Source organism: Myodes glareolus, chromosome 15, assembly GCF_982192425.1.
Source record: "Myodes glareolus chromosome 15, mMyoGla1.1, whole genome shotgun sequence".
Classification (NCBI taxonomy): domain Eukaryota; kingdom Metazoa; phylum Chordata; class Mammalia; order Rodentia; family Cricetidae; genus Myodes; species Myodes glareolus.
Genome location: NC_142040.1, coordinates 51,398,109 through 51,470,197, shown reverse-complemented (window position 1 = coordinate 51,470,197; position 72,089 = coordinate 51,398,109). Strand labels below are relative to the sequence as shown.

General features: G+C 42.3%; 1 long non-coding RNA gene across 1 annotated transcript; it reads left to right on the top strand.

Annotated features, from left to right (window-relative positions):
- Positions 1–21,024: 21,024 nt before the first annotated feature.
- LOC146891567 (uncharacterized) lies at positions 21,025–34,506 on the top strand. Its single transcript, XR_015735043.1, has 3 exons — positions 21,025–21,213; positions 29,510–30,314; positions 34,175–34,506. It is a non-coding gene; the product is annotated as an uncharacterized LOC146891567 (long non-coding RNA).
- Positions 34,507–72,089: the final 37,583 nt, after the last annotated feature.

The window sequence follows — 72,089 nt, the reverse complement described above, 5'->3', positions numbered from 1 at the left end:
TAGAACACGGAGCATGAGAAAGAAAGCTATGTTGGTTGCATGGACTGTTTCACTGACACAAGACTGACACGAAGACCGGAAGAAAGACTCCGTTGCGAATGTTGCTGGACGTGAAGGAGACGCGAAAGGAGCTGAGCTGCTATCAAAATCAGTGGCTGCGTTACTGTTTTACTTGTGGCTGTGACACAATTCTTAACAAAACTGGCTTCGGAAAGAAAGGGCTTCACCCCTTGCTGCCTACGGAAAGGGGGTGACCTAGCCCTGGGGTCATGAGAATGGGACAATTGGCACTGTGCCCCCACCCCAGCAGCAGCACTTGGGAGGGCAGACCCTGCACCTCGCCTGGGCAGTGCATCAGAGCTGACCCTTTTGGCAGGGATGCAGGTGAGCAGGCCAGGGGCATAAGAGAGCAGGTGGACTGGACTGACCCCAGCCCTCTCATCTGCTATGTGGGGGCATGGGTGGAGGAAAATGCCCTCCCTTTCCTCATCCCTTGCCACCTGTGGCAGGTGAGAGAGCTGGCGATGGGGCCATGAGGGTAGGAAAACTGGCCCTGCCCCTCACCAGCTGCAGCACTCAGGAGAGCATGCATGGCACCTCACCTGGGCAGCACACGAGAGCAGACCCTGTTGGCGGGGGCATTGGTGAGCTGGGCCTGCAGGCATGACAGCAGGAGAGTTGCCTCTGCCTTCTCCCTTGTATGCCATGGAATAATAAGGGTAAGGGAAATATGTCCCCCCCTCCCCCAGTGCCACCTGTGACAGGCGAGAGAGCCAAACTCAGGGGCATGAGAACCGAAGAGCTGGTTCTGCCACTCACCAAGTGTGCCAATCCAAAGAGCAGGCCCTGCACCTCACCTGGGCAAGACAGTAGAGCTGGCCCTGGCGGTGTGGGTGCAGGTGAGCTTGACCTGAGGGTGTGAAGACAGGAGCACTAGCCCCCCTCCTTGTTGTCTGCCACAGTAGGTGAGCTAGCCGGGGTAGTGCTGGAGGGATTGCCTAGGAGGTGGCAATGAAGGACAGCTGGCAGGCTGACCATCAGGCTACCACCCAGGCCCAGAACCAGGACCACGAGGAAGCCCACCCCAACACCCACCTCAACTATGAACTGCAAAGGCTTGTGAAGGGATCTCCATGACACCAGGCAACAATAGGATATCCAAGTGGAGTCCCAGTGAGGGCCCAGTATCAAGGGTGTAGCAGAAGCCAGAGGCCTCAAACCAGACCAATAACTCACTGTAAACGGCCCTTTCACAAGGGTCTCCTGAGACCATTGGAAAATGTAGAAATTTACATGACAGTTCCTAAGAGTAGCAAAATTGCAGTTATGAAATAGCTATGAAAGTAATTTTATGATCGGGGTGCACCCCAGTGTGAGGAACTGTATTAAAGGATCGCGCTAGAAAAGTTGAAAACCGTTGCTTAAGGTTTTTCAATCATTGCATTTCCATCCCATCATGTGGGCTTCTTGCAAAATGAATATTTGACAATTGCTTAAAATACAAATTTTGCTTAAATTTTAAAAAGAGAAAGATTACATTTCTATTATATTGGGCTATTAATGATGCCTAGAGTACATTTTAGAGTCATTTGATATTGTCTTTGAATTTTAACTTAGTGTGTGTGTGTGTGTGCACATGCTTACATTTTCAGAGGTTAAGTCCATTATCATCATGGCAGGACATGGCAGCTTGTAAGCAGACATGGTGCTGGAGAACTAGCTGAGAGTCCTACATCTAGATGCAAAGGCAAGAGGAAGTGATCTGTTTCACTGGGGGTAGCTTGAGCATAAGAGACCTCAAAGCCCACCCCCACAGTGACACACTTCCACCAACAACTTATCACACCTTCCATTTGTGCCAATCCCATTGCGGGTCATTTTCTTTCAAACCAACACAGTACTGTATTATGGTATCAGACACCAAAGGCTGTAAAAATATGTAAGAGACTGGCACTATCATGAAATTGACATTGATGTGTATGACATGTGTTCACTTGGTATGTATTGTTGAGGATCCATTTTACAACATATAGATTAAAAACAAACCAGTGTGTTGGCCTTAACTTTTAGATGGATTTATTTACAATCTAAAGGAACTAGGTTGAAAATGAAGTTTCCAGTCGAGAAACAAACAAACAAACAAACAAACAAAAACCAAAAAACATGTATTGTGCATTTGAATGAGTGTTACTTATGAAAAATTACTATTTAGCTGAGTTAAAACACAACCAATACTTTTAATTATAAAAGGGGGTCTTGAGAAACTGTTTGACATGCTTATGGTCCAGAACACAGGACCTCGTTATTAATACTGCTGGAGAGTTTCAGAGCAGAGGTAAAAGAAAGTGCAGCACCATAAATATTAACAGTGAAATGGGGTTTGTGGCCACTGTGTGAGTCCCACCTCCCAGGATTTTCCCTCCAGGGCCTAAGAATCCAGGGAAATAAATAATGATCCAAAACATGCTTTGTACGACTTTAGGATGCTCAGAGGTCACAGCCTGATAATATAAGAAATAAAATTCTGTAAAATTTAACCTCATTTCTATTACTGTAAATGACAAATAAGGCACCAGAACTTGATAAGCCATAACGGCGCTACGCTTGCACTTATCAGACACATGCTTTATCCAACTAAAAGCACCAGAGTTCAAAGCATCAACACATTACATAGTTTTGAGTAATGTTTTGTAATATTTGCAAAATCTCACACACAACAACCTAAAATTGACATCTAAAAAAATTCTCTCCATTGACATAATATTTAATGGTAAGAAACTAGAAGTTTTCCTGGAAAGTTTAGGAGGCAAGGTGTTTGCTCTTCCTATAGTTTTTCAATAAGTTTTCTCACTAATATAACAAAAAAAAAACAAAAAAGAAGCAAAATGTATACAGACTGAAGAAATAAGACTTTCTTCACAGATTATATGATTATCTCTGAAAAATCTGAACTGCTAAAATATATAAAGCTAATAAGTGGTTATAATAAGGTTGCAAGATATAAAGCTAATATGCAAAAAATTAATCCTATTCCTATATGCTAGCAACAGATAGGTAGAACTTGAATGGGAAAATACCCTATGCACATTAGCGTATGCCTAAATACTAAAGTAAGTATACACTTAATACAATATGTATAAGATCTATATGGAGAGAATTATAAAACTCTGATGAGGGGCCAGAGAGATGACTCAGTGGTTAAAGGTACTTACTGTACTTGCAGAGGACCCAAGTTCAGTTACCAGCACCCATATCAAACAGTTTGCAACTACCTGCACCTCCAATTCCAGGAGATCTAACACCTTCTTCTGGCCTCTGTAGGCACAGGGACACACATGGTGCACAGACATACATACAGGTGTATACACACATGTAAAATAAAAATGAAGAGGGGCTGGGGAAATGGCTCATCAGTTAAAAGCACCTGCTGCTCTTCTAGAAAACCCAAGATTGGTTCTTAGCACCAATCAGATAGTTGCATAAGCACCTCGAACTCCAGCTCAGGGCATTCAACAGCCTCTTCCACAGGCACCCTTAAGGTCCTGGCATGCACAGTGAGAGAGAAGACACACGCATGCAAATAAATAAAAAAGTAAATCTTGAAAGAAAAAGAAACTGATCAAAAATGACTAACAAGGAACTAAATAAGTGTGTGTGTGTGGGGGGGGTAATCTATGATCATGAGTAAAATACACAACTGTCAAGATGTTGGATCTCCCCAAATGGAGCTCCTCAAGCAATGTAACCAAAATCCTGGGCATTAATCAGCTGATTCTAAAATTTATGTGTAGAGTCAAAAACATCCCCAAAGTAGCACAATACTGAAGTAGGAGAGCAAAGGTCAAAGCCTGCCATTGCCCTGCTTTATTGTTTAGTATAAAACTCTTGTAGCCAAGACAGTGTGATATAAACAAAGCAATAAATAGAACAAATTACTCAGAGATAAACCCACGCAAAGACAGAAAACTGCCCTTTGGCAAAGGAAAAATACAGTATAACAGTGTGATGAAGTCCTTTTCAGTAAAAGATTGTGGAATAATTGGACACAATCATGAAAGAGGCATCTAGGCATTTAACTAAATGTATACATACATAATACTAAATACAAATTTCAAAACTGTAGAACTCTTATAACCCAGGGAAAACCTATGCTGTCTTAAATATAGTGATGATACTTCTATCAGAAGTCTGGACCATAAAGAAATAGTCAGAGCAGTGCAGGCACTTTACAGAGACATTCTAAAGAGAACGAGCACAAACGTCAGTCTAGAAGAAAAAAATACAAAAGACACACAGATGAAGGACCAGCATCCCAAGTGTACAAAGAACTCTTAAAAACTCAACAAGAAATCAGGCAAAAGTTGGCAAAGGAATGAAGAAATAGCTATTATAAATGTTCTATATCATATATCATTAAGGATACCAATTGAAACGACTGGATGCACATTTCTCAGATACACTCACTAGAATGAAATGCTGGCAAGAACGTGAGCACAGGAACTTTGTGTCTTCGCCAGCATAAATGCGAAACACACAGTCGCCAGGGAGGACAGTTTTCTCACGAAGTTAAATACACTCTTATCAGGCTACTCAGCAATCCCAGAATGCACCAAAAGAGTTAAAAAGTTATTTCTCCACCAAATTTGCATAAATGCTTGTGCTAGCTCCCTTTATAACTTCCAAACAATTGTAAGGCTCCAAGATGTCCTTCAGTGGGTGACTAAATAATAATCTAGACGGTAGATTGTGCCTGGTAACACAGGCCTAGAGTCTCATCCACTCAGGAGGCTAAGGTGGAGGAACCCCAAGGCTTGCCTAGTGAAATTTAATAAGGTTCTGTCTCAAAACAAAAGTCAGAAAGAGGGTTAGGGGTACAGCTGGGGATACGTCTTAGTAATATAGCACTTGCCTACCATATAAGAGGTTCAACCCCCCTCTGAAACACACAAATACACATAGAGAGAGATAGACACACACACACACACACACACACACACACAGAGGCAAAGACAGAGAGGAGGGGAAGAGAAGGGGGGAGAAACATAAATGCATATTTTAAAGTGATAGAGGCCGATATGACAAGGTCACGTGATAAATGTGTGCTTCCAACTACATGACATTTTGGAAAAGGCAAAACTGTGGAGACAGTAAAATGAACTGTCATAACACTTTCAGGTGTTATGAAGGGGAGAGGCATGAACAGGTCAAGTCCAGAGGGGTTTAAGGCCCTGAAACTATACTACATGACATTATAATGCTTACATATCAATATACATTCAATGTACGTGCACAGATAGTACATCAATACTATCTGTGAATAGTATATAGTACATCAATAGTGATAGTACATCAATACTATCTGTGAATACTAAAGTATACTCTGGACTAAGGAAACTGATGGTTGTGAATGGCGCACCCTTAAAAAAGGATATTGCTAGTGTTGGAAGGTGTGTATGGGGAGGGGGAATCTCTGTACCTTTCACTCCTTTTCTCTCTAAATCTAAAACTGAACTAAAATCCCATTTAAAAAACAAGGCAAAACAAAACCTAGGGCCCGCAGAGATGGCTCAATGGTTAAGAGCACTGTCTCTTCTTCCAGAGGACACAAGTTCAATTCCCAGCACCCATATGGAACTGCAGTTCCAAGGGATCTGACACCTTCACACAGACACACATGCAGGCAAAACACCAATGCACATAAATAAAAATAAAAATAAATATTTTTTAAAAACCTAGAATGACATTTTAACATTCTTCATTCTTTTTCTTTTTAATCTTTGGCGATTCATCCCCCCTACACACACACACACACACACACACACACACACGTGCGCGCACACATGCACGCGCACACACACACGTGCATGCACGTGCGTGCGTGCAATGCATTGCGGGCATATCCCAATAGCCTGTCTTATCCCTCTCCCACTCCTGCTGTTTACAACTATTTAACATCAAGGATTTCTTGGATGTGTTCATGTAAAAAAGGTTCTTGTGATCTCACAAGAATTTTCCATTTCCTTCCAGGAGGTGGCATGTGTGTACTATGCTCAAAAAGTCCTCCCCTGATTTGCGAAGGTGGAAAAAAGGAAGGAAAGAAAGAAAAATTTTACCAGACAGTAAAACAACTCGTAAACCTGTCAGGAGTAATTCCAGCAGCTGTGGTAAGATGGAAGGCGGCCTCAGACACCTAGGCCTTCTCGTGGCAGGGTGAACTGTTGCAAGATCACAGCCTTTACCTGTGAACACTGGGACCCATAACTCAATTTACAAGTACCTTAACACTGAAAGGCTATTTGCAGAGCTGACACTCTGGAATTTGTTAGAGTCACCGGGAGCTGCACAGCCTAAGAAAGGCCACAAGCTGTGACTGGAATGGTGGACAGAAACAGAGTTCTCAAACTGCAGAACTTGTAACCAACTTAGCTTTGGCTTTGCAGGGCCATGCAGTGAGAGCAACTTGAACTTGAGAGAGAAATTCTCTAATTAAAAGATAATTACACAGGATTTCTGCAAGGTAATTCCCTCTGAGCGTGTCAAACCCACAGATTTTTGAGCTTTAGAGACCCAAGGACAAGAACACCATCAGGGCTTGGGAGTCTACATTTAAGAACTATCTTAGAATGAACAACTCCACAGGTGTTTAAATGCAATGAAGGGCTAATGAAAGCAACACCATGGTCAAAGCTCAAAAATAGGATTCCGAGCAGACACAAGAGGACAGATGGTGCTTCTGAGTTTTTCAGGGTACCACCAGGATCAAGTTGCCTGGGTTCTGGACTTTCTGTGAAAAAAAAAAATTAAAGCTCAGGAAGGTTAAGACTTTCCCAAAGTTACAATTAATTACCAGCAGATAGCAAACACCAATTCCTAATTCCTAATTCCTAGTTCGTAGCGTCTGGGGGGAAAGGGCACAAAATCTTCCCTTGCTCCTTGAGTCTTCACTGCTCTCTTGGCTGTTTGTGTGAAAGAACCAAATCTCAAAGCAACATGTGGTTAACAGAGCATTTTGTTTGCCTGTGTGTTTGCTCATTCAGTAATCATGGAGCGCTTTCCAGTCAGAGTTCTAGGTCCAAAAGAATGAGTTCTGAGAAAGGCAAGGGAGGTCCCTGTCATTACGGTCTAGTTAACAATGGTAAAACAAGCAGATGCCTTCAGAGCAAGACGGTGTAAGTCTGTGCACCGGGCTTGAAGAAAACCAAGGGTGATTGGCAGTGTAACTGAGGAAGCAAATGGTTTTGGTAGCTTGCTTCCCCGGGGTCAGCTGCTTGGAGGCATCCATGCTGAGGTTAGAGAGAGAGGGACTGAGCACTGTCTCAGACACTTCCAGGACAGCCATGTGGAGGAGGGCGTGTACTTTGTCAGCCCCAAAGGTGAACCATCAACTACAGGAAGAGGGAGACTGAGCTGAGCTAAACTTAGGGAAGAACTTCCCAGCCTAGCAGAGGGAACTAACGCTCAAGCTCAATCGTGGGGACACTCTGTCCTCACCTCCCTGCTTGGAGCATTAAGTCCTTCCAGATACAATGTGAGGTAAAAGGAGCAATGCCCATAGAAAAGAGAGAATTTTTTTTTCTGCTCCTAATTTAGATGCATGATCAAGTGGAATAGTCACTTATTAGAAGGTCAGGAGGAGGAACTTTTTATTGAATGCTAGGGCAATCCCAACAGCTCTTCAGTCTCTACCTCTGCTGAGTAATTTATGCTCAGCAAAGGGGCACAGCTGTGTATGCGGTGGCTGGCTGTGCCAACTGTGTGTGTAGACTACAGAACCCCAGGCTCTTCCAGTCTTGCTCCGACTTAGTATAAAGCACACGGAGGTGACCAATTTATGTTTCCTGAAATAAAATAGCTCCCTGGCTCAGAGAGAAATGAGTGATTTAGAGACCCTTAATCTTGTGATCTCCAGACACTGCCAGGAGCCCTAATTAAATCACAGAAAACACTGGAAAAGCAAATAAGACATACTCCAAATTCCAGCCAGGTAATGGAAAATTACCGAAACTCTTGACTAACAATAGGGGTGTTTCCAGCTTGACTAAGTGTGAAGCATAAATTCCCAGGCAGGCCTTTCATTGACTCTTTTCCCTGAGGAATGCCACAAAAAGGCACTGGAACACCTCTTTCAGTAAGAATTCAGACTGTGGCCCAAACCTGCTCTTCAGGACAGGCACTGATTGGAGCCGGAATGGCACAGAACCTTCCCGTTATCTAGAAATGCTGCCCAGGTCAATTTCCTTCTTCAGAGAAACATTTCTTGATTCACTTCGGTAAAATAAGATCATATGTGAAGCAGCAAGAGTCTCAATGAGACATCCTTGAACCCCGTGGATCTGCAGAGGTGCTAGGGAGTGTGGGGGGGGGGTGCAAGTCTTGGATTATTTGAGCACTGACCTTCCTGAAGTTTCCTGCAAAGAATGTCCTTCCTCTCTTGTGACTCTCCAAAGTTTTGTGAAATTTATCCAGTGATTCCTCTTGGCTTCACATGGACGACAATGCTCAGGCTACAGAACAAGCAACAACAGAGTCCGTGCACAGGACACACAATTCCCACAGGTCAGACACCCCATCACCTCGGGATAGCTGCTGCTCCCACCACACCACATCTTCTGGCTTTCATCCAATCCTACGCTATTATCCAGTGAGACATGGAATACTTGAGGACACAGTCTCCAGCGCCTTTCTCGACAGTACTTAACAGACAGAGGGACAGAGGGCTATCTAGGCAGAAATCCCCAAAGAGTGCAGTTGTTAGTACTGGCCTGGGTTTGAAAGAGCATGGGGTGCCTGCTGGGAGCCCAAGGGGTCTGCTGGGAGTTCAAGGTTCCTGTAGGGAGCACGAGGTGTCTGTTGGGAACACCAGTGTCTCCTGGGAGCATGGGATGTCTACTGGGAGCATGGAGTGTCTGCTGGGAACCGAGGGTGTCTGCTGGGAGCACGGAGTGCCTGCTGAGAGGATGAGGTGTCTGCTCAGAGCTGTCCACTCTGTAAAATCTGTTCTATGTCTAACCTGTTGAGCTGAAGAGATGTTCAGAGGTTTCCATGTGAATCCTAAGATCCTAATTTATTTATAAAATAGGTGAACATTACTGAGAGTGTACTCTGGACACTTGAGTCCATTGTCTCAGTTAATTACCAGGAGGACAAACACTCAGAATGACTTGTACTATTTTCTTTAGCTCCTATTGCACAGGGAAACAGCTGTCACAGGGCTGTGGCTTCGTCAAAAGAGAAGAAGGCTAAATGGAGATTTGGTAGGTTATTTTTTATCAAACATGACGGATACAGTGATCACTTGACAAGTGCATTATCTGTCTTTATCAGTCCAATGGGCCACACTGGATTGGGTGTGACCTCTGAACTCTGCAGCTGTGTGAATGCACCTCACCTGGCTCTCCTCTTTGGCTTAAGTTAGAAGATACTCCTGTGTTGTTCTTATCTAAGTTGTTCTATTTACCAATAAAAACTTCGGGAGTTGGATCTTGGGGTGAAAATCTGCTAGATCAGAGAAGTCAAGAAGCAACCAGCAGACCTTCCTTCTTGGCCGGAGATCCAGCAAGAGAGCATCTCTCCTAACAAACGACAAAAAAGACCTGCAAATCTCGAATCCCCTCCCTACACCTTCTTGTGCAGCTCTCTATCCATATTTCTGGGTCCTTCATACTCTCGATGGCTAATTCTTGTCACTGGTCCCGCCCCCGATCCAAGGTTAGTTTTATTAATTTGGGCTCGGAGTTTCTCAGAGCGACCACAACACTCCTGTGCACAGTTGCAGGGAGCTGATTGCTGCAGCACTTGGGGGCAGATGGCACCGTTGTACCTTGTCCCCCAGGAGCACACATCTCAGTGCAAGGGCCCTGGAGGAAGGGAAAGGAGTAAGATGCAGGAGACCCACCCCTAATTCACCACCTGGGCAGATGACCCTGGGACACCTGTTCAGACGTACGAGGTAGCGTCACCAGCGCAGCAACATGAATGTCCCTAAATAACAGCCCCTTTACCTCAGCCCAATCACAGACAGTGACAGCACACATGGTCATGCCTGAAAGTTTGTCAACCTTTGTGACACACCAGTTTTTACCCAAATTTCAAGGTTTTCCAGGAAAAAAAAAAAAAACCCAGAAAACCTAGACGTAGCTGCATTCCTGCACAGGAAATCAGACCGAAGCTCAGAAATACTGTTTGCTTTAGGTTAAATTATTTTGTTTTACATATGTTGGATTCAATTCCATATTAGCACATAGACATCTCTGCTCTTTTAAAATTACTGTTTTATTGAGTTTTTATACTTGTGTTTGGTAAAACATTCAAAAGATCTAAAAGGATGCAGAATTTTACCCCTCTTCAGCCATCCTGTGCCGTTTCTTGTGTGTTCTGCAGGTATTGCATGCGCACACAGGATTGATTATTTATTTATTTATTTATTTATTGAAGTTTGAGTTCCAGATCTCCCTCTGCTAGGGTGACTCACAGAAGTGAGCCTGCTCCACCTTGGCTAAAGGTCAGAGAGTCTGAGTTTTTTTCTCTCTCCAAGATCTTGACAACAGGTGTGGCTACAAAGAAGGGAAGCTGACCTGGGATGTGGTTAATTAGCATTTGGGGTATAGAGGTGGATCCGCTCCACCTGGACCAAAGGTCAGAGAATTCAAGTCTATTCCTTACATCACGTTAATAAAGTCTGTTTCCTCCCCGCTTCCCTTTCGGAGTGAAGTATATCAGCATGTGGAAGATAAATTCAGATAGATTCAGTAATCACTGAATTTCCCTCCTGGTGCTGTTCTGTGTTTCTGTCTCTTATTTCTCTCCTGTCTCTGTTCCATTTGCTGCATGATTCTAATTCTCACCCTCCTACCCAAAAATACAGAGTTTTGTCGAGGGTCGTCCTCGACAGCGCTCCCTGAGACTCAGTTTGTTGGTCTATCCTACACTGTAATGGGTTTGGACTAGAATCTAGGTCTGGACTCTCAAGCTTTCAGACACCTTTGAAACACACGTGATTTAACCTAAAACTTCAGTCCACACACAGAGACTCCACATCTTGTCCCTGACTTGATACCAAGCTATCCAATGCTCACCTTCATCTTCATCTTCACCTTCAATTTCACTGACTTTCTTTTGTGTCGTGTTCATAAAGCATTTGTATTCAGCAGTATATAGTAAATATTTTTGGAACTCCATAATACTGAAGATAATAACAAACATCTTTGCAGAAGATATCCATGGCCCTGGCATGTGACCCACATCCTTTGACACGAGTCAGGGACCTTCCACTCTGAAAGTATATCTGTTGCTCATGTGGCCAGCACCTATATAGCTGGGACTCTGACCTTACTTTTATTTCTGTCCTGGATATAGAACTAGAAGCTGGTGACCCAGAGAGCAAGTTCAATTCATTCTGTGAAGGTGGCCACAGTGACATCAACTCCACACCATGTCTGGAGGCAGGAGTGGCAGCCGTGTGAGTAGAGGCATCCTGTCCTCACGCATGGTGTCGGTTGTGCAGTCTTCAGTGGCTGGGCCCAATGCCAAGAAGTGTGGTCTCTTCACAGGACCGATTCCCTGAAACATCATGGGCATATGCCTGACTCATGCTCTGGACTGACCCCATGAGTCTGTGAATTGCCAGTATCCTTTATTTAATCCCTTTTTTATTTGAATTATCTGGAGTTTCTATTACTGAGTAAATGAAAAAGAAATTAAAAATAAAAAGGAAGGATATGGCTGGTCCTAGGTATGGTGAAGGAGAAGGTTTACTGGAGAGAAAAGGGAGAGCATCGTCAGAGGCAGGGACATCTGGAAGAGTTCAGAATGAAGATGGCCCTGAGCCAGGTGAGGAGCAGAGACAGAGATGCCAGGAAGGTAAGGGGTAGATGAAAGGAGCCAAAAGAACCAGCGTAGCAAAATGGCTCCATTATAATGGGCAGCTGGGGGAAGGAAGGCCCAGTCCCAGGGCTGAAGAAGTCTAAGGTAGGGGGCAGGGTAATGACAGTCATACCCTGCAACAGGCAGGTACTGCGGCATGCTGGGAGAAGCCAGAGGCCAGGTTCACTTTGATGTGTTAAATAGGCACCTCAGCCATTGGTCCAGAATTTGAGACCTAACAGTTACTTGCAATTGAAAAGCCATGTAATACATAAACTTTTCTCTTGGTTGTTTTCCAACAAGAAACTTCCTGGCATCGGTTACAGCAGTTTGCTGAAGTGGGACCACAATGTCAAAATCATACCATGTCTGAAAAATAAATCAACACACCTTGATTGCATAAAATAGCAGCTTTCATTATAGCATTTTCAAATATATGAATCATGTACTTTGATCATTCCTCCCAGACTCTGTGTCGGGGGGGGGGGTGCGGACGACACTCATGTGTGTGTGCAGGTGCATGCGTGTGTATGGAAGTGTGTGTACACGTGAGTACCTGGATGCAGAGGACAATCTCAGGTGTCATTCGCAGAAGCTGTCCACCTTGTTCTTTGAGACGGAGCCCCCACTGACCTGGGGTTTGTCAGTGGGGCCGACTGACTGGCCAGTAAGCTCCAAGGACTACCTGTTTCCAGCTCCCCCACACTGGGATTGCAAACACATGCTGTCATGCTGGTTTTTTTTTTAAATATTATTATTATTTACATGGTGCTGGGGATTTAACTCAGGTCCTCATGGTGCATAGCAACTATTTTAATGACTATACTTCCTCTGCTTCCACTTGCCCAGGGCTTTTTCCTCTGCCCCCCCCCCCTTTTTTGACCACTGATGGGCTGTCACCTGAAGGTGGTACTCCCCTCTGGGAGAGGATCATCCCCTCTCAGTGAATCCTTCCAGAAAATATCCTCACAGACCCACCCAGAGTCATGTCTCTTAATTGATTCCAGATCAAGTTAACAATGAAAATCAACTATGACAACCCAGGATTGGTAGAGCCAGTTCATATACTTGGTCTATTTGTAATTACTTTGAAGGAGCACCATCCTGATTTTCAAAGTGGCTGTACTAATTTAATTTTCCACCAGCAGTATATACATAAATGTTGTTTTTCTCGACAGTTTGCCTACATTTGTTGTTTGTTATCTTAATTACAGTCATTATGACTGGGTGAAGATGAAATCTGAGTATTGTTTTAGCCTACATTTCCTTAATGACTGAGAATGTTGACCATTTTTATGTATTTATAGGCCGTATATATTTATTTTAAGAATTATCTATTCAATTAGTTTATCCATTTATTGATCAGATTGATTGTGTATGTTTAAATTTTGGAGTTCTTTATAGACTCTACATATGAATCCTCTGGATGGATAGCTGACAGTTTTATTTTTAAGGCTGTTCTTTTCATTCTGGGAATTGTGCAACTGCACAACATAATGTAATTTTGTACTGAATTTCCCTTTTGCACCCTAGAAAATTTGCAATGTGACATTAATGTGGTGTTAAATAATAAGAAAACTCTTGGGCTATTATTCCATCCATTTCTTTCAAATAATGAATTTACTTAAGGGATATTTGATAGCTAGAACTTGCCTATAAAGAAATATTTATTGTCATATACATATTTCTAAGTGCCCATTGAGTCAGAACCTCTGCTAGAGGGTAGAGAAGCTTAACAAGAAAGGACTAAATGTTGCTTCTGAAGCTCACAAGAAATTGAAGCACAATGTAATGAATTTTTACAAGAATATCACGTGAAAGAAAACAAACTGAACCTGTTTCTCAAAGACGAAGGTCTATTGATTAGGTTGAGCTGTTTTTAATAGACCAGTGTGTAAACAGATTGTATCTCTGGATGTGAAGCTGCCAAGGAAATACATAGCAGAAACAGAATTTTATCTTTATCGATGTTAAAAACCATTGCAAGAACTGCACAATTTTCCCAGTACTCCTTATTCCAGTGGAACTGGAGAATTTCTTTCTTTTTTAAAAAGATTTATTTATGTATTTTATGTATATGCAAGTTTTGTCTGCATGTGACTCTACACACCAGAAGTTGAAATAGTTTCCATTATATGCAGTTGTGAGTCACTATGTGAGTGCTGAGAACTGAACTCAGGACCCCTTGGAGGAGCAGTCAGTACTCTTAACTGTTAAGTCATCTCTCCAGCCTCTGGAACTGAAGAATTTCTGTCCTGACTGCATCAATTCTAAACTCAGTCAGACTTAGCTATTGTCTCCTCAATGAAGAACCGGCATGAGAACCACTGTCACAGTCAATACCCAAGGTGGGGAAACTGAGAGAACTCACAAGAAGCAATAAATACATCCACAAGGACTCTACCGCTCTTCCCAGTGCAAGCCGTACCTCCCAATACTGCTTCATTCAGAAACTCAGCATCTAGCACGTGAACTCGGGGGAGATTACATTTGAACTATAGAGACTTTTAAAAATCCAATTTGTGTTTTGCTGTGTGTATCATTGCCCTGTACACAAGAACTTGGGTGGAAAATGGTGTTGGTTCAAGTCTGGTGGATATAGGGTAGACTGCAGCAGTCTTCTGATGACAAGATCAACTGTGAGAAGTCCTTGAGGGGCTGAGGGAGACTGTGTGCAGAAGTGGCACTTCGTTCACCATCCTGCTCTGCCACCAGCGCCATCTAAACTCAGGAACCGCATTTTCATAACAAGGTGTGCGGTCCGTAGTCCTGTTTGCGGACATGGCGTCAGAAGCTTTTCCTAGGGAACCAAGCCGACAGAACAGTCTCTGGCGTCAATCTTCCTCTGCTACATTGTTTCAGTTTTTAGGGAGCTCTTCTACTTACTGTGAAAAAATAAATACCCACAAGGAAAGAAGAGAACCCTTATGAACAAAACCGGAAGCGAGAAAGTTTCCCCGCTGCGGAGAGAGTTTAAACGAAAACACAACCGTTACGGAAGCTCATTTTAACGTCGGTGTTCGGAATGGAAAGCACATTTATTTTTTCACTGCAGTCTAGTTATGAATGGTGATTGGGGTCCCAGATGAGCCCACAAAGGACCGCTTAACTCACGCTCTTACTGTAAAATCCATCATGTTGTCGGGGGCCCTGTATAATATCTCCTTACCATCTGAAAGTTTTCCACTCTGCTCACTTTCTACAGCAACAAGATCATGAGAGAAGGCTTTAACAATGGAGAAAAGTATAAAGAAAAGAAAAGAAACTCCCAAAGTATGCACTTAGTTTCATTTTGAATAAAATTTACTCTAGTGATCTAAAATTTTTAAATACTTACTGAGATATGAATAACATATTTTAAATGTGAATTTGATACAGTTGACATACATACACAGCTGCCCAAGTGCCATATCACGAGTCAAAATTCTCAAAACATCTACATACATCCAAAATCATGGCCTCATTCCTCTTTGCCTGGAGCAGACGGAGGCAAGGATTATTAGTCTGCCTTTTGCCAGAACAGATTAAATTAAGCTTTTATAATTTAATAAACTTATAGAGTATGTGCTTCTTTTAGTTTCATTTCTTTCATTAAGTACAATTATTTTGATAGCCTTCTGCAGGCATCTTATATCAAAAGACTGTTTTTATTGCTTAGCAATATTTTCTAAAACTGATATACAAAAGTTTTCTTATCTATTCAGATACTGTAGGTAATTGGTATAAGATCCAGAAAATGATCATCAAAAGTAAAGCGCTCAGGGGTAGCCTTAGGAAAAAAGTTTTCCTGACCTTTTCCTGCCCTCTTGGTTCTCATCCTTCATTGTCCCCCAAGGCAAGCCGGAGAGAAGAAATTCTTCTCCCCTACAGCATATTATAAAAACCAGAATCCCTGTTCCCCAAAGGCAGCTGTAAAAACTTAAAAATATTACTTTAGCTTCATTCCATCTTTCTATGTAAGAACTGGCCATAAAGAAATGAAGACCTTCATTCCAGAGGTTTCATTTCCCAAACCCCAGAGGAAGAAATTCTGCAGCAGAGGAGTCAAGGAGGAACTAAACACTGGCTGTGATGGCTTCCTCTTCAGTTTATTACCATCGGGTCACACCTTTTCCTCCAATCATATTTCTACTGGCTGTCCGTGCATCATCAAACACAGGCATAAAAATTAATAGTCCAGAGTCTAATGTTCTCATGCCTTAGGCATGTAATAAATTTTATGTGCTATTTATACTATAGAAGAAGTGGAGAGTCTGTCCTGGGTCTGTCTGTAGGTCTTCTTTCTGAAGGTTTCTGCATTATCTAAAACTATGATCAATAAATTTGCTATGCATCCCTGTTAATCTACCCTTTGTTACTTGTTCTAAGGAGTCTTAGAAACCTCCCTTTATAATGGTCAGGAAAGGGGTCGCCTTTCCTTTCAGTCATATATTGATTCCACAAATGATTCCCCAGGTTCATGGGGAATGATTCTGACACCATTGTGTTCAATAATCCAGATGTGATGCTGAATACCTAGAGCTGGTACAGGTCTTGAAGGCCAAAGTTTCAGGCTTGTAAGACTTTCTTCATGTCTGGCGTGAGTTACAAATTAGCTCCTCAGGTAACTCCCACTTCTCCAGGGCCACCTAAAATTTTAGGGCTTCTTACACGGTTTAAAAGAAAATGGCCCCCAAAGGAAGTGGCGCTATTAGCAGGTGTGGCTTTGTTAGAGGAAGTGTGGCTTTGTTAGAGGAAGTGTGGCTTTGTTAGAGGAAGTGTGGCTTTATTAGAGGAAGTGTGACTTTGTCGGAGGAAGGAAGTGTGTCACAGTGGTGGTGGACTTTGAGGTCTTGTATATGTTCAAGCCACACCCAGTGTCTCAGACTACTTCCTAGTGCCTATGGGTCAAGACATAAATTCTCAGCTCCTTCTTCAGCACCATGCCTTCCTGCATGCCGCCATGTTCCCGTGTTGCCATGCTCCCTGCCATGATGATGATGGACTAGAACTCTTAGCTATACACAAGTCCCTCTAATGAATTGTTTCCTTTGTAAGAGTCGCTGAGATCACGGTGTCTCTTCACAGCAATGGAAACCCTAACTAAGACACAATTCCCTTTTCCGATTCTGCAAGTTATTTTTAAAACTTACAGAATTCAGGAAAACACTTTCCAATCACTGCATTTTATTAGAAGGAAACATCTGGGGAACAACTAAGCAGAAGAAACATACAGGAGAAAGCAAGGCGGGACAAGCCACCCTTCTTGAATCTCACACTGTAGTCTCCATCTTAGGCACTCTACGATCAGAAGCAAGACAAGAATATCTGTTCTCATAACTTATGTGTTATACCAGAAATCAATCCAGCAGAGAGAGAAATGACATATGATATCCAGATGGAAAAGTCTCTCCCTCAATCACTTTCATTGCTCCTTTGTGCATCACACACCTAACATCTTGACTCTGTTCTGTTTAGCCAGGCCTACAATGCCTGCATCTATAATGAAAAACTCAAACTCTTTGTTTCTTGTCATCATCTCCTATCAGTAGAGTGCACCAACAATTTATATAGCATCAGCATTGCAAATAATGTAGGAATGATCTAATATGTAATATGATTTGGAGAAAATACAGATGATATTAATGAAAGAGTTTACATTAGAATTGTCATTTCATTCAAACAAGAATGATAGAAAACTCAACAATCATTGTTGAGATAAATTGTGCTTAATATACACAAAATTTAGTTCTTACAGTGCATGACCAAAAGTATTTAAAGAAGAACAAAAGACTAAATGATAACTGCTTAAACACAAGAGAAGGCAGCAGAACTAGCTGTCCCTTTGTACCATAGGAGAGTGGTCTTGGATCATCACCCCACACACCCAAACCCACAGATGCTTAAGTCCCTTCCATAAAGGCATGAAAGCTATATGTGTTTGTACAATTTAATATCTATCGTGAGATGTAAGAGAGTGGAACCTCAGTTTGTGATGTTTAGAAGTGAGAACTTTGTGAAGTGGTGAGGACTAGAGGTGAGCATGAGGGTGACGCTGCCACATTGAATATTGATGGATGGATAAGATAAGAGGGAGGAACAGGAGACCCTTAGATACATGTATGCTATCTTCATTTTTACCATGCAATGAAAATGGTACCAGTACCACTCCGTGACTCCGACAGCAAGAAGGTAATCACCCCTTATCCTGCAACCAGAACCTAATCTAAATAAACCTATGTTCTTTGTAACGTTAGCCTGCTCCATGTATTTCACTATAGCAGTGAGGAGGCTGAGGCAATGATGTTTGCAAGACTGCTACAGCCGTTCTCAACAGTACAGGCTCCAGACAACAAATGGGTACACTCCTCTCACAGCATCGAAAGACACGGGAACCAAACAGGTTTGTTCCTCTAGACCACGCACACACATACACACATGCATACAACATGCACACATACACACACACATACATACACATACAAACGCATACACACACATAAACACATACATACCCACAAACACACACACATACACACACATACAAACACATACACATTCATACACAGACACATACATACACACAAACACATAAGCACACATACACATATACATACACACAAATACACAAATACACACATATACATAAACACATACATACCCACAAACACATACACATACACACCAAAAAAATCATTTGTCAGTTCAGAGGTGTGTGAGGAATGGAAATGAATGAGGCGAGGAAGGAGGCGGCTAACGCTGAAGAAATTGGCATGCCAACAAAGGATGGAGAACATTACTGAGAAAAAGGATGGGAGCTGGAGAGTCCCCAAGCACAGAGGCTAGGGAAATGAAGGGACAAGCTCAGAGAGGAATGTTATTTAAAATGTGTGCCCATCTGAGGAGCAGCACAAAAGGCTAAACAAGAGGGGAGAGCCTGGGAGCGGGAGTCGAGAGGGAGCTCTTTCAGAACAAGGGCAAATGGTATTAGGACTTCAGTAGCCAAATCTGTTTGTCCTTCACATGAAATCGCCGGTGTTCCAAAAATTACATGACAAAGAACCTGCAGTTTCCACAAGGCAGGAAGAAGGCATGGGGAGGCATCAAAGAAACAATGCTGGAAGTTGGGACTAGGAGCAGCCCTGGCCAGAGCTGCACAGACACCCCATGAAGTGACGGGGGGCAGGGAAGGGCCTGAGTTGCCAAGCTCTGTGTCTGGGAGATCTGTTTACATTTTCATGCCCAGACTTGGAGGGACCCTTTTGGCAATGCCTCCAGCGGGCCCAGACCTCATTCTTGGTGTCCCTCTGTGCTCACGCAGATAGTTTAGTCGGATGGTCTGTGGACTGAGGGGTTGTGAACTCCCTGGATTCTCTTTAAACCCAGGTTCCCTTAATGGCTGTATTTGAGGAACACTGACTCAGTAACTGAGCTCAGGAGCCAGGCAGTGGTGGCACATGCCTTTAATCCCAGCACTCGGGAGGCACAGGCAGGGAGATCTCTGTGACTTCCAGGCTAACCTGTTCTACAAAGTGAGTTCCAAGAAAGCCAGGGCTACACAGAGAAACCCTGTCTTGAAAAAAAACCGAATAGTAAAAAATAACTGAGCTCAGAAAGAATAAACTCAACTCTTTCAGGAAGTGATACTGGAAAACCCAGGATAATGACAGTTTATTGGAATTAGCCTTAGAAGAAATGTGGATTTGCTCAGTAGAAAAACAATCGTTTTAAAGTTGTTTGAAGAAATTGCTAGCATACACCCCCACGCATAAGAATTTAGGGGTCATTCTGTAAAAGGAGATGGTGAGATGATACGCCCTGTGTGTAGCCCTCTTCCCATACCCTAACCCACCAGGAACTGTTGTAACACAGCTATCGCTCCAGCGCCTGGGAAGCTGAAGTCGGAGGATCATGAGGCTGAGAACCAGCAGGGCTTTGTCAGGAGACCCTGTATCACAAGACGAAACAGAAGAAAATGCTGGGTTAGAGTCCAGTGTGTTTCTCATGAAAACTGTAGCAAAAATGAAGTAGGCTGGGAGAGGACAATCCACTAATGGACACAAGGGTCAGCGATGCCTCTAAGGACACCTAAAGTCCCACATCAGTTAATGACTCAGTCACGTGATCAGGTGGGGCCTCCAATCAATCAACCAGCCAATCAAATCCAGCTAGTGGGAAAATACAAAGATCTTGTTTTATGCTGGGTGCACGTGAAGGTGGATAAAACCCATGAGTCGGGATTGGCTTTCCAATCTAATCCCGACACCAAACTGAAACTGAAAAGGAGTTTACAACTCATATTCATGATTGTGATCGAAACAGCAGTCGAGTCAGAAGTAAGGAAATCCTTTGAAGGCTGGAGGCTCGCCCATAGAGAAGTGTGACCTGGCCAGGCAGGAAGATAAATAAGAGAACAATGTTAGGGAACATGCAGGCAGAGACAAGACACCAGAAACCAGTACAAAGAACGCATGCGCCAAGCTGGTCCTGCTGGCAGGCGACTGGGAAATCCCTTGACCTGGTATCAAAAGAAAGAGGGGCTTTAGGCAACAGTGATCTCCCTAACCCATGGCAGGAGGAACCCTCATCTCAGGGAAGGTGGCCGCATGCAAGAGGAGGTAGGTTTTCTAAGCAAGAGTGAGAGAGCCTTTTGTGATTCATGACTCTGAATGACTCAGACAGCGAGCCATCTCGGATCCCAAATATCTCTTCAGTGCATACGGATGTATTTCTTCATCAGAATGGTATGTTACCCTAATGCAAAAGTCAGGAGAGATAATTTATAGCCAGAAAAGAATTCCTCACATGGACCCTGGCTTCTCCATAAATACCCCTGAGTGCTTGCACGCCCGGCTCCTGGGATTCCTGTCTCTGCTAGAGCCTCTGCCCGTTGGTATTCAGCTTCTGCCTCAGTGAGGAAATTGCCTATTCCAGTCTCACACAGGGAATTAAGGTCAGAACAATACAGTATTTTACAATCCAGTACAAGCTGCATTTATTCAGGGCTTTTCATGCGTGGCATCTTAAAGCTCCTTATGACCCTGTTTTTTTTTTTTTTGTTTTTGTTTTTTTTTAAAGGAAATATTTAGAAAGGGAAACCTAAAAACTCAAAACCCCACTGAATTAAATGAGCCATTGAGAGTGAATAGGAATGAACAGTGGCCTGCAGAATGGGAACAGAGGCCCCACTCCACTGGAACAAGAACAACAGAATCAAAGGAAATCACAGCTCAGAGAGTGCAGCACGGGGCCTGAAATGGACCCTTGGCCCTACCCTCAGGGCTTCTCAAGGCTGCTGTGGGCGCAGTGGTCTTTGGTTGAGAGTCAGGAAACAGTTCCGACTCCACTTCCTCCATGATTCTGGGATGGCAGGTAAGACCAAAAGGCCACCTTGTGGCCCCAAGGTTCAGCTCCCAGCCTCACTGATAGCTCTGTCATCTCCTCATTGCACCAAGGCAGGAAGTGTCCCCTTGTGGTCTTTGGATTCCAACCCTGACCCTAGCTCTGGTCTCTAACATCCTTGCCTCCGCTTACCACACCTGTGTTTCTTGGGAGTGCTTTCCACTTTGAAGAGCCCCGCACCCCATTCTTCTTCTCTCTCTCTCTCCTCCCTGTCCTCAGCACACTGGCTCTTAAATGGGTCCCGTTTCTTGCGGAGAGCCAGTGCTCTGCCAGACCCATCGGACAAAATCATCCCTTCCAAGAACAGCGACGTATCATGAGTTCATCTCAACGAATACACCACTGTTGGAAGGACTCCGCAGTCCCTAACCAGAGAAGTCTGGGCTACAAACCGGATACTGCAGGACTAGGCATTCAGGTTTCCATCGTGCATGGGAGGCTAGAGAAGGTTCTTGGTTTTGTTTCTCAGATATGTGGAAAATGCATGTAATTTGTCTTGGGCTATTAACAGAAGGAAGACTGCCCTTACCAGTTAGTACCTAGGCAGTTCTGGGGCTTTCAACAACAAATTGAGGCACAGCTTTGTTCTCCCTTTTCTGGCCATTTTCTGGGAACAAGGAGCCCAAATAAGATGAAATAAGTTATGAAAGTATTTTTAAATGACCTTTAAAAAGGTTTTATTTTAATTATGTGTACTTGTGTGTGGGCATGTGCACGAGAGTGCAGATTCCCTCAGCGGCCAGAGGCATCAGCTCCTCTGGAGCTGGAGTTACAGGCGAGTATGAACCCCCTGATATGGGTATGGGATTCGAACTAGGATCCTCTGCAAGAGCATTATGTGTTTTTAACTGCCAAACCATTCCTCTGGCCCCCAAACTGCCAGTTTTTTTTTTAAGAAAAGATTATAAATTATAGATTTTGTGGAAGTCTGACCCCTTCCTTCTGGAGATTTTGGGAGTAGGATGAATAACGCTTGCAGGACAGCATGCGTGCACGTGCTGCTTGGCGCAGGGATGCTGGCTGCTCCATTGCTGCAGATGTTGACATCAAGCTGACTAGCTCTGATTCTAAAGCTGTAGCGTTGCTCTGGAGCTATTCTAAGCGTGTTCCTGCAGCTTCTACTCCGTTCTCGAAACCTCTGCTTCTATCCTGAGATTGTTCCGTGTTCTTTAATAATTTTGACTAATAATTTCTTAAGAACACAATCTCCTGGGCCCCTGGGAATGGCTGCATGGGCAGTAGCATGGGAGGATCCTGGACACGTGAGTTAGGAGGCTTCATCACATCCTGATGTGATGGTTTCAGCAAAGCGTTTACATCTCTGCTCCTTGGCTCCACCCCCTGTAAAATAAGTGTATTCAGTGAAGGGGTACCTAAGTTCCTCACAGTTCCAATGTACATGCTTTTGTTTTAATTAAATTTTTTCATAAAATATATGTTGATTGTATTTCCCCTCCCCCAACTCCTCCCATCTCTTCCTCACTTCCCTACCCATCCAACTTTATGTTTCTCTCTGTGTCTCTCTCTCTGTCTCTCTCTGTCTCTCTCTCTCTCTCTCTGTCTCTCTCTCTCTCTCCCAAAACTAAAACAAAAGTCCACAACACACACACACACACACACACACACACACACACACACACACACCATCAAAACCAGCTAAAGAACAATGAGACAAAGACATGTCCAAATAAAACAAAATGAAACAAAAAGTGGAGTTCATTTTATTTTGGTCAGCTTCTTCTGGGCATACAGACTACCCTGGAGTGCGGTTGATACAGCCAGTGACATTCCATTGGGGAAAACTGATATTATCTCTGACAATGGGTACCAAACTAAGTGAGTGCTATGGCACCATCTGTACAGGTCTGTGCATGCTGTCATAGTCTCTGTGAGTTCATACATGCATCAATTCCATTGTGTCTGGAAGACAGTTTCCTTAGTTATCCATCACCTCTGGCTCTTACAATACTTCTGCCTCCTCTTCCACATAGATCCCTGACCCTTGAGGGAGAGGGCTTTTATGAAGACATCCCATGTAGAACAGAGTTCTCCAAAGTCTCTTAACTCTCTACCCATTGTACAGTTGTGAGTCTCTGAGTTAATTCCCATCTACTATAAGAAGAAGCTTTTCTGATGAGGGTTGAGCAAGGCTGATTTATAGGTATGGAATCCATCATTGGGAGTCATCTTATTGTATGTTCCTTTGGAAGAACATTAGTACTAGATTTTCCCCTAGACCCATGACCCATCTAGTCTCAGGTTCTTGGTCACTTTAGCAGTGTCAGATATGGATACTATCTCATAGAGTGGGCCTTAAAGCCAATCAAAATGTGGTTGGTTTCTCCCAGAACATTTGTGCCACTGTTGTATCAGTACATCTTGCAGGCAGGTTGCTGCTTCAGGTCACAGGGTTTGTAACTGGGTGATCTCGATGATAACTTTTCTCCTTTAGTTACACTGCAGAGTACTTTCCAGAACTAGAAATGCTAGTCTGATGTGGGATTTCTCTCTGTATTCTATGAATACCATTGGTTAATAAAGAAATGGTCTTAGGCCTGTGATAGGGTAGAATAGAGCTAAGCAGGGAAAACTAAACAGAATGCTGAAAGAAAGGAGGCAGAGGTAGAGAGAAACCATGTAGCCCCACTGGAGACAGACACTGGAACTTTACTTGGTAAGCCACAGCCTTGTGACGATACACAGATTAATAGAAATGGGTTAAATTAAGATGTAAGAGTTAGCAAATAAGAAGGTAGAGCTAATGGGCCAAGCAGTGATTTAATTAATACAGTTTCTGTATGGTTATTTCGGGTCTCAACTGCTGGGCAATTGGGAAACAAACAAGCAACCTCTTACAACACTGGTCAATTGGGGTGAAGCTTCTAGTTAGGCACCAGTTGGAGTTCTCTGTGTTTGATGACATAAGTAATGGTTTTCTTCAGAAGTAGGACCTTACCATCAAGTGATACCTTTAAAAGTGGCCTGTAACCTATTCCTGGCACTGGAGGTTTTATGTGGTTGGTATAAGACGTCTAGTTGGGGCATTGTCTCCATTAGTTCTGGGTGAATTCATTCATGTATGCATTTAAGGAAGCTTCTACAATTGTAGGCTTCCATGTTGTTTTGCAAATAGCCTTTGCAGTTAGTGGCCCCTCCTCGTACTCACTCCTTTACCCTTCTCTCCCATCCTCCTCCCTATTTAATCTTTCTATTCTACTTTCCTCTTCATCTCTCCATAACACTAGGCTCTATTTCTCCTTCTTCAGGGGAGCCTCCCCACCTCACTAGTCCCTTACATGGTACCCAATCTCTGTGGTTATTTGGTTCTCTCAAAAAGCCTAAAAACTTGCATCTACATATAAGAGAAAACATACAATATTTGTCTTTTGGGGGAGTTGGATTACCTCACTCAGGATGATCTTTCTTGTCCCTTCTATTTACCTGGAAATTCCAATTTTTGTAACCGCTATTGTGTAAATGTAGTGTATTTTCATCATCCATTCATCCACTGATTGACATCTAGTCTGTTTCTAATTTGGTAGCCTGTACCTCTGTTGTAGAAAATAGAGTGCTTTGGGTATAGTACTAAGAGTGGCACAGTTGGATCTTGAGGCAGAGTGATTCCCAGCTTCCTGAGGAAACTTCACACTGATTCCCACAGGGGCTATATCAGTTTGCACTGAGTTAGTGAATAAATGTTCCTCTTTCCCTGAATCCTTACCAGGCCTTACTGTCATTTGTTTTATTAATCTTGGCCATCCTGACCAAGATGAAATCTCAAAGTAATTGTATTTGCATTCCCCTAATAGCTATGATGGTGAACATGTATTCAAATCTGAACATGTATTCAAAGATGAAACCAGTTGTGCTTCATCTTTGGAGAGTCCTCTGTTTAGTTCTCTACTCCATTTAAACACTGGATTGTCTTCTTGATGTCCAGTTTCTTTAGTACTTTGTCTATTATAGATACTAACCCTCCCTCAGGTACATAATTGGTCAAGATCTTTACCCATCCTATAGACTGTAATTTTGTCCAATTAACAGTGTCTTTTGCCTTCTAGTTTCATGAAACCTCATTTATTCATTATTGATCTTCGTGCCAGTGCTATCAGTGTTCCATTGAGGAAGCTTCTTCCTGTGCCTGTGAGTTCAGTTTCTCCTCTATCAGATTCAGGATACTTGGTCTTTTATGGACATTCTTGATCCATTTGGAGTTGAGTTTTGCACCCAATGACAAATATGGATTTATTTGTATTCTTCTACATGCAGTCATCCAAGTTGACTAGCACCATTTGCTGAAGACGTAATCTTTTCTCAAGGGTACATTTTTGGCTTCTTTGTCATAGATGTATGGACTTATTTCTGAATGTTCAATTCAATTCCATCATGTTTTTATGCCGATACTATGCTGTATTTTATTACTATAGCTCTGTAATACAACTTGACATTTGAGTTGGTGATACCTCTGGCAGTTCTTGTATGGTTCGGTATGTTTTAGCCATCCTAAGGTTTTTGCTTTTTTGTTTTTTTTGGGTTTTTTTGGTGTGCGTGTAGGTGTGTATTTCCATATGAAGCTGAAGTTGACTTTTTCAATTTCTGTGAAAAACTGAGTTGAAATTTTAGTGCATTTTGCATTTAATCTGTAAGTAAGTTTCCATAGGGTGGCCATTTTCACAGTGTCAGTCCTACCAATCTGTAAGCATGGGTCATCTTCTTCAATTTGTTTCTTCAATGTCTTCAAGTTTTTATCCTAAAAGTCTTTCACCTACTTGGTTAGACTTATTTCATCCAACTATTTGTATGTTTATGGTTTCATTAAGACATTTATTCATATCCTCCTTCAGGTTCTTAGACATATTTGTAATTGCTATTTTAAAGTCCTTGTCTTGTGTTTTTACTAACTTGCTTTTCTTGGGGCCTATTCCAATAGGGGTTGCAGGCTTCTGAAGGAGGCATATTGTCTTGTCTATTCATGCCAGAGGACATGGAGAGGAAGAGGAGCAAGAGAGAAGAGAGAGAGAGTTGAGATCTAGGCATCTGAAGCGATGGTGTTTGAAATGTTTCTTGGTGTAAATCTATGGTCTTGTCTTCTTTGGTTCGATGCTCTGTTATTTGGTTGGTGATGTCCACTTTGGTTCTAGGCAATTGTAGTGTCTGTGGAGTCCCTGGTAGAAAGTGTTTCTGTGGGTTGGTGGGTGGCATAAACGTTAGACATAGACTAGAAAAGAAGACTGAGAAGGACTGAAGAAAAAACCCAGGGGGATCTCAGATCAGCACTAAGAAGTGAAGTCCCCAGGAAATGGAGATAGAGTGGGATATAATGACATGGGCAGACTGCAGGGGACTGAGAGGTAAATCCGGAGAGTACACTAATGTTTTCTGAAAGATTACCATTCAACTACTCTGGAGCATAGAACAGCAATGTCGTTTAGCTTCTCAGCCCTTCACTTTTAAACATAAGCACTGTTTCCTCCATCTTACCAGTGCTAAGATAAGATGCTGGGCTCTGGAAATAGAGATAAGAAAAGAGAACACACGTAATCAGATCCCGCTATTCAGAGACTAAAGCATGGTCTGCTGAGACATGCATCCATAGTAGCTCTACAACTAACCCAGTAGAGGTAAGGCAATGGAAGCCACTTGTCCTCAGAGGCGACTGCATGAGGTGGCAGAGTAGGGGAGAGACAAACGAAGATGAATAGTTCTGCTTCTAAAGAGAAAGTTTTGTTCTAGAGTTACATAGGTGTTCAATCAGTAGCTCATTCATTCATTCAACAAACGCGCTGGGCTCCCACAGGAACACATGCTGAGCTGTACCTGGAAAGACTAAGTATATTTTAGTTTTCCGGGAGCATTTACCTGTGAACACTCTCCAAGGGTGAGTGGAGCTGACTGTACGAGGCGAACAAAGCATTATGGGAGCACTGTGGTGCCAACCTTTGTTAGGCATGGAAAGGTCCAGATGCGGTGGCTGAGAATCCAAAGATAAAAGGACTAGCTCTGAGAAGGCTCTTGTCTGACACCCACTATTTTCCCCAGCTCGGCAGCACAAAAGGCCCTTTATGACGAGAGGCATCAGAGGGGTAGTCCTGGCAAATCCTGCTCAGGGGAATGAGAAGCTGAAATAAAGAACCAGGCCGCATCCTTTGTGTTTTTCCAGGTGTCTGTTCCCATCGGAGGCCCTTCCAGGGTCTGACCTGCTGTGGCGATGCAGTTGGCCCTTTGAAGCCTGCAGCCCTTCTGGCCATTAATTCTGCCCAGTGGCCTAGTAAGGGATGTTGGTACAAGGATGGGTCTCGGCATATTTCAGAGAGCAGCATGCCTCTGAGGGGCAGAGGGAGCTTGTAGACTGCACTGCACAATCAGGGGTCACAAGGAGAACCCACAAATTTTTAAATAAATAAAAATATAAATGACAGAACAGCAGAGTTGAGAAATAGTACTCAAGCAGCTGAATAAACGGTGTCCCCAGAACCATCCAAGGCCTCTCACTTTCTAGGAGGCCCCTAAGGTGGGAGAGATTCTCGTTCCATGTTGCATGGCAAGAGGGACCTCTACTTCCTTTTCTGCCACCCCTAGATGCTGACAGAGGACCCATTTGCACTATTTGCATGGGAATTTGCCATTTTAATTCTAAAATTACTTTATTCTGACACAAACCAAAATACTATCCCCAAGCGTTAATTTCAATAGATACTAATTATCAGGCTAATGATCTAAGTTAAACATTAATGACGTATTGCATTCAGACCAAATGATAAACACGATCATTTGAATCTAATTGAACTTTTTGCTTGTTTCTTTGTTTGTTTGTTTATCTTTTGAGACAGGGTTTCTCTGTGTAACAGTGTTGGCCGTCCTGGAACTCACTTTGTAGACCAGACTGGCCTCGAACTCACTGAGATCCTCCTACCTCTGCGTACCAAAGGCTGGTAGTAAAGGTGTGACCTACCACCACCTGGCTCAAATTAAACTTTTTAAGGATGTTTTTATTTATTTATTTATTTTATGGGTATTTTTGTCTGCATTTATGCAGCAACTATATGCAGTACCTGTGGAGGACAGAAGGGGTCATCAGATCCTCTGGAACTGGAGTCACCACCTGTGGGTTCAGGCACCGTATGGGTTCTGGGAATCGAACCTGGGTCCTCTGGAACAGTAATTTTAACTACTGAGCCATGTCGCCCGCCCTTGATTGAATTTTTCTCTGCTTTTGAGTGTACATTAAATCCAGGTCCAACGTAATTCCCCATATACTTTCATCTGTGTATCAATACATATGTGACCTATAGCTAATTTTGAATTTAGATTCTGAATCTGATAGAAAATGTGGTATTTTTCTTCCGAGTTCAGCTTTTTTCTGTTGTTGTTGTTGTTGTTTAACATAATGAACTCAGTTACAACCTTTTTCCTATATGTGACATTTTATTTTTCTCTTTTAAAGTCAGCAGATAAAGTAGGGATTCAGTATGGCATCGTCTACATTTATGCCATTATTCTTTGCTCTTATCTGTCTCCCTAAGATCATTTTTCATCCCGTGGAGGGTCAGCTATGATCAAGATACACTGTACATGTGGATGACATCTTCAGGAATTAAATAAAGTTTTAATTTCATAATCTTACACAAAAGATAGTTTCCAAGCATCAATTTTGCGGGTTACAGAACTTTTAAAAAAAATCTCTGCAATGTGTACCATTTGGCCATATATGGGAATCATAATGATATATGGGCAGGTAATATGATCTCTGTAAATTAATAATTCTTGTTTCCAATGCAGTATGTATCTCCTTAATCCCAAATGATGAAAAGTTTGCACAATTATTTATTTTACTGTAATCAAGCCCAGTAAGGTCTGAGGCCTGGTGACACTGTTAATATGTGTGTTCTTTCAAGACACAGTATTTAGCTGTATCTTCGTCCCTCGTGTCTCAGGTACTCCCTTCCCTCACCCGTGTCCCCCTGCTCCTTCAACCAATCATGGCCACCTTGTGTTACAGGCAGGCCAAGGAGCAAACCGAAGCAAGGCAGCAAAGCTGCCTTCACGGTCTCCTATTTAAACACCAAGCTTCATGGGCCAAAGTTCAGCTTATCACCCTCTCTTTTAGTCAGATAGATGATAATCTTCTCAAAGAAAACTGGAAGGAAATTTCAGGCACATTAATTTTCAGCCTCTGGACTCAGGACAACGAGGCATGGCTCAATGAATTGGTATCAAATTTGTCCTTAATGACTCTTATCCGACATTCCTATCTTATTACCGGCAGCTGCAGAAGAACCCACAATCCCAAATGTGCCTTCAGGAGCACGGGAAGATTAAATAACGCACGAAAGATTTCCTCGCTGGTCTGTCAGCCTTGAATTTGGGAGCATGCCGAACATGACTCAGAGTCTCAGGAGGGGCAGGAGCAGTGAGCAATGTCGCCGACTTTCTGAATATAATTTTTGAATGGAAAATCCATTTCGGGCACAATAACTTTTACTTTCGTTTTACCATATTTTACATACTAAAGCTGCACTGCTCCAAACTGACGCCACTGGCCACATACAGCTATTGAATCGTGAAAATGTGACTGGTTTGAATCAAGATGTGCAGGGTGTGCAAAAGAGTGCACCAAATCTTGAAGGCTTCATATGAAAGAAACAATGAAAATTGTTCATCGATATTTTTACTTGTTGTATATAGAGGTAATAATATTTTACACCTATGGAGGTGACAGAAAAAATATATCATTGAGCTAAATTTCATCTGGTCTTTTGGCTTTTTAACTTAGCTACTTGCAAAGCTTAGAATTTGTGTGTATAGTTCAAATGTTGCTACATTATTTACAATATTTATTTCTTGCTAATGTTAAGGAGAATGTTTTCCTCTCAAGAACTGGAAGGGACTTTGAGAATCTACACACATGTACAATAAGAAGCCACAGTTTCATGGACACTGGAAGACCAGGAGACTCCTGAGTGAAAGACGCAGGAGCGTTTGTCACACATGGTGATAGCAGTAGCCAGGGAAGAGAATGTTCACACCAACTCATGAGCCCCAGGAACCAGCACACTCGATGACCATGCATGGTATGTGGTACTAATGGGAGAGGAACTCCAAACTTAGAGAAACCAATGCTTTACTAAGTACAGTATGCACATTTCCCTACTTCACTATCTCTATTGTCAAACACTGTTAAGTACTAAGCATCTTTGAGAAGATGATGTGGGACACAGGCTAGTCAGTGCACATCTTCCCCTATGCGCAAGGATGTGAGAGACCCTGCAGAACCGCTCACTGACTCTATAAGCCTTCTGGGTCCATACATTTCTTTTCAACATGTTATTTTTCTAAAGTCTAGCTCAATATATACTGCTCAGAAGTCAACATTCACCCTTAACTCACTGGCTCTAAAAGAACATATGGCTTCTTTGTTGAATTAAATACCATAATGTCTCTTAAGCTTGCTTCCCTCCTGTTGAAAAGAGCAATTTTTTTTTCTGGGAATCACTACAGTCAAATTTTACTTTCTGTACCTTTGACACTGTTGAAGACAAGTAAGATGGGAATCAGAAAATGCAATTAAAATGGAGATTTCCCTGACATGAATGTTTATGAAATATTTAGAAGCCCTGGCCCTTTAAAAACATTGGCTTCACTAAATAATGATTGTAGACCTGCTTAAAGCCCTGACTCCAGGCTTCTGGTTCCCATGACAGCACACATGTCTAAACAGGCTCTGCCTTGCACCCTGGAATTTTATTCCTTCAAAGCATTTTATAAACATCAAGTAATTGATCTAACAAGAGAGTGGAGTGGTGCGCTTGATCATTAAGCACTATTATCCAAGTCTGACCAGCATAAATCACTGGCCTGAGGCCTCAGCAGTCAGTGTAAAAAGGGAGAAGTAGAGTTCGAAAATCAGTCTTCCACTCTATTTTAATATCCTTGGGTCAAGTCTATTTATGTGTTTAAACGCGTTTTGTTCTGTCACCTTAAATACACCCACTAAGATCTCTCCCTGTAATACTATATCCTTCTGTCCTGGGGTTTATAGACAATTTGCTTTAATTGTTCTAAAATCATCATTCCAGCTCCTCACCTATGTTTGAAGGGATTGATTCTATGACTTACACAATCACCAAAATCCATGGACAGGGAAAAATGTCTATTTGTGTTCTTTGTGATCCAGTCATTTGCCTTGGAATCGTTCTCATAGGATTCACACCTGGAGAACCCACTGGTGCAGAATTTATTGGTAATTATTTGCATTCATTTAGGTAGGTAACAGATGCATAGATGAAAGAAAAAAAAGAGAAGATAGATTCTCAGTTTAAAAAAAAACAAAAACAAAAGCAAACCACAATGTTCTACAGTTCTCCGCCACACATCACTTAATTCTCCTCCTCTACTAATCTCTTGTGAGTATCTCCATAAACAAATCACACACATACAAGAGTGCCCCGTCAATTGTGCAGTTGGTATTAAAACTGTGCATATGTTTATGCATCTTGCTTTTCTCATTTTCTAATCTTAATAGATTATTCACATCAGTAGTGCCTCATTCTTTTAACTACTGTATATTATATCTAGTTTTGGAGGGCATGTAGGCTGTTTCCACTCCTGTCTATTTAGACAGTACTTACCCATGATTACTTTGTGTCAGACTCCCCAGGGGATCCTTATACTTATGGAACTTCTTTGAATATGAAATGTTCCTCACAGGCTTATGTGTTAATAATTGGTCTTTACAAGGCATTGATATTTGGGGACATTGTAGAAACTTTAGGAGATAGTGTTAGTAGGAAGAAGTAGGCCACTGTGGACATAATTAAAGGTTATAGGTTACACCGGGTCCCTTTCTTGCTTTCTCTGCTCCCTAACCACCATGAAATGGGTTACCTCTGCCACACTTCCACTATTACCAATGCAGAACCAGTGGACCCATGAGCTATAAACTGAGCCATCTGAAACCATGAGCCAAAAGTTAAAATCTTCCCTTGCAGTCGTTCTCATGGGAATTGATCAGGAGCAGCACTAGGATAATGTGTTAGAGCCTTTTGAAAGCCAGAGAATGGTGAAAGACAGAGTCAATAAGCCAGGTATGCAGATCTTTCCAGAAGTGAGAATCTGGGATAAAGACTAACCAATCAACTTTCGACTTCCAGTGGTGTCTAAAGTGGTTACAGCTAAAGGCTAGAGCGAGCCGATGGCCATCATGAGTTACTCCTGAGGAGCTGAAGCGAGGCAGTGCACTGACACTGAGGGTGTTGACCGACAAGTAAAAGAGGAGACCCAGCCATAAACAGGCAGGGAAGTTAGGAGTCTCTTCCGTGTTCTGACAGAGGCAGGGAGCTTCTGGGAAGGCATGCCTGTGGTCCCTGTGCCAACCTACCAGAAAGTGATGACACCCGGGAACATGTCAGGGTAGTTCCACTGAGACTTCATTCCTGCTTGATGACCGTATCCTTGTTTCATTCTTTTTGAGAACCACAGACAAACCATTCAGAGTCTGCCAGCTGTTACATAATACTAAGCATCTGTTTTACTTATTGTTAGTCATCAAATCCACATTGAAAATCCACTTTCTGATCAAAGACCCTGGAATATATCCAAACCAAACAAACAAACAAAAAAACCCTCAGGAATGAAACAAATTAAAGACCATCGATCTGACTACGATTCCGAAGAGTAGAAAATGCCTGTCCTGGGGGTCAATGACAGTGGGGCAGGAAGTTATTCCACTTAGACATGGGTTCAGAGTGAACCTCATGGTCAGTCAAGCTCCTTTGGCTCTCCAGCACGCCTCATGAGGTGTTTTGGACAGTAGAAATACACTTAGCCCCAAGAGACTGAGGAGAAATCAAACCATCCAGAATGTGCGATCACACAACAGGATATCATCCTCATGAATAACTGACATTCTTAGAAGCAGTAATAACCCATGAATAGAAGTTATAAATTCACTAACATAACTCTAATAAACACTGTCATCAGAAATAACTACTCTGGGGCTAGAGGTGTATCTCAGAGGTAGAGCACAAGCTTAGCATGTATAAGGTCTTGTCTTCAACCAATCCCCAGAATAAAAAAACAAAACAAAATAAGCAACACTCTCTCCTTATCACATAGCATGAATACTTCCAAAGAGTTAAATTGTATGGATATACAGTGACATAAAACTTGAAACCTGTCAAATCTCCCCATCATTTTAATTTTAATCCAATTTAATAAATACAACAAAGACCTCCTTAGTAGTTGTTATGGATAAGGGCCTGTAGCAGAGTTAGAAAAAAATGGCCAGAACTTTCATCATCTATAAAAGTCTATGGGAGAGGTGGAAGGTGATTGGCTTCCATGCTATAGGGAAGACAACTGTTTTATTTAGGATCTTTACAGAAGCCAAAGCTGAAACAAAGGTTCAGGGACAAGCAGCTGGCCATGAAGTAAACACTGATGGAGAAGTGAGACAAGGAAAGGACAGAGCAAATGGAGGTGTTCTCAAGGCAGGTGTCACTGTGGGCACCAAGCTCATTGCCACAGAGGAGCTACATTAAACATGCTTGGGGCTGTCCCGTCTGAAGGGCAAAGATAGACTTGTGCACCCTGTTTGCACTGACTGACAGATGCTCCTGGCTGGTGTTAGCCACCCCAAATATTCAACTTCCTGTTTCAGAAAATGGAATAAACTCCCAGTAACTGTAAGTTGTGAACTGAAATAGGGGGAAGAGATCTGGAAGATACACAAGTCAGGTCTGACACTATCATAGTAACTCAGCAGAGATGCTAATAAAATATGTCAGAGAAAGAGGGGAAAAGGGGGCTTGACTCCTGACATGGGTTTATAGACGATCTCCCAGTTCAGAGCTTTTGATCTAGACCCAACTGAAATGAACATTTGTCAAGTTTATTTGGCATTTCTGATATGTGATATCCTTCCTGTTTACAGGGTCTTTATAAGTCTGCGTCTCCTCAAGAAGAAAGGCAAAACCTCTGTGCCCCATGTTTCCTTACACCTGTGGAGCAGACAGTTGACCTGGGTTCTGGCACTCAGATCTGACCTCACAAAACTTGACTTGATGGTAAATAAATCAGATATCTATTGGCTTAGCTTTGGGGAGATAACTGCCTACCTTCCAATACAACAACAAAGAAGAGTCTAGTGCCTCCTAGTGTCAGAGATGGGAAGTGTGCAGTCTGTGTACAGGAAGTAAGTGCAGTCTGATATAGATCAGGACTGTGGAGTAGCCTTCAAGTTAGAAGAAAAGAAGAAGAAGAAGAAGAAGAAGAAGAAGAAGAAGAAGAAGAAGAAGAAGAAGAAGAAGAGGAGGAGGAGGAGGAGGAGGAGGAGGAGGAGGAGGAGGAGGAGGAGGAGGAGGAGGAGGAGGAGGAGGAGGAGGAGGAGGAAGAGGAGGAGGAGGAGGAAAGAAGAAGAAGAAGAAGAAGAAGAAGAAGAAGAAGAAGAAGAAGAAGAAGAAGAAGAAGAAGAAGAAGAAGAAGAAGAAGAAGAAACGAAGAAGAGGAGAAGGAGGGGGAGGGGAGACAGTGTTTCCAGATAATACCACAGTCAGTTCTATCTGCGTCTTCTCTACAGTCAGATGAAAAGCCAGGATTTTTTTTTTTACCCCACAGTTTGCTTTTGCAAACCAAGTCTCTCTTTTTGATAAGAAAAAAAATGAGTCTCTCTTTTTGATAAAAAAAATGATAAGATCAGCCGACTGGATATTATTTCATGAAGCACAGATCTCCACCATTGCTCAAGTTCTACTGCCTAGGTGTCTATCGGGAGAGATGGATAAAATCTAGTCCTTTATATGTCCTCACGGTTAGGGGGAGTTATTAAACCCTCGATTTGATAAAGGTTTTGCAGTACCATGTAAGACTTTGTTAACCTCGTCTTTGAACAGTGTGGCATGTCGATAGGAAAAGAAATGGTTGCTCCAAGTACATAAAATACTTGACCTAGACATTGAGTCTATCATCACTATATAAATAGAGAGATAGATATAGACGTGTGTGTGTGTAACGTGGCATTATAATCAATCACAATCAATCACTGTAATCATACAATTAATATGTTCTGGGAGGATTTTGCTCAATTTGAATATTTACATTCAACTATAATTATTATGTATGTAAACTGGAATCGAATTCCTTTGTGCACGTCACACTTTGAAATCATACTAGCAAGCTGGAGAGATAGATGGTGGGCACTTGCACTTGCTGTGGAAGCCTGAGTTCAAATATCAGTACCCACTGATACCCAGCCAGGTGTGGTTGGGCTTGTTGGTCACCAATCTAGCTCCAGGTTCAGAGAAAGACTGTCTCAAGAGACTAAGAGTAAGATCAGGACACTGTACATACTTCTGTGGTTTCTTCACATGCCCATCTGAACACATGTGCATGCACAAGCACACACACACACACACACAGAGAGAGAGAGAGAGAGAGAGAGAGAGAAATTCTACTAGTCATTGACATTGAATGTGTGTTTATTTTTCCAAACACAAAACATATCGATAATAGTGTGGTAGTGTGGTTGGGTATATACAGTTACCAAAGCATACCAGGAGATCAATCTTCTTTATTCTTTTATTAAGCCTTGATTCTAAGTTTTTTAATGAAAAGGAAGTGAGGAATACCACTGGAGAGAAATTTCTTGCTTAAGATTATGTAGTAAATTGGGTGGTGATGGCACATGCCTTTAATCCCAGCACGAGGGAGGCAGAGGCAGGCAGATCTCTGTGAGTTCGAGGCCAGCCTGGTCTACAAGAACAAGTTCCAAGACAGTTTCCAAAGCTACAGAGAAACTCTGTCTTGACAAATCAAAAACCAAAAAAAAAAAAATGTAACAAAACTGCAACAAAAATTATTATTGTATGAATAATTGTGAAAATAGTGCAAACTGTGTAATCGTTAGCTTTATGAATGCAACGAGCCCAGCAATCAAACACCTTCACACCAAGTAAGGAAACAAAGAGATTGGTGAGACAGTTGATGCTAAGGGTCTCACATTATTGGCATGCCCATGAACTCAAGTTGTCCAACTCCACAGCATGTGTTCTGCCTCTAACATATATTAAGTAAACATGAAAATATGTGATGGATGACCCCGTTGCTAATATTTTACAGTCATTTGGAAAGGGTCGACTTGCCAGTGTGATGTGGATAAAATATTTCAAACATGCTAGAAAACCAAAAAAGCTTAAAGAGACCTCATATTCCGTGAAGAGCATCTAAACAAACTTGACCTTCCTCTGGGCTTTGGTGGTCCTCAAAGGAAGAGGCAGCTGAGAGGAGAGAGGAGTGCTCTTAAATATTTGAAGCTTCTGAAAATCCCAAATCAATAAACACGTTCCCCAACCCAGGAGTGCCACTGCTCCCTGAGTCCAGGCGCCGTTGCTCCAAGGGGACACACCCTTGCTGTCAGGAAGAAGCAGCATTTTAAAATGCTGAGGATCAAATCTGAAACAGAAAAATCACATTTTCCTCTACTAGTCAGTATTCTTTATATTACACTGAAAAGTTGAAGTTCTTTTACGTTACCACATACCCACAACAGCACTCGTGTGATTCGGAGGACAAGTTCACAGCGTCGTTTCTCTCCTTCCGCCATGAGGGGCCCATAGACTGAACTCAAGCTTGGCAACAAATGCCTTTACCTGCCGAGTCATCTCACCAGTCCTGGGCCATGAGATACATGGTGACTCTCAGCCCCTTCCTCAGCCAGAAAAGATGCCAGTGTTAGCATAGATGAGCCTTCTCTAACCCTACATACCCAGGATTTAAGGATCCTGAAGCTGAACCCGCAGCTCTACTCAAGCTATCTACGGTGGGATAAGCATAGTCTATTGCGATGAATGGGCAAGCACAGTGCGCTGCCGTTTGCACACCCTAGGAGTTCCTCGCATTAGCGGTCTGTAGGATGAAGACCAGACTGCTAGCAGGCTCTTGTTTGCTTGGTTCGCCCACTCCATGGTGGCCCTTGGAGCCACAACAGATGATCACTTAAACATAGACGCCTCTTCCTAGGCTAGGGTCTGGCCACTTCGCTTTGCAACACATTGCTCTCTATTTAGACCTAGTGTGGAGGAGGCAGGGGTATGATGGTAAGTAGGTACAGCCTTGGAATCACTCTTGTTGGAGAGGTTGGAGTTCAGACAGTTTCCAAGGAGTTAATACACTTTCCTAAGAGTAAACTTCAGGGTGGAGAGAACCGGATGGGTGAACGCAGCATTGCCACTAGGCTGTGTGGGCCTTGGGAAAGAGTACAAATGAAGATTCATGAATCTTCTTGTCGTTTTACCCAATTATACAAGCTTTTAGGATTTAATTCAACCTGCCTGAGTTTTATTGTTGATGAGAATAATTTTCTTCTTCAGTTTAGTAATTTTAATAACAATTAGAAAGCTTGCCACTTCTTAAAACAGCTAAACGTGAAAAGCCATTTTAAAAGACTTACAATGCCACTTGCCAGTAAGAAGGCAGACAGGACCCCTCCCATGCTACCAGTGAGTAGACAGGGTCCCACAGCTCCTTTGGAAACTGCTCGAGCAGTTTCTGATGAAGTTGGGCATACACTTGACTCAGCACCAGTGATCCACTTGTGGTGTTTAGGCAAGAGAAAGGGAAGTGTTTTTCTACATAAAGACCTGAGCAAGTGGGTTCAGAGATGCTTCATTCATCATCAGCCCAAACTGGGAAGAATTCAGATGTCCATCAGCTGAACAATGGATAAGCAAAATAGAGGAATACATACATATATATATAATATGTGGTACATAATATAACACATGTAATAATATGCATAATATGATAATAGAGGAATAAAAAGGAAAGATCAGTTGGTACTTGGAATAAAAACAGATGGTTTCTCCACCACAGGCTTCTGCTGCCATGATGTGCAGCCCGGGGCACTGGACCAAGCAACCATGCCCCTTCTGAAACCACGAACCAAAATAAACTCCCCCACCACTTTAAGTTGCTCTCTTCGATTTTAGTCACAGCTGCACACAGACAACCAATAAAGCCAACGTCTTATCACTCTTCCATCACCATTTAAATAGCATTCCTTTCCGACACTGCACCAGAGGAAACACCCTCTTGCACTCCATAGTCTCCGTGTTAGCTCATTTTCTTCTCTCAAAAACTCAGGCTTCAACATCTGATTATTTTGTGCCAACCATGCTAGTTTAACATTTATAATCTTGTTCTGTTGCATTTTCTTAATTTCTTCACCATGTGGTCAACATAAAATGGCAAACAGTGCTTAATAAATACCTCATTAGCATCTGATGGCTTAGTTTTCCTTAATGTATAAGCCTTGACTTTGATCCCCAGAACCACATAACAATGATATGATATTAGTAGTGCATCTAGAACTGCTGTAACTTGGCAGATAAACTCTTTTGATAAAGAAAGTATATTTTAATTTTATATGTATGTGTATTTTGCCTTCAGGTATGTGTGTGTACCCCCTGAATGCTTGGTGCTGCAAAGTCAGAAGACATCAAGTCCCCTGCAACCAAAGATAAGGACGGTTGTGAGCCACCATACAGATGCTGGGAACTGACCCCTGGTCCTCTGCAAGAACAGCAAGAGTGTTCAACATCTGAGCCGTCTCTCCATATACTCTTGACACAATGGAAACACTGCAGCTATTGTCCCTTCCTCAGATAAGCTTGCATAGAACCTGACTGGATGCCACAGCAATATATATATTAGTTTTAAAGGCATAGCTTATGCCCCCCATATAGAATGCTAACAGTGGTGCCATAGTGTTAGGGTGTCATTTCAAATAAACGAGTATGCCTACACTGAATTCAATAGAACCTCCTGGTATTTAAAAAGGAATCCAGCATGCCATGTACATTGTATGTTAGTACAAGGCCATTTAACAGATTAAATTAAATTCTAGAAGCGATAGCACTCCTCTATATTTGATTCTCCAGAACTTGGGTAGAAAGTTAATGGGTAGTCAGGAGGGAAAGTTTCCCCTATTCAGGTAAGTAGGGCCAATAAATTAAGGCCATCCATTTTTTTTTTTTTTGAGACAAGACTTTTCTGTAGCTTTGGAGCCTGTCCTGGAACTAGCTCGTGTAGACCAGCCTGGCCTCGAACTCACAGAGTTCTGTCTGCCTCTGCTTCCTGAGTGCTGGAATTAAAGTTGTGCGCCACCACCGCCCAGCTCCATCTCTTATTTTTAAGCTATATGATTCTGTAGTACATTTATCAGGCTTGTATATACTATCAATCAGAACCACAGAATACCTACTCTGTTTTTGAACAAACATTAAGATTTCCTGGAACTAGATTCCTTGATAGTTTGGATAATGCCATGGAAGGAGCCTTACAACACTCAGCCTTAAAGACCAAGTCCTTGGTATTAAAGAAAGGACTATAAACTTGAATGAAGAATCAACAGCCCATAGTATGAGTTGATTGGACCAACTTTGCTTGGCATGGGAAAGTTTCTCTATGTTTTCTCCAAATAGCATCTCATCAGCAGGTACCATTACTCCACACAAGTCTTTGTAATGGAAATAGCATTCCTGGATCTTTGAAAACAAAAGCAAAGGGATCAGATGGTCATTTTCTGGATGGTGGAAACCCTGAGAGAGAGAAGGGAATTTCTACTGGAACTCCTGACAGGTTCCTTTTTGCTTTGTTTTTTGTTTCTTGGTTTGTTCATTTGTTTTTTTCAAGACAGGGTTTCTCTATGTAACTCTGGCTGTCCTGAAATTCACTCTCTAGATCAGCCTCACCTTGAACTCAGAGATCCGCTTGCCTCTGACTCCTAAGTGCTAGAATTAAAGACATGTGTTGATGTAGGAGGTCCTTCTGTTCATGTGTTGCTTTCATTGGTTAATGAATAAAGAAACTGCCTTGGCTTAGTTGATGGGGCAGAACTTAGGTAGGCAGGGAAGATACAACTGAATTCTGGGAGGAAAAAAACAGAGTGAGGGAGAGACACCATGGAGCCACCAGAATCAGACATGCCGAATCTTTCCTGGTAAGCCACTGCCATGTGGAGATACATAGGTTAATAGAAAAGGGTTAAATCAAGGTGTAAGAGCCAATAAGATGTTAGAGCTAATAGGCCAAGCAGTGATTTAATGAACACAGTTTCTGTGTGGTTATTTTGGGGCTAAGCTAACCAGGCAACCAGGAGGAAGCAGCCCCTTCCTGCAACACTGTGTCACCACCACCTGGGCAGGTCACATTTTTATCCATTATCCATTGGAAAGAGTCCAAAGAAGTTTATTCCAGTCATCGCTCTGCCTGATTTCAAGGCTGGATCTGCCATTCATCTTCCATTCGTTCATTTTTTAATTTTACCTGTTTATTTATTTTTATGGACATGGATGTGTTGCCTGTCTGCATGTCTTGAGCACCACATGCATGCTTGGTGCCTACATAATCCAGAAGAGAGAGCTGGATCTCCTGGAACTGGAGTTAAGGTTTTGAGCCATTATGTGGGTGTTCATAATTCAAAACCAGGTCCTCCAGAAGACTAATCAGTGGTCTTAACTGCTGAGCCATCTCTCCAGCCATTAATTCCGTTCCTTAAATATGTATTGAGAGCCTGAGCAATGCCAGGGTTTATTCTAGGTGGTGAGGATCCATAAGCTAACCACATGGAATCTCTGCTCTCCTGGAGCTAGCAGTCAAACGAGAAAGACTGAAGTAAACATGTCCCGCACAGGAGTATACTGTTAATCTGGGAGGGGGGCTAGGGAGCTTCCAAGGAACAACATTGTCAGAAAAGACTTCATGGGAAAGGAAAGGATGGAAAGACATGAAATGGGGAGCCCTGGGAAGAACTGGAGGAAAACACTGTCAACAGAGTAAACCGCAAAGGACATCTGAGAAGGTTGAATGGCTGACAGGGAAGCTGGTGCTGGGAGAGAATTAGCTGGACATGGCAGCAGAGTTGAAGGCAGAGAAGCAATAGGGACATGTGAGGCCCAAGGGAAAAAGGGCTCCCAGAGCCAAGGAAACGGTGTTCTGCTGGCTGTGTAGAAATGGACTGACTGAAGGCAGCCCAGAGCAGGACCTGGGAAGCAACACGGCAATCGTATAAGAACCAGGAAAGTAATAGAAATGTTACATGAGAGCTATGATCATCAAGATGCCATACTTCCTACAAATAATAAACAAACAAACAAATAAAAACAATATTTGGTGCCTTATCTTAATTGTTTCTCAAAACAAAAGATTTTATAACAGTGGATATTACACTTTTCACATAGCTAAGAAACCTGGGCCACAAAAAGTCAAGGTTCTCACCCAGTTCTACAGTCAAGGGCTGTTTCAGAGCTGAAAGTAATTCTTTAGAAGTTCAAGGAAACACTAAAGATAAATGGTGATGGGTCTGTCAGGTTCATCCTCACTAATGTGACAGTAGACAGCTTGAATTGGAGTTCTTTTTCTTCCCCCCTTTCCTCCACTTCCATTTCTCTTATTTCTGCCCTCCCCCCACCTCTCTTTACTCTCTCCCTTTTTCTGAGGCATGGGATATACTCAAATATGGAATATGCTCAAACAGTTTAATTAGTTCTTTGAGACTTTCATACAATGGACTTTGGTGCCATTGCTCAGGGAATTTCTGGAGACTTCTCAAACAATATGGGCACTGCTGCTGCCTTTGGTTGCCTCCCAGATCTGGAAGGTAAACTTCTATTGCTGAAGGTATCACCCACTTCAGACACAGGACTTGAAGAAATAGGTTTGGAGCTGACCTGGAAGCCTCATCCTGGAGGACTACATCTCATAAAGTACAATGCAGCCTAACGTTGGAGGAGAGCAGCCAGAACTCCTACACAGCCACAAAGCCTGTCAATCACAATAATGACCAGCATGGCAAGACATCCTCAACAGTGCAATAGTGGCTTATGTCTAGGAGGTAACCAACAGCTGTCTAATTGGACTTATGTTCTGCTCAACAAGAGGGAAACCATGCCTGATTCTATAAATCTAGCCAACTACACATGGCCGGGGAGGCCATGAGATCCAGAAGGAAACCGACTCCAGCCACTTTCCTCTGCCAATAGCATCTCTTCCTGTAGTTTAATTTCTGGTCTTTATACTTTTACCTCTTTACTCTTTCTCTTTATTCTAAATACCATAGCTTTGTTTCTATTTACAAACATTTTACATATTTACAAAAAATGCTTACCTTTATGGCGAGGGTCGCTCTTAACCTTCGTCAAAGAAGTCTGCGTTTTGCACCAAGTAGTTTTGTTTTCTTTAAAGAGATTCTGTAGTTTCCAAACTGACAACCAATTTAAAGAGCTTTTAGAGCACAGGCCAAAATGAGGGTAATAAATTCTTGGAAAGGCGTTCTTTTGGGTACACATGAAACCCCTCATTAATTCTGCCCCTGGGATTCCAGAGTTAGACATCAGAAACTGTTTCACACACCACAAAAAATGACTGTCTGGAGACAGTCTTTCCAGCTCAACCCGAAGTTTACCCCAACCCTTGCCATCACCGCCCAAATGTAGTGGGGTAGCCAACTGATGGATACAGTTAAGCTGTATTTGAAGGAAAGATGTTTTTTCTCCAAAGCTACTCTCCTTAGAAATAAAAACACTCGTGGTTTTTGAATACCGATTCTGCTCTAAGATGTCAACATGTACAAAGGACATGGCTTCAACTTTCAGGAGCAGAAGAAAAACAATATGAACGGTTTTATGTGCTTAAAAAATGAAAACAAGTAGAAATAACAGTAAATGAATCCTAGAAGACAAAATCAAGCTGGAACAAATTCACATAAAACTGTATCAAATTTGAAAACTAATAACATGGAAGGAAGACTAATTCTAAGCAACTTCTGAGTATAGTGTTCTGTAAACACACACACACACACACACACACACACAAATGGATGTATTTCAAGACAAGAAAAATGACAACTAAATAGTAAACATCACTCACTAAGGTCATTTATCAGTAGTCAAATACTATTGTCATTTTGAGAGAATTTTACATGTAATGGAGAAAACACGTAAATAAAATATAGCTCAAAATCAACAATGTTATAACAAGAGAAAAAGATGTAAATGCAAAATTGATGTAAGTAAAATCAAGTAATAAGAAACTTACACCAGAAATAATACCTTCTGTTTGTTTAGATCTCTGTCTACTGAAGGACATAGAAATAACAGCAACACAGAACAGGGAGCATGCCCAGTGTCCATCCAGCTAGCATTTCCTCAACACAGAAGAGTGAGCATGCCCAGTGTCCATCCAGCTAGCATTCCCTACTGAGAGAAACAAGGATCTCCAGAGAAACAGTTTCATGTCTGCATCATGTTGAGGCAAAAAAGATTTTGATTATGATTAATCAGGGATTAATGAAAGTATGACAGAATGCACAGAAACATGACTGCCATGGGAAATCTGGGGAAATTGGGCAATAAAAAGAAAAGTGTGGGTTAGGAAAGATTAAGCTCAGTTGATAGAAGTCTTACCTAACTTTCCCGAAGCACTAGCTTCAATATCCATACCACATAAAAAGCCAGCATGCTGAGACACACCTGTAATCCCAGCTCCTGGAAAATAGAGTCAGGAAGATTAGGAAATCAGGGTACCCTCGGCTGCATAGCAATTCAAGGTTAGCCTAACATACATGAATCTTGTCTTAAACAACACCGATATACAATGAGGTATCACCTCATGTCAGCAAGAATGGTTATTATTTTTAAAGGAGAGAATAAAAGCACATATTGACAATCATGTAGGGAAAGGGATACTCTGGTGCCATGTTGGTAGGAACAAACATTAGTACAGCCATTATGGAAAAACCGTTGTTGAAGTTCCTCAAAAGATGAAAATATATAACTATATAATTAACATATGATCCAGAAATTCTCCTATCACACGTTTATCACAGCACTATATATATAATCACTGAGAAATAGAGACCTCTAATTACCCACACACTGATTAATGTGTTTTCAATGTCAGATAGACCCACACAAGTCGCATAAAACGCAGTCACGGAAAGGATTGAATTTCTGTCATTTGCCATGGCCTAGATGGAACTGGATGGCATAAGGTTAAGTGAAACAAATGAGACAAAGAAGGACAAGTACCACACGAATCCACTGAGGTGCAGCATCACACACTGATGCTGTGGAAGCTTCGGTAGACCGGTAGCTCGAGGTCGAAGACAGCAGTGGGAAGAGAGGTGGAGAAAGGTCCACCAGCCAGCGGTGTGAAGTCACAGTGAGAACAGGCGATTCTGCTACTGCGCAGGAGAGATGACAACATGCAAACATTTCAGAAAGCGACAGAGAGCATTTCAGATGTTCTCACCATGGAGAAATAGTAGACGCTTGAGAACACACGTAAGTCTAGCCTGGTTTAAATAGTCACGTCTACATGAACGAAACCATCACAGGCGACCATTTGACTTTTATGTGTTTGTGCAGTAGTCCAAAACAAATTTGCGTTGGGTACAATGGCACATACCTGTGTTCTCCATCAGCGTCATTTTGTTCAAGATACTCTTTAGTTAGTCTGACTCTAAAACACCAAAAATAAGTAAAGATTTTAGAATAAATTTAATTTAAATTTTGTTAAAAAAAGAAAAATATCTTTAAAAAAGTTTTTTAATACAAGGGCTTTCCTCTAAAAAATCATTTAGGCAAACAAAATATGTAAATTTTAATTGGCTCTGGAGTTTTTAGTGGGCTATAAAAACATTTTTTTAAAAAAATGGATATTTTTAAATGGGTATTGAATAAACTATATAATGTGTTAGCTTCTCAAGAAGTGATGATGGGAACAATTAATCCTGTGGACAGTTTGTGTTAGGAAAGTCTATGTAAATTCACGCAAGAAGGACAAGTTGTCAGAAAAGGTTGACATTAGGTGACAGGATACATGTCCTCATAGTGCTGTTACTACACTTTCCACCATGTTTGAAGGTGTTTATAACTAAAAGATGGAAAATTGCAAGCAGACCAAACAATCTACATTTTGCTGCTGTCCTGAGACAGGCTCTCATCATGTAATCTACAGCCTTAAAAATCCCCCTGCCTCAGCCTCCGGGGTGCTATTGTTAAAGACATGCAGCACCATGCACAGACCAAATAATAGACATCTCTTAAGAATACCTACCACCAGGGAAAGAGGGAGTAGAGTGGATAAAAAAAGACAAGATCGACAAAAGAGCCGAACCACAGCCAGCCAGCTAGGAGCTGAGAGTTATCACAGCATCAATTCTTGGCACCTGAAGAAGATGCATAAGTCTCTGAGGAAGCCAAGAGCGTGCCTTCCTTCAGTGGTGGGAGGGCAGAGCCTTGGAACCATGACACGCACTTGATTCTGAGACCCGCAGTACGCAGCAGTGGCAACCTCCTCAGAGCTCCTGTCTGCCCAGTCAGTCTAGAGCAGGGGTTCTCAACCTTCCTGATGCTACCACCCTTTAATACAGCATCTCATGTTGTAGTGACCCCAAGCATACAGTTATTTCATTGTTACTTCATAGCTCTAATTTTGCTACTGTTATGAATCGTCATGTAAATATCTGATATGCAGGATATCTGATATGCGACCCCTGGGAAAGAGTCATTTGTCCCCCAAGGGGGTCGCAACCTACAGGTTGAGAACTGCTGGTCTAGTTGATTCCAGACCTATTTTGTAAGAAGATGCTATCTCCCTTAGGTTATTTGATTTATCATTTCTCTCAGGGAAAGAGCTTTGCTCAAAAATCCCCTGAATTACAGTTAAATCCCCAAGGATATATTAATCTACTTAGATACAGACAAGACCCTGTAGTCTGACACCTCCACCTCCCGCTGGGAATGTAACTATAATTCGTCTCATTTGCTTCAGGTGCCTTATCAACTTGTAAATATCCCAGAAGCTGTCTGTGCTGCTGCCTGGTGCCCAGGGAAATGAAAGCATAGATCCCACAGGCCTGGTCCATACCAGTCTCACTGTACTTGATCCTTTGAAAAAAACCAGAATGACCACAGGAGCCTTGTTGACCTACAGTCAAATATACATTACTCAGGGAAGTTGCACAGAGATTGTGGGTGGAGCAGAGGAGGCATGGTGATCCAGAGGAAGCGCTTCAAAGACAGAAACACAGCACCCTCGTCTCAGCCACCAGTCCAGTTCTGAGAGCGCGGTTGTAGTCAGCACGTGTTTATCAGCTGAGCACTTAAGTGATCAGATAATGCCTATGTTGTCCAGAATAGAGAGAAAGGGCAAGCAGGCAGATACAAAACCAAGATGTTTTCTTTACACTGAACCAGCAGAAGATTTGGATTATAAGCCAGAAAACAAACAAAAACAAAACAAAACAAAAAAACTTGGCAGATATGGATATCTACCCATTTGTTTTGGGTAAGTTAAAATAATTTTAAGTCAACATAATAAGCGGTAAGAATTTTGCCAATGTAAGTAAGAAACTAAAGCATGGCTCGAAACAAATTGTTCATTTGTACAGAGAGCCAAAGTATTCCATGACAAACAGCCAAGGCCCGGGACTCCTAAAACCACCAAATCACCTCTCTCTGAATTACCATTTTAGAGGTGCTAACCCTCAGTGATCAACTTCTATCAACCACACAGTCTTCATTTCACCCTGAAGAAGCATCACAAAAATCTTCCCTGACTTTTCAAAGTAAACCATCTTAATTTGCCACGCTATTGGGAAAAGAAGGTGGTAACGGAGAAGGGACTGCCATGAAATCAAAGCAACCATGATATTAAAAAATTAAAAAAAAAGATTCAAATTTCTCCATTAGTCTGGACACACAATCATTCCGAAAATTTCATATCCCTCAAACCTAGAAATACACAACAGAAGCTAAAATTCTCTAGAGTCGGTCGTGGGGTGGGGGTGGATGCACGTGTCCCATCCTCAGGTTGCTTCTTCCAACTCTGGGTTCTCCAAAGCCGAAGAGGCACAGCTCGCTGGGTGAGAGAAGCCAAGCTTCTTGCTTCTTGTGGCTGGCATGGGGTAAACATTTTTGTCTTGCTCGAATTGTTTTAAGTAATTGAAAACATTACTCCGCTGGCCAGCTGCTCAAGTCCCAGAGCCATAAGGAGGGGGAAACCAAGGCTTGGAACCTGCTCTTCCAGCGTGACCTAAATAGCTGGTCAAAAGATGGGAGTGGTAGTCGTTTTTGAAAGTGAGAAATGAATTAACAATTCTAAGTCGGTCCTACGCGATTCCGCACGCCTCCCCTTGCCAAGCCGTCAAGGGGACCCATCTATGGAGGGAGCTTGCATCACCACAGGTTTTTCTTCTGTGACCACCCTTACAGAATCACGTAGCTTCAATCTGTCTGAAATTGGATCATTGATATCCTCCACCCCACCCCATCTCACCCCTGCCCCCAGAGCCTTCCCAAGCTTTTCCTGAACACGAAACCCATTTGCGGCCTCTTATTAGAGTTGTGTTGGTATAGCTCAAACTGTTCCAACGTCGGCGGCCGGGATGATGTCCAACTCTGAGTCAGGTACCGCGCTGGAAAGTGTCTGCTCTTTTGTCAGCGTTGAACATTCGTAGACATTTATTCAATGTCACGGTTCTAAACCATAGGCCAAGGGAAGAGCTTGCTTTGTGGTTTTCCCCTTTTATGGAAATGCATTTTAATCTGCTTTGATTATTATGTCTTCATGTCCGATCCTGCTGGTGAAAGCCAACAAGACCCCAGAGTGGAGAGTAAGCAGTGGAGAGGAACACAGTCAGAAATCTGTTGAGAGTCACAAGTCACTTCCTAGTGTTTCAAACACTACTTTTACAGCCCAGGTTCTGTTGCAAGCAACGAAACTTGGAATTACTGCTTGGGCAAATCACCGAGGCCTAAAGAAGTCATTCTTAGCTGGGCCAGGTAGAGAAGGACTGCAATTCCAGCTATTTAGGAGCTGAGGCAGGAGGATTGCAATTTACTATAGCCCTACTTGGACTATAATAAAAGTTCAAGGCACTTAATGAGACTACCTCAAGATTGATAAAAGCTCAAAAAGGGCTAGAGGTGTAGTGCCATTGTAGAACTCTTGTCAAGCGTGTGCAATTTCTAGGACTTCAAGAAAATGAAAATGGGAACTCCTTGTGGTGAAGAATTGTCATTCAGGGTCCTTACTTCAGAGCCATCAGTTCAGTGGGCATGCTGTGAGACCAAGAGTCAGAGCAGGGAAGGGCATGGGACAAGGAAAGGAAGCGTAATTAAATTATAGTTTCAAAAATTAAAAAAAAATTTTAGCACCTACCAGAAACTTCAGGTCATTTTTAAAAAGTAGACAGGAAGACAAAATCCTTACTCAATCAATACTCTGTAGAAGGAACAGCGGGCTGCATTCCCGCCCGCCACACACGGAAACTGTATTCATTTAAACACTGCCTGGCCCATTAGTTATAACCTCTTATTGGCTAGCTCTTACATATTGATTCAACCCATTTCTATTAATGTGTATTACCACTTGACTGTGGCTTACCAGGATGAGTCTAACTGGCGTCCATCTCGGAAAGGAGAGCTATGGCGTCTACCTCACTGCCTTCTTCCTCCCAGCATTCTGTTCTGTCTATTCCACCCACCTAAGGGCTGGCCTATCAAAAAGGCCAAGGCAGTCTCTTTATTAACCAATGAAAGTAACAATAGACAGATCACCCTCCTCCATCACGTACTCCTCATAGTGCTATGCCCGTGAACTTAGGGAGGGCATTTTTATTTAAACCACCACAACTGACTTGCTGTTTACCACTTGGTCTCAGGCAAAGAAGAGTTAAAAAGAAAACAAACTATGGCCAACAGCCGCCTGTAGCCCATTTCCCAGACTCTGCCTCTCTTACTTGCTACACTTTGGGATATTTTATGTCACTTGTAAGCACAGTCCAACTTCTACTCTTAGGAACTAGCAACCAGAGTGGAGCAGAGGGCATCCACCTGCCTTTGATCCCTTGGCAGTTGTTGACCTCTTGGTTCTAGGACAGAAATGCTCAGACTTTATCATTCACTGTCTTTCAAAAGAGTTTGTAAGGTAATCCCACTTACTTCCAAATTGACAACTGGCATTTTACAATGTGGGATTAAATGGCTATTGAGGGTATACTTCCAGGTATGGGGAGCATTTTGATATTTTTAAATTAAACTGTATAGGGATTTTTGCATTTTAAAAATGAAGAGAGAAATGGAAAAATTGGGGAGTCTTTAATTGTGGAGAGGGGAGGCCAGTACAGAAGAAGAGGGAAGGAGGAGGAAAAAACAGCACTAAAGGTGCCTGGAAAAGTCATAAGAAATCATGTTGTTTTGTATTTACTTAAAATTACATATAACACATTATGTCACACATATACTATACATATATAGTGTGTATAGAGAGAGAGAGAGAAAGAGAGAGAGAGAGAGAGAGAGAGAGAGAGAGAGAGAGAGAGAGAGTTGTGGAATATTATTTTAAGATGTGTTACATTTGTTTATGCTATGGAATATTTGTTTAATGATGCAGAACTGTGTTGCATTTTTTTATGTTGCATTTGTTTAACTCTGTGAAGCTGTGTTACTTTGGCCTGCCTAACATACCTGATTGGTCGAATAAAGAGCTAATTGACCAATTGCTAGGCAGGAGAGGGATAGGCAGAGCTGGCAGGCAGAGAGAATAAATAGAAGAGAAAAGAGGGAGGAGCAAAAGAAGGAAGAAAGAGAGGAGGAGGCCAGGGACCAGTCACCTAGTCACACAGTCACTCATGGAATAAGAAGGAACGAGAGGTATATAGAATAGAGAAAATTAAATGCCCAGTGGCAAAAGGTAGATGGGATAATTTAAGTTAAGGAAAGATAGAAACAAACCAAGCTAAGGTCAGGCATTCATAAATAAGAAAAAGCCTCTGTGTGTTTATCTGGAAGCTGGTGGTGGGCCCCCAAAGAGTGAATATTTTAAAAAAAAAACCAAATAAAAAAAACCCCACAATATCTAGATATAGCTATCTAGAGAGAATTTAAACTGAATTAAGCCACATAGGGTGATAATGCTTTCCTCAACAGTCACAGACTACTTAACAAAACCTCCAGGACCAGACATGAGACATCTCCTTTCAAGTTGTTGGTCAGGTTGTCCAAGACATTCCCCAAACATTATAGGCACTGCCATTGCCCTTGGTTGCCTCCCCTGGGCTGAAGGTAAGTCTCTATTGCTGCAAGCACCATGTGCGTCAGACGCTGGACCTGACTTGAAAGGCCCTCCCTGAAGATGCACTCTCAACACATCATACAAGCTGACAAGGGAGAAAACTGATCAACAGTCCAAGCAGGCTGCAAAGCCTGTAGCCACAACAATGAAGATTGCCCTCCGGGTGCAGCAATGCCACTATGGCTTGTGGGTAGTCAACAGCTGTCTAATTTGACTTAAGATGAACTCAGTGGGAGGAAAATCATGCCTGGAAACCTAAACCACTACCCAGAGCTTGATTTGTTGTCAACACGCTATAAACTGAGTCACTTGAAAAGAGGGAGCCTTAATTAAGGAAATTCCTTGATCAGAATGGCCTATAGACATCTCTTTGGGTCACTGTCTAATTGCTGGTTGATTTAGGAGGGACAGCCCACTGCGGGCAGGACCATCCCTAGGCAGGTAGGCCTGGGCTGTATAAAAAGGCTTGTTGGGCATGAGCCAGGGAGCAAACAAAGAAGCGAGCAAGTCATTAAGTGTCTTTCCTTCATTGTTCCTGCCCTGGCTCTCCTCAGTGATAAACTGTGACCTGGGAAATGGAAGCTGAAATAATCCCTTCCTCTTCTGAACTGGTCTTAGAGTATTTTATCACAGCAACAGAGCAAACCAGACAGTATGGATAGTCACAGATGTCGTAGATAGACACGGAGAGGCACTTGTAGAATATACATCTATAGATACAAACGTATACAAATATATATTTGTCTGTATATAGATGTATATATTTATAGATAGATGCATGTTGGCTGACATTAAAGTTTTTAACTTTAGTATGGCTTCTTTTAGTTCTTGTAACTAAAGGGGTCCAAAAGTTTGAAAATGTGTCCTGGATTTAGTCACTATAATTTTAGTGGAAATCAACATAGATTATTATAAATCTTAAGACAGGAAAAGTATAATTGACTAGAAATGTAGCTTTAAACAGGTGCTCATTATTCTAGTTATTTCTACAGATAAATAAATAATTTTTACTCTTGTAGTGAATCAGAATTGGGCATAAATTGTAACAAAATTTTTCACAGAAAAGGTCTCAGAAACCTTATTTGTGTGAATAAGGGCACAAAAATGGAGGAGATTTGGGACGGCAATGGATTCAATCAATTCTTTGAACTCTTTCTGAGCTAAGCTTAATAGCTTTTGGACGGACAACTTGGCTAGATTCCTGCACGTCTGTAAAGCAGAAAATCAGTTATACCAAGTTTGCAATACAATCACAGCTACCCAATTCTCACATCGGCTTCAGTAGTTCCAATGAGTGCTGAATCCATGGGACCTTGAGCGATTTTTTTTCCTTTTTTTGACATCCTAGTACCCACTTCCTTGATGGAGAAAAATCAACATTGTTTGAACAAAAGCCATGTCTGACCCCTTTTAGATACAGAGCGCAGACACTCGTGGAGAGATGAGGTAGGGCTAATAGGATATCTTCTGTTCTAAACCAGAGGTGAGCATTCACGGGGTGAGAGAAGGGAACGGGGATGCTCAAAGGCAGATTAATTTGAGACAAGACTGCATATGATTTAAGACCCAGTAAATAAAGCAGGACGGGAAAAGTGCTTAGAAATGCTTTCATTTTAAATCAGTCATTAATCACCATCAGCAACAACGTCACTTTGATTGTGTTTTATGGAGGTTTTGAGCATCTGGTAGTCACGGCTCAGAAAGTGTAAAGTGTTGCTATATTGCATGGAAGACACTTCTTCTCTAGGAAAACTTACCTCCAGCTTGTAAGTACTGGGACTTACAAGTATTGTAAGTATTGGACTAGAATAGTTCAAACAGTGAAAATAGTGAAGGCAAAGGACCACGGCTGCCCTTAGAGAACCTGGATTCTGACCAGTGAGCCAGGACCCCACACTCCTATGTTTAATTCCTCTACCAACCTCACATGCATGGTCCAAAATAGCTAAGTGGCAGGTTTTCCATTCCAACCAGTAGAAAGGACAGGAAAATGCTAAGACATACTCAGTATGGACTGGATATTTATGTGACTCTGCACTCAGATACAAAAATGCCATCTCCCAGTATGGTGGTGGGGCTTTTGGAAGGTAACTGAGGTAATAGGGTAGGGTCCTCATGGTGGGATTATTGCCCTTGTAAGAAGACACCAGGTCTATCCCTCTCCTAGACATTTGCCCAAAGGACTCTAAGTCTTCCACAGAAATAGGTACTTGTTTATTGCTGCACATTCGCAAGACCTAAAGAATGAAACAAACCTAAATACCCACAAACAGATAGATACTCTTTCTTTAATATGGTACAGGCAAGAGAGATGGTTCAGTGAGGAAATGTGCTCACCACCAAGCCTGACAACCTGAGTTCAAGCCCCAGGATGTACATGGTAGAGTGAGAGAACCATCCCCACAAGGTGTCCTCTGACCTCCATTGGTGTGCTTGGTGTGGTGGTGGAATTGCAAATATCTTCTTAGTGTCTGGTCCCCAGTCACTGTTCTGATAGCTCATCCTGTGCCCAACTGTGTGCAGCCTGAGACCCTGCCTTACCTTCTGCTCAAGGACTGTAGTCCAGTGGACAGATGTCCCTGCCTGTCTGCACACCTGAACATCACTGCCCTTACTTTTCCCATTGCACATCCAAGATTTTTCTCCTGGACTCAAGGTACAGCAAGGAACTGGAAAAATTTACCTCCATGGGGCTGGAGAAATGGCTCAGAGGATAAGAGCATTGCCTGCTCTTCCAAAGGTCCTGAGTTCAATTCCCAGCAACCACATGGTGGCTCACAACCATCTGTAGTGAGATCTGGTGCCCTCTTCTGGCCTGCAGGCATACATACAGACAGAAATTTACATAATAAATAAATAAATATTAAAAAAAATTACCTCCATAACAGGACCCATAAGTCTGCCTAAGGGTCCTTCAGCCTCAGAAGACAGGCACTAAATCACCATCTGAACTCAGGTTGAATCAGTTGAAGCTGCTCCATTGGCCTCTCCAATGCCTTCCCCTTTGGCATAACTCCAGTATGATTGGATTGGGATCAACCTCAATACATGGCCCTGTCAAAGGGAGGCCTCCAAAGTACTTCTACTACAGTTATATATGAGTTTATTCTCCTTGATATAGAATAACTCCTGACATCTCTATAAACCTGTGGTTCTCAACCTACCAAATGCTGCAACCCTTGAATACAGTTCCTCATGTCGTGGTGACCCCCACGCAATAAAATTATTTCATTGCTCCTTCATAAATACAATCTTCTACTGTTATGAATCATCATATTAATAACTGATGTGCAGGATGTCTGATATGTAACACCCTGAGAATTCATGAAATATAGGTGGAGAACCACCGCCTTCTTTTTGTTGATTTTTATTGAACTCTACATTTTTCTCTGATCCCCTCCCTTCCTCTCTCCTCCCCTCTTCAGCCTTCCCCCAATTTACTCAGGAGATCTTGTCTTTTTCTACTTCCCATGTAGATTAGATCTATGTAAGTCTCTTAGTGTCCTCATTGTTGTCTAAGTACTCCAGGATTGTGGTTTGTAGGCTGGTTTTCTTTGCTTTATGTTTTAAAACCACCTATGAGTGAGTACATGTGATAATTGTCTTTATATGTCTGGGTTACCTCACTCAAAATAATGTTTTCTAGCCCCATCCATTTTCCTGAAATTTTCAAGATGTCTTTATTTTTTCTGCTGTGTAGTACTCCATTGTGTAAATATATCATATTTTCCTCGTCCATTCTTTGATCGAGGGGCATTTAGGTTGTTTCCGGGTTTTGGCTATGACAAACAAAGCTGCTATGAACATAGTTGAGCACATGTCCTTGTGGCACGATTGAGCATCCTTTGGATACTCAAATCCAAAAGTGGTATTACTGGGTCTTGAGGAAGATTGTTTCCTAATTTTCTGAGAAATTGCCACACTGACATCCAAACTGTTTGTACCAGCTTGCATTCCCACTAGCAATGCAAAAGTGTTCCCTTTTCTCCACAACCTCTCCAGTATAGGTTGTCATCAGTGTTTTTGACCTTGGCCATTCTTACAGGTGTAAGATGGAATCTCAGAATTGTTTTGATATGCATTTCTCTGAATGCCTACTGTTTTATGGCCAGGTAGGAAAGATAGTGGATTCAATTCACATGTGTCCAAATTCACATTAATCTTTTGTTTGTTTTGTTTCATTAAGACAGAGTCTCACTGTGTAGTCCTGGCTGTCTGGGAACTTCACAAAAATCTTAAAAGTGTATTATATGAGGGCTGACAAAAGAGTAACAAGCCAACATTTGAAGTTGCAAATGCTGTTAAGTTTTGGATTAGTCAGTGAGTCCTGAGAGGAGCTGAATGTGTGGCATATTCTTCAGTGAGAAAAATGGGGTATAGCTTGCTATTGTTCTTGCTAGTTAGACAGACAGTCTGATTCCCAAGGCAATGTAATTAGAAGTAAATAAGGCCAAGCTAAAGAGATGGTTTGAAGTCCAACTGATGGAGAAAGGAAAGCAACATGGGTTGGATTATGTCACAACCAGGATGGTTAGATTATGCCACAATACACAACCCTAAAATCTGGGGGGGACAAAAGAGAGAAGAATTTAAATAGAAAAAAAAAAGAACAGAACAAGACCCTGAAAATGTATATCAGTTTGTTTTTTTGATTCCTTGTGCTGAGACAAGGCTGACCTAGCACTGAAGCAAAAATGTCTCTGTGTTTCTATGAGACAGCATGGGAAGAATGGTCCCCTCCCAACAGTCCCTTCCCACTCTGGATGAGCTGTAGGCTGCAGCTCCCATTCCCAATAGGGCAGAGCCAGAGGCTGTTAATGAGGGATCCAGGGACCAACGACAGTGTCACAAGTTAAGGGAATCCTACATCCTATCTAGATATTGAGAGCTCTGCCTAGGCCTAATCAATAAGTGAGGTTACTCGTTAATCAATTAATCAAAACTACTTTTTAACTGCCCTCATATGGCAGGTACTATAATGGTGTGGCAGAAAGGTAAATTCACCGATAATCACAATAGATGATGCTATTCTGATTCTGAAAGATGATCAAACAGACCTTATTCATTCTGAGAGGGCTCGGTGCCCAAGAAACACCTGGCAAAAATAAGCCCTCACTTGGTGGTGGTAGTGATGGTTAAGCAGTTCTCTCTAACTTGGCAGCTTTGCTTTCATTTGTTTGACAGGCACAGGCCGGGCCACCAGAGCGCTGTTCTGAAACACCTGTAGCACTGCTCTCCGCCGCAGCCTTGTCTCCGTCACAGGCTCTCCAAGCAGTAACAGGCCCCTGCCTATGTAATTTCTGTTTCTATCTCAAACACATGTGCATAGGCCTTTGGGGTGTTGGGTTAGAATACAGGGATGTCCTTTTTTCCCAAATAAACTTGTCAGATGACCACAGTTAATAGTTGACAAAATTACGTGGTCTTCTACCTTTCTGTGCTTTATTGTCCAGGAGCCGGGGGGGGGGGGAGGGCTGAAAAAGAAACTGCAGAGCAGAATATAAATTATTCTTCATATTCCTCAAGTTATAGAAGACTGCCAGTGAGCCCTGAGCTGAGTGTTTGATGTAGTGCACCATGAGAAACATAGATTATCCTCTGAGGCCATTGTCATGGAGCTGACCCCCCAACACACACACATGCACACACACACACACACACACACACACACAAAGGCAGAAACGTATTTTGCACCTTCAGATTTTGACTATAATATTTAAATATCTTAAAAAAATGTCTTGTGTCTACAATGTGTAGAAGTGTCTACAATGTGTAGAGTGATATCACAAAACATTGATGGCATAATTTACCCTGGTCTTGTTCAAAATGGTGACACATGCCTTTAATCATGGTACTTAAGAGCCAAAGTCATTCAGATCTCTGAGTTCAAGTTGAGATCCTGTCTCAAAATTTGTTTGCCATGGTCTTACCATCTTGATATTTGAAATAACAAGATATGGCATACTGGTAAGTTATAATGAAAAGAGACCAATTTTGGTTCTTGGTACTGGTTCAAGGTCAAGGAGCTACGTTTGGTGATGATCACATTGCCAGCAGAGTTCCAAGGTACCAGAGGGCATTATCTAGTGAGAGATCTCACCAAACTGGCTTTCATAGCTGACCCACTCTCAATATAGCGAGCAATTCAATGAGTGGATTAACTCATGCATGATGGCAGAGTCTTAATTGCCTCTTGAATCCCCAGCTGATCTCACCTCCTAATAGATCCTTGTGGGCATTGAATGTCAATGTGAGTTTCACGGGTGGGCAAACTGTATTCAGACCGCAGCACCCCTCCAGCGGGCCTCGTGCACAGCTGTTTTCCCACAGGTCGCTTAAGCAACATTTCTATTTGTGTTCCATTTCTATCCGACATATTACTTTCAATATTTTTCATGTTTCTGCATAGTCAGAAAGGAGAATTTTAGTAGCTGCTTTAGAGATCCTTGCGCTGGTACCGCAAAATTTATTAAATTGCTTTCTCAAGCCATCCTCTAAGGGTGCGAAAAAAAATATTATTTTTATTTTCAAATTCCCTGCTCTTGATTTTTGTTTGTTTGTTTGTTTGCTTTTTAAAAGACACCAGACATCTGCGGTCTTCATGAGAAAAGTCATGTAAGAATCACACGTCATCTCTCTGACTCTACGGTGTTGCTTGTTTTATTATCTATCTATTTTTATACTGCTCTTTAGTAAGGATTAAGAGTTCCGTGTATCTGCTGACTGAGACACGTTCATTAGGTATATTAGAACTCTTTATAACTAGAGGTTTAACACTATAATATCCTAGGAATTCCCTCCTTCTCGCTCCCCCCCACAGTCTGCCCTCCTCTTTCTCCCTTCTCTCTCCTCCCTCTATCTTCCCTCAGCTTTCCTCCCCTCCACTCATTCAGAAATCTCCCATGAAGTATGTTTAGCAATTAAGGAAAGCTACTTCACACTTGTGTGACTCTTGCAAACCGCAGTCTGTGTGTACTCTGTGGTGCCAGCCCATGTGAGTGTTAGGATCTGCCCAATTCCTCTCTCCTGCAGGGTCACTCCATGTAGAACATCTCTGCTAGAAGGGACCTCCCTGTCATGTCCACAAATTGGGACTGTACCCCAGAGAACATTCATTGTCAAAATCTATGAAGAATTTAGACGTCTATGGAATTTGATACTCTTGAATATATTTGTGTCCACAGATGTCTGGTGTCTTTTTAAATACAGCTCTTTAGATTCTCATCCATTTTTGTCTTCTATTATAGTGTGGGAAATATCTGTCTCAGCACCTACATCCTAAGGAAAAGGGCCACTGTATAAAAGCAGGTTCTCTTTCCTCCTTCCAGGGTCATATACTGGAAATAATGCTGCTTGGTACGAGATGGTTCTTGATAGTTTTGTGTCGACGTCATTTGGAAATTTTCTTCCCCCGGGTACTTTAACTAAAAATTTAAACTCTCTGGAAATGACTCAGACAGAAGGTATAACCTGCTAGGCACCTAGGCACCATCCCCAACTATTGCTCCTCTTCTGTGTGCATATGAGTGTTTAATTTGAAATGTGATTAAAATAAAAGTGTTCACATTAAAATATTTACATTATAATTTCATGCATGAGTAGTGACATCTGGCGGCACTGGTCACTCCTGCATGACCAGTACCCTGGAGCAGAGAAGTGACCAACCCCTTCCAACAAGATAAACAATGACATTGCTGCCCATAGCCATGTGAGACTGCAGCCCCTGACCTAAGGAAGAAGCCAGCATGGCAATACAGAAGGCTGCACAGGAGCATCAGAAGAGCTTGGGATAAATCCAAACCCACTTCATGACCAAAAAGACCTCAGACCCTGCACTCCTGGACCCCTTTCTTGGACATTTCTTCCCTTCTTCTTCTCATTCTGATGCCTGCTTACTATGCCTCAATTAAGTAAAACTTACTCTAAAGTCAGGCCCTGACTGTTTTCTCTGCCAGTTACTTTTGCCCAGGCAGTCATGAGGAGCAGCTCTTAGCTTTTCCCGTGTCATAACTATCACCCTCGGGCAAGAAGTCCCTGGCCATCTTGTCTAAAAGAGCAGCGCTCACATCTCTAGCATCACACGGCTCTGTCTTTGTAGCCCTTATCTCTTGCTAGCATCTCACTGTGTCTGTTTGCTGGTTGACTGTCTGCTCTGCTTATTTCAGTTTTGGTGTTGTGCCCCAGCAGGAACATCGGAGTCCAGGACATAAGTATTTGAAAATCAGTAGATAAACTGTCGAGAGCCCGAGGTCTTGCGCTCACAGATAAGTACGAGGGAAACGTAGGATTGTCTCTTCAAAGGACCTGTTTTCTGCCCACAAAGTTGAGAATGGACGTAGTTAGTAGCCTGGTGACCTGTGCTATCTGTAGGGCCAGGACACCTCTGAATCCCCCAGACTATCATGATAACGCCAGACTCTTTCTCCCTAGACCTTTGTCTTGAGCACTGTTTCTCAGCCAAGAGACCCCATCTTTAAGGAAGAGGTTTTATGTACTTTGAAAAGAGTTTCAATGTAACCATGTTTCGTAAGCTTTGTTGTATGCGCGGGACTGAGGCAATTAGCATCAGTGAACATTTTTCCAAAGTTGTGCTGTGCTTATGTGTGTCTATAATAAACTGCCTGGCATCAGACTTTAGAAGTTTGAACCAGCATCAGCTATTGAGCTGTGCTGAACCAGATTTCCTTCATGCCTCATGCGTGTCATTATTCTGCCAGTCCTGTTGTTTGCAGGGACCCCCAACCCCACCCCACACACTCACACAAAGCATCAGGAGGGGAAATGCTTTATATCTTTGGTTCCCCAGTTTTCCTCTTCAGAGCAATTAAAGAATTTAAGCTCATCAACTTTATCATTACTTTTAACTTAAAAATGTATGTCCTACAAAATTGGGAGCATGGAGGGGGAGTAGAGAGGGTAGAAGGGGAAGATGAGGGGGAAAGGGGAGGGGTGAGGAGAACTTGAGGGAACAGGATTGTCAAGATGGAGGAAGGACAGAGATGAGAGCAAGGAAAGAGATTTTAATTAAGGGAGCCATTACATGGCTAGCAAGAAACCTGGCACTAGAGAAATTCCCAGGAATCCATAGGGATGACTCCAGCTAAGACCCTAACCAATAGAGGTGAGGGGGCCCAAACTGACCTTGGTCTGTAGTCAGACTGATAAATATCTTAAATATCACCATAGAACCTTAATCCAGCAACTGAGGGAAACAGAGGCAGAGACCTGCATTGGAGCACTGGACTGGGCTCCCAAAATCCAGTTGAAGAGTAGGAGGAGTGAGAATATGAGCAAAGAAGTCAAGACCATGATGGGGACACCCATTGAAACAGTCTACCTGAGCTAATGGGAGCTCATCAACTCCAGCCAGACAGGGAAGAAAACAGCATAGGACCAAATTAGTCCCTCTAAATGTGGGTGACAGTTGTATGGCTGGGGCAGACTGAAGGGGCCACTGGTAGTAGCACCAGGATTTATCCCTACTGCTTCTATGGCTTTTGGGGAACCTATTCTCTTTGGATAGATACCTTGCTTGGCCTAGATATAGTAGGGAGGGCTGTGGACCTTCCCCAAAGCAATGTGCCTTACTCTCTCTGAGGAGTGGATGGGGGTGGGGCAGGGGGGATAGGTGCAGGGAATGGAGTGGGAACTGAGATTAGTATGTAAAATGAAAAAAGATAGTTTGCTTTCTTTTTAAAAAATAGAAAGTGAAAAAAATTCGCCCACCCCCCAAATGCATGTCCTACAGCTTGTGCTGGAGAGGATGTGGGGGTAAGGGGAACACTCCTCCATTGCTGGTGGGAGTTCAAAGTTGTACAGTTACTCTGAAAATCAGTATGGGGATTTCTCAGAAAATTAGGAAACAATCTACCTCAAGACCCAGCAACACCACTGTTGGGTATATGCCCAAAAGATGCTCAATCATACCACAAGGACATGTGCTCAACTATGTTCATAGCAGCATTATAGCCAGAACTTGGAAAGAACATATATGCCCCTCATGTGATGAATAGATAAAGAAAATGTGGTATATTTACACAATGGAGTACCACACAGCAGTAAAAAAAAAAAAATGCCATCTTGAAATCTGCAGGCAAATGGATGGACCTAGAAAAAAAAATATATTGAGTGAGGTAACCCAGACTCAGAAAGACAAATATACTATGTATTCACTCATAAATGACTTTTAGACATAAAGAAAAACTAGGCTACAGGCCATAACTCCAGAGAAACTAGACAACAAAAAGGACCCTAAGAGAGATATAGAAGGATCTACATGGGAAGGTGAAAAAGACAAGATCTCCAGAGTAAATTTGGAGCATGGGGGTTACAGGAGAGAGTAGAAGGGGATAGGGGAGGAAGGAAGGGGAGTGGAGAAAAGTTCAAGTAACCAGGCTTGAAGGCAAGAGCTTTTACTCACTGAGCCAATTCTCCTGACTCAGAAACATTTTTCCTCTGAAGTTAGTTGAGTGTATGGAAGTGAAACTCACAGATATGGTTGTTAACCTCCATGAGCTTCAGGGGAGTCTCTCAAGGGACTTGAGGATTAATCATGTGGTTTCTTCTTAGTGGGCCCAGGCACACTGCGCCACAGCTGATCGGGCAGCAGAGACTGCAGTTGGGCCAAAGTGAGCAGAGTCCACAAAGTGAGCAGAGTCCACAAAGTGAGCAGAGTCCACAAAGCAGAGGCCAGGGTTGGCTGGCGCAAGCATGAGACCCTGATTTGTACTGTCTAGTAAGGAAATCATTTCCCATGACCTGCACATCTTTGGACTTGACTTGACTAAGGGCATAGGGAATGAAGACATGAAGGACACAGTGAGGGCAAGCTGGGATCTGGCAGGCCGTGGACCAAGAGGCAGCAGCAGCAACAGCAGCTCAGAAGTACAGGTTACCCCATCTCCATAAACGGTCTCTGTAGTCTCAAGCTGCTATCAGCCATGTGGGATGAGGAAGCTCGACTGGTACTTTCTTCACATACTGGTTTTAGTGAAAAGTCAACCAATTTTCAATATCTGTTTTCGGATCAGGAGAAGGCCTCGGCCATTCCCGTGAGTCTGAGGCATTAGCTCGTTTGACCTGGCTGTCCTCACATCAACAATACACATCCATTCACTCGGGACTGTGTCCATTACACACAGTTAACAGCCTTTGATAGCTATGTGAGTAACAGAGTTGAAATGAACTCTAAAATACCTATTGACGCTTTATTAAATCTTTCCTAAAAGATTTGAATAAATTACTTGAAGTAGGTCTAAGTAAACGCAGTCAGCAACCTGGCTTCCTAGTTGCTTTCAACTTAGATCCAACCATTCTCCCACTTGATGCAAGAATTCCAAGTCTGTGAGAGGAGGGCCATTGGTAAAACGCTATGATAAGACACCAGCGAAGTCCTGGGAAACAGTCCCGATGGTAGGTAGCTCCCTCATCTTGAAAGGGAGCTCAGCACTCAGACTTTTCCTCCCTTGCGTCTCTTCCGCAGAACTGCCAGGGAGTCTAGAGAATGCATGTGTCTTGGTGGCCGCGGTCCTGCTCCGGGGCAACCCTTTTCGCTCCTCACAGCTGCCCGGGCACAGTTCTCAGCTGTGTCCTGCAGAGCGTTACAAATCACCTTCTGTCTTTGGGGAAAAAAACCCCAAAAGCTGGCTCCCTGGAGTTGCTCCCGTTCACTTTCTTGGTTGGAATTCACTGCTTCTTTTGATGTGTATCCATACATCACTAGCAGGTGTTCATGCCAAGATCATGTCTTGGTTGAGGTGATATATCATCCGCCCAAGGCCTGTTCCAAGCAACTCCGCACCACTTGTAGGAGCCGAAAGGTCCGTGATCAGCATAGATGGCAAGAGCCCAGCCAGCAAGGCCCCAGATCTCCTCTGGACATCTTACTCACCAACACAGGGCTGCCTTTGAACAACGGTGTATGTCAGGGAATGCCTCCAAGAAGGTGTGTGACTTCGGAATAATTAGAGGCTGGTTAAGTGAGTTGGGAAAGCCTGGAAGTCACAACCACAGCCAACCCTAGACAAGGTGATGAAGTTGCAACATTTTGCGTTTGGCTGCTCTCCAAACTGTTCTGAGACTCGGTCTCACTCTCTTCTTTGTCTCCTAGCCTTCCTTCCCTCTGGCTGATCTGGGACTCTCTGTCCTGGCTTCTCATACCTCAGGGACACTCCTCTGAGGTTCTTTTTCTCCCATGGAAACTTTGTTTTTTTCCCATTAGGTTCTGCTGGTTGAGACAGACCAGTTAACGGGATGAGCCAACTTCCTTAAAGGTGGGAGATCCTCAATCTGGTCAAAATGTGAGATCTAGAGGGCATTAGGAACTTAGGATGCTCTAACTGTGCATGTTATCTTTTGGGGGAAATGCCTTCCATTTCATCATCATCCAAACTATGTCTGTGATCCCACATTAAAGCAAATGCTGAAGATAGGAAGGAGGCTTCACCCTGACAGGGCTTCTCCTAACCACAGGATGACGGAGAACTAAATGCAATAAAGAGAGGGGTTTCAGCCCAGAGGTGAGGGGGAAGGAAAGGCTATGCAGGCAGGAAGCAGGGTCTCACACTCAGGTTGCCTTGGAGATCATACCCAGAACCCTCTCGTTCCTGACAAGGAGCAACTCATCTTCTCAGGGGAAGTGTTTTCCTCAGAACACAAAATGTCCCCACTCACAAAGCATAGGCATTGCTAGGAAATCTCTAAATATCTATCAGGATTAGGATGCCATCATCTTTGGTACCACCAATAAAATCCAGGAGAGGTAGCAGTAGGTATGGGGGAAGACTGGGGAGACTGAGTTTGAATACCAGCTCTACTCCTAATCTGAAAAGGAAACTTCTGAGAACAGCTTGGCATCTCTGGGCCCTAGTTCCCCTGTTCCCCCCAAATATCCCAGTCTTCTCCAGTCCTGACAACCTAAATAAACTGCCAGATATCTACTGCAAAGAAAAATTTCTATACTGACTTTTTATTACCACTAAATTTTGCTTTCATATTTGAAAAGAAAAAAAATTATCTCGCCAAACACTAAGCTGTTTTCTTCCTTTTGAATATGTCAACATCTTGTCCCAAGGAGCAAAATCTTCTCTTGAAAGCCTCAGAACAGTTTGTGGTGGTTGCAGTTCTTGTCTCAGAAAGATTAATTGGAAATGAAATCTAAGGAAGAAAATTCAAAGCCCATTTCTATGCTTCCTGCTTTTTAGATCCTCTAACATGTAAATCGACCGTTACAAAGAGGATTAGTTATTAGAATGGTCTGCGTGCAGTCCAGCGTTCAGCTCCCAGTTCATTCCTTGCCAGGGGATCCCAGCTGACCCGCATCTTAATGGCCTTCTTTTCATCCTTCAGGGAGAGGAACTGCATACTAACTCCAAGACCTGTGTTTTCCAACTTCAATTTAGCCATAACTTTAACAAACGGCAGACTCGCCCCCCAACTCACAAATCGTGCTTACAATCAGAAACGGAACAAAGCAGAAAGCTGCCGGTAATAACAGTGACGCACTTGCCTCCCCACACCGCTTTTGGTCACTGTGTGATCGCAACAGAAAACCTAAGACAACGGATGAGGGGTTCCTTACAGGAGCAGAAATGACTCAAAGACAGACACATCACCAAAAGCCCACACCACCGTGGGTGACAGCTCATGAAAGCTGGAATACTGGAGCTCATGAATGACCTGAGGGTAGCTCAACAGGTTGGAGACTATTTCAGGCACCCCAGTAGCCTGAGCCTCTTCCAGGCAGTTGCATGGCCCGAGAGGCTCTCTCAACAGTCCTTAAAGCTCAGACTCAGAAAGGGAGGGGTCTAGTATATCTGGGAGCTTCAAGTAACTCCTGAAGTCACCGAGTTGTTTACTTCTGTAGGGGTCCAAGAATCGCTGAAGACAGACCCCGGGCTCAAATAGCATGCAAAGACAAAGACCATTTATTCCGCGAAAGCTTCCAGCATGCGGGATCTACCACTTGTACAAAATGGCAGCCTCGGACAAAGGTGCACAGCTCCTTTTAAGAATAGCTGGGGGAATTCCAGGATCACCTACATCATTTCTAATGTGGTTGCTCAAACAAGCAGCAGTTACATTAATACATTTTTTTTTAATTTTTCTGTTTCTATATTTGGGCATACTTGGGCAAGTCCAGGCCTGTGTCAGGAGGTTACGGGAACTGTTCTTTATTTCAGTCAATGTCTTGTAATACTGTGGGGCTGACTCCGGCCTCTTTCCCATCTTTGCTGTCAGGGGTGTTGTTGATTAATAGCCCTTTGTTTAAGAAACTGAAACTTAGACCCTGCCTGTAAACTGGGGGAAGTTTAGACCTCTCCCTTCCCGTGATTACCGAGCTTCCCTGCAGGATGGACTGTTTTACCTCCCCGTGAGCATCCTGTTAGTTCACCTCCCTTTTAACATCCTACATCTTAACGAGCTTTGCTCCAAGATGGACGTTTTATCTCAAGGGAACACGCTAGGCAGCAGTGGGGTGAGAATCCAATGGGTGACCAACTAAACTTCGGGAAAACTCACCAGTGTCCCAGTATGCTTTTCATTGCTGTGACAAACGCCATGATCAAAAGCAATCTGGGATGCGATGGTTTATTGAGTTTATGCGTAGCACCCACAGTCCATTGCTGAGTGAAACCAAGGCAGCTCAGAAGAAAGGCTGTATTCCCAATCACCTATTCACACTTGATGTGAAGGAGATATGCAGATGACCCCCTGACTCACGCCTTCTTCAAGGCCTAAAGCTCCCTCCTCTGCTGAACTGGAATATGGAAGTGACAGAGCAAAGACAACCAGTTATGGATTAAGGATGAGAGAGTAAGAAGAGTCTTGTAGAGTAAGAAAAGATGCCAGGGTAGAGCCACTGTACCACTGTGTGCTGCTGGTCTTTGGTCCATTTGTTTCTTGATAAATAACAGCTTGTCTTGTTGAAACAAAAGAACCCCAATTAATTATTCATTGATCATTAACCCCAATTAATACCCCAATTAATCATCTAATGATTAATAGTAGAGTTATGATTTCAAAAGGTTTGGCTATTATGCCCCAAATATCATGTTTCCTCTCTCCTTTGGCTTTGACTACCTGAACGAGAAAGAAAACATAGACTCAGAATCAAACTGTTTCTGCTGGTTACTAATTGTTCTTCAGTCAAAAACAAAATGCAAATTAGGAAAGTTAATTCTAATTGAATATTTTGTGGGCAGATTGTTTAAGTGTAGTGGACCAATTAACACAACAGTCCCATAAAGTAGATAGTATTATTACTTCATTATAGATGGAATTAAAACATATAAGATCAGGACCACAGGCATCTGGTTTGAGACCTAGGAGTCTGTAGCTTTAACTATTTTCTATCAGACCTAATTTTCTGCATTTGATAGGAAGTCAAGATCAAAACAAGCACCAAGATCATAGTCAATTCTTGCATACCGGGGATACTACTGAGTGAAGATGATCTCACTTCCTGAGAGAAGGGTTATATAAGTCTGAACCCCAGGCCTCTGGTCTTTGTTTTTCATAGGGAAGAGGAAAAGAAGACATTAATCCTGCCAGATGCTAAAAGGGCACTTTAGAACTGAAGACCTATTTCTGCTTACGAATCAGTAAACAATGAAGAGATACCCTTACTCTCAGTGTCAGCAGGGAGAAAGGACTAAGATCAGGAGGTGGTATACGTGTGGAAGTCCCATGGGAACTCCCCAGAATACCAGGACTGGGATCTCTACCTCACTGGCCAAGAGAGAAACAATCTCTATCTCATAAGGCTAGAAAATGTATTGCTTTCACTTCATTGGCAAGGAACTTAATCTTGAATATAATAAACCATCCAAGGTCATATCAGGATTTGCTGGGCCTGAGATTTTAAGCCTTAGATTGCCTGTTACCACAACTCACTAATGAGTGGAATTTCCTTGCCATGCCGTATCAGGGCTCTCCTGAGATGATTTCTTCTACTAGCTAGTTATTGCTTAAGTGGTTTTCTTCTTCTTCCTATTTTCACTCAGTGATTATTAGGTACCAACTATGCCCAATGGCAGCACAGCTCCTCCTTTCATTACATTTACAAGCTAATGGAGAAGGCAAAGTTGATCCATATATGGGTTACAAAGAGTTATATTATAGCAGGTCTTTCTTTGGACCACCAGCTCCCAAATAATGACATGGAGACCTCTTACTAATTATGAAAGGTTGGTCTTAGCTTAGGCTTATTCCCAACTAGCAGTTATAACTTAAGTAAACCTGTTTATATATTAATCTACATTCTGCCACATGATTCATTTCTGTCCTCTGTACAGTATGTCTGAATTCCTCTGAGTTTTGCTGGTGAATCTTCTGCCTCTCAGATTCTTCTGCCAAGTTCTTATCTCTGCCTAGAAGTCCTGCATAGCTGTTGCTCATTTAACTCTTTATTAAGCCAATCAGAAGGTAACTTAGGTGTTGGAGGCTGCTTGTTCATTCCCGGCTGCCCAGACCACAAAATAATCATTCAGAAACTATGTTATTTAAATCACTGCTTGGCCTATTAGCTCTAGCTTCTTATTGGCTAGCTCTTACATCTTAAATTAACCTATTTCCATTATTTTATATTTTACCACAAGGCTTGTGGCCTACCAACAAGGTTCCAGCGCATCTGTCTCTAGTGGCAGCTACATGGTTTCTCCCTGACTCTGCCTACTCTCTCTATTTATCTCATTCAGCCTGGCTTTACTCTATTAAGCCATTGGCTGAAAGCAGCTTCATTATTAACCAATGGCAGTAAAACATATTCACAGCATACATCATCTCCCACATCACTTAGGCAGACAAGCAACCGCAGAGACACATCTTCACACAGTGATCAATATCCCACAGCAGAGTTAAAATGTTAGGCAATATGACAAGAGATCTCACTGTGTACAACAGTAATAAAAAGAACCAGAAGTCACTGGTGTTTGCTGTGTGCTAGGGACAATGATGACATTTTTGCCTGTTGTATTAGAGAAGAGAGATGAGGTGGGGAGAATTTAATAGACTGGGTGACCAAAAATTAACTGAAATTTGAGTTCTTACTTCACAAAAAGTGCTTTTTAGCTTTTGAGTATGTTTTGTACAATATTCATAACTACACTAACACAGTTTACCTGAAATTAAAATTTAACTGGTTGTGATGTGTTTTACCTGAAATTATAGGTAATAGAAATAAAAGATGGGCAGAATGCGTCTTCTGGAGTTGAGTCTTGAGTGAGGATATTTTCTCTTCAGACTTGCGGCAAGGAAGAGGGAAGGAAAGGATGAAATAAAGGGCTATTAAGTTATTACTCTATGAATCATTACGACAAGAAGCTAAAACTTTCCCAAGAAGTGGCAGAATTGCTTTTATAGCGACAAGTTGTTACACTGGGGGAAGTAAGTGTGAAATAAACTAACAAATGTATTTCATCTGTTTGTGAATGTAAGGTCTCTTATTGAGTTAGAGTGATATCACAGTATTCTAGGACAAAGCTCAGTGTTGCCTAGCAATGCTTAGGATGTAGACTCCCCACCACATATCTTAGTGACTCTTCACATGAGAATATAGTACTCAAAATTCCCAAGCCATCCTTACTATTGTTGCGTGCCTAAAGCAATGTAGAGGACTTAGGTTCTCTGGTTCCTGGGACTTCTCACTTTCATCTTTAAGTGTTCAATATATGTAAACTTTGACCTAATAGTTATTAAGATTTTGAGGCTGAAGTGAAGGTCTTAAACTCAGGTCTGTAATTTTAAGAGCTTAAGTGAAGAAATTGTGTCTTTTAGTTCTTCTTCATCCCCACAAAGTGCTAGGCATGGGCTGATTGTAGTAGTGAATCTAAACTGTACTTTGAGCTCTTTGCAAACCAGCCATTGTATAACCACACAGCGGTTTAATGTGATTAAAGCCACAATGGATTGCAGAACGTTATTTGTTGAGGCCAAGAGAGCTGACCCATGTCACCTTGCCAAAAAGTAATTTTCATGATTGCTTTCGGCCTGACCAAGATTCCTGTGGTCCCACTGGTAAAGTGAACCTTTACTTCCTGACTTTGCTGCTGTCTGACTGCAGCTCCCTGCATTGCATCACAGAACTCTTGGAAGGGCTGGCAGCCTCAGAATGCTTGCTGTGGGCCCAGCCAAATGTTGATTACTCACAGGAGGCTCAAGAGCAGATCCATCAGCAGACTGTGGTTATCAGTGATGCAATTGCTGCCACTAAGGACATTCTACTTGGCCCAGTGTTTATGTCAAGTAGGTGTTAAGTTCATAGAATCTTAGATTGGTACATGAAAATTCCTGTAAGGTGTTCTCTTATAAAGTTGAAACACTTGTCTGAAGCAAAAGTACATCCATACTCATCACAGCCTCCTCTAGGTACAGATATCAGGCACTCTTTGGCATAGTGTGTTTGAACTACAGCAACAATTCCACAAAATAGCCCAGATTCTGCCTACAGAAGGTTCATGTCTACAATCCCAGCACTCAAGACAGGATTTCTGCAAGTTTGAGGTCATTATGGCCTATTTAGTGAGTTCTAAGCCAGCCCAGTCTATTTAGTAAGTTCCAAGCAAGACTGGTCTACTCAATGAGTTCTAGGCCAGGCAGCCTGAGCTACAGAATAAGAAACTATCTCAAAATAAACCTGCTGTGAGATAATATTCTTGTACACTATAAAGATTTGTCACTCATATTAGTTTAATAAAATGCTGATTGGCCAGTAGCCAGGCAAGAAATATAGGCAGGATGATCAGACTAAGAAAATTCTGGGAAGAGGAAATGTAAGGAAGCAGTCATCATTCAGAAGCAGAGGAAGCAAGATGAGAATGCTTTCCTGAGCAAAGGTACAAAGCCACATTACTAAACATAGATAAGAATTATGGGTTAATTTGTTTAAGGGTTAGTTAATAATAATCTTAAGCAATAGGACAAACAGTTTATAATTAATATAAGCCTCTGTGTGTTTCTTTGGAACTGTGTGGGTCTAGAACTGGACAGGCCAAAACTTTCATCTACACAAAACAAAAACATAGGTTACCTCATTTTTTAAATTTTGAAATAAATTTTGGAGAAAAAAAACCTTTCTAGCAAAAATCCATCTGAAGGTATTTAATATTGGGAAATATACTTCAACAAAGAAAACTCATTCAGTGGCTAGCAAGAAGGCTTACCGAGTAAAAAATGCTTGCCACCATGCCTGAAGACTTAAGTTTGATTCCTGAGATAAGGCTCCCATGTTAAATGAAAAAACATTCTCCCAAGAGTTATTCTCTGATTTCTACACATGCACTGCAGAATGCATACATAGCCTCACATACCCATAAAAGAAATAAGGACAATAAAATGTTTTTATCAAGAAAAGTGGCTTAATGCAAAATAACATTGGCTAAAAGAAGGAAAAAATGTTGGTTCTATGGTGATATTTAAGAAAATCATCATTTTGACTCCGGGTAAGGTCAATTCAGACACCCTCTCCTCTATTGCTTAGAGTCTTAGGTGGGGTCATCCCTGTGGGTTCTTGGGCATTTTTCTAGAGCCAAGTTTCTTGCTAACTCCATAATGGCTCCCTAAATCAAGATATCTCTTCCCTTGCTCTCATATCTGTCCTTCCTCCATCTCAACTATCCCATTCCTTCAAGTTCTCCTCAACCCCCCTTCTCCCCTTTCTTCTACCCCCTATCCTCCTGCTTCCAAATTTATATCTGATTCCAATTTCCAGGTGGGTCTACATATGTTTTTCTTTGGGTTCACCTTATTACTTAATTTCTCTAGGATCCTGAACTATAGGCTTGTTGCCCTTTGTTTATGACTAGTATCCACTTATGAGTGAGTACATATCATATTCATTTTGGGGGGGTCTGGGTTACCTCTCTCAGGATAATGTTTTCTAATTCTGTCCATTTGCATGCAAAATTCAAGATGTCATTATTTTTTACTACTGAGTAGTACTCTAATGTGTAGATATGCCACACTTTCTTTATCCATTCTTCAGTTGAGGGGCTCTAGGTTGTTTCCAGGTTCTGGCTATTACAAATAATGCTGCTATGAACATAGTTGAACAAATGCTCTTGTAGTATGATTGAGCATCTTTTGGGTATATTCCCAAGAGTGGAATTGCGAGATCCTGAAGTAGGCTGATTCCCAGTTTTCTGAGAAACCACCACACTGATTTCCAAAGTGGTTGTACAAGTTTGCATTCCCACCAGCAGTGGATGAGTATTCCTCTTGCTCCACAACCTCTCCAGCATAAACTATCATTAGTGTTTTTGATCTTAGCCATTCTGACAGGTGTAAGATGGTATCTCAAAGTTGTTTTGATTTGCATTTCCCTGATGGCTAAGGAAGTTGAACATGTCCTTAAGTATCTTTTGGCCATTGAAATTCTTCTGTTGAGAATTCTCGGTTTAGTTCAGTACACCACTTTTTAATATTACATACATATTTTTAATGAAATTGTAACATATGCATTTTTAGTATTTTAATTCTACAAATGAGAAAATTAAAACAAAACAGGTTAAAATTCTTGCCCAAAATCATATCATTAGTATGAATTAAATTAGGTTTTGTGGACATGTTATCAACTGTCTTCTCAACACCTGTGCTTAGACCCTCCTAGTTAGTGCTGTTCTCAAACTTGGCTATGGAGTTTCTTTTTACAGTGCATAACTACCATTGCAGAGACTCACAAGGGATCAAAGTGCTGAGTATAAATGTTTATTATTTATTGAATGCTTATCCCTGGATGGGACACTTATATCAAGCCCTACCCCTCCTGCAAGACTCGGGAGAAGTAAAGAGAATACAAGAGCCAGAAGATGAAAAGGAGTGCTGTGAAATGTTGTCTTTTGGTCATGATGTGGCTGCTGTACTCATGAACTCAGTTTCTATGGTTACCTGCACAAGACTAAGCCAGTCAATAACCCCACCATGGGCTGGGTAAGGCTCATCCCATCATGGGTTGAGTAAGGCTCATTTCACCATTGATGGGGTAAGGCTCATCCCACATGCATGGGGTAAGGTTCATCCCACCATGGATGGAGTAGGGCTCATGAGAGTCCACTCCTCAGGAGATATGGACACTGGTGGCTACAGGGTAAGAGGCAGTCATTTTTTCTGGTGTATAGTCATAGGTAGATTGCACATTCTCATGCATTCTGGACTTATTAATGACATGATGAAAGGAGGGGTAAATGCTGGGGGGGGTCTGGTGAGGGAGGAATTGTGTGTTTATATGATCACTATACACTCTACATATGTGTGAATTGTCAAAGAATAAACATTATATTTTTAAAGTTAGGTTTTAAGTATGAGACTGACTCTAGTATTCATTATACATATTTATTATGTTCCAAGTAGATTTGCTAAACCTCCTGGAGTATACAAACTTTCTATACCATTCAGTTGCCTCTGGCCATGACAATTATCTCTGTCCAACCCTCTTCCACTCACCTCCCACCACAACTCTGTGCTGTACAAATTGTTAGTATGCTCCAAGTTTACTGTAACACGGGCAATGCCAGGAAACATTCATTTAGCCACCTAGAAAATCACTTCCTGATGGGCTAAAGTGATTGTGTGTGCAGAAACCACAGAAGCAACATGTGCTAAAGACCTTTTTATTTGTTTTTTTTTTTTAGTTAAAAAAGACTAAAGAGTAACAACCTGGGGGTGAGAGACAAAAGGTGAAAAGAGTTGCTAGTCTTGAAAAACTTGTCAAGGTCATT